We start from the raw sequence: 72,089 nt of genomic DNA, 5'->3' as shown, positions 1-72,089 counted from the left end.
TCAAATCAAATCAAAATCAAATCAAGATATTGAGCATCTGCAGTATTTTGCTTTGACGATCCTCTTTTTTAACTCTCTCTCTGTCAATGAACATTAAAAGTTGGAAGTGGTCAAACCATTCTAATTGCACATAGCGAGATCAGTAATGCGCAATCATGGAAGTGCCTCAATTTCTCACGAAACGCTTTCTGATGCCATTTCATCTTCCAAATAAAACACGAAACAGAGTGCAGGCCTTGGAAGGGGTAAACAAATCCCCACCCAAAGCATTGCCCTGAAACCTCATCACTGGCACCTTTGGGACCTGCTGGTGCTTGTATCTTGTCCAAGGATATATGAGGGCTTCTAGTTATAAAGCTACCCAGATAAGAACATGATATTCAGGTCTTGAATGGGCTCAGAATTTGAATTAGATAACCTTGAATTCCATCTGTTAAATCATCCAGCATACAGTAATATTAGCACACATTAACCATCATTCCAGCATGCTACAGCTGCTGATAAAGTGTCATTTCTGGCAATTACTTCAGTTCTGCATCACCTATGTAATATCAAACAGCTATAATGGAATACACCAATTCAAGCTAATTATTAAGAGAGGGACTTGTTTGACTAAGCCAGAAAAATATATTTTTCAGCTTTCTTTCCTTTTGTGTGTCACATTACAAATTTGGCTCTGTCATATATTATTCTTCAAGCTCAATAGCATCAGTCATTCCCTGAAGACATCAGAGTGTTTTCCTCTTATGGGAGTTGACTCACTCTGCCCTGTATGTACTTGTACGATGACATTACCCAGGGACGTGAAGATAGCATTGCTTTGTGAGTGTGTATTTCTTCCCTAACACTGAATGTGGGCAGAGTTAGCATTATATGAGCCGAGGTCTCATTCAAAGATGCTTAAAGTGAATATTAAACAACTGCGATGATCAGCTTTACATAATGCAGTTGCCATAATTATCACTTGCATAATGAAGTTTCCTCCCACAGTCCAAAGACGTGCAGGTTAGGTGGATCTGCCATGCTAAATTGCTCTTAGTGTCCAAAAAGGTTAGGAGGGGTTATTGGATTACAGGGGTAGGGTGGAAGTAAGGGCTTAAGTGGGTCGGTGCAGACTCGACGGGCCGAATGGCTTCCTTCTGCACTGTATGTTCTATGAAACTATAAGTGTCCTTTTGCTTGGCTTAAACAAGGTGTCTTCTAACAATCCTTCAGCCGTTCCAACCTCAAGGAAGGCCCTTGGAGATCTTCTTTTAATATGGCACGCCTGCACTTGTGGGAGTCCAGTTTCAAAAGCCTCTCTGTTCCTGATTTTCTGTTTCTTTTGATATCTCCTGTTTCACAGGTCAAAAGAGACCAGAGGGATTTCCAATAAAGTGGCAGGAGGTATAATTTGGAAGTACCCAACCAACCCGATGAATTACTTATTGCTTTGGATGAGGAAGAAATAACTTTTGTTTAGCTTACTAACCACCTTCAATGTAAGCGTGCTTTAAAGAACAGCTTGCAGTGATATGTACAGCCTTTAAAAACCAGGGGAAAAAATTAAGCAGTTCTCAAAACCTTAAGCTCAGAGGTTTCTGTGCTGCACAGTGCTACATGTGTCAGATGCCTTACAGCGCTCCATTTTTCTTCTGTGTAATGGGCGCCTAATGTGCCGATGATTGATTTGAGCATGCCCAATGCACAACCAATTCACTGATGCCCCTTCTTCATTAATTTATGAATTTGTTGATGCTGACCGCTTCACCAGTTCACCAATGCCTACTGCTACATTACCCTGTTGTCCTGTTGAGCGACCCGCTGCTCAGCGAATGCAGTAATTGAATGGCACCGGCTCACTCAATATTTCTTTTTGGTGTGCCCCTAATTGATTTGGTGTGCCTACTGCTCAGTTATGTTAATCACTCCTTGCTCCACTAGTTCATTCACACTGACTGAGCCATTAATCCAATCATGCTACTGCCGCATGAATTCATTCATGCCCGTTTCTGTGTTAATACATTCACGCTGTTTGCTCCACTAAATCATTCTTGACTGTTGCTCCATTAATTAATTGATTTATCTGTTTCCTTCCCATGGCTTGAATTTATTCATCCAGCGTAATTTGCTAATTTCCTATTAATTTATTTGTGCATCGGTTGCAGCATTGTTTTACGGTTATTCCTGCTTGCCACTGCTTTGGTGATTCATTGATTCAACAGTGGTTACCATAACAACAACTTGCATTTATTTACTTCTTTTAAAATATTTTTATTCTCCTCCTTTATCACATTTTCTCTCAAATTTACACCCACCAACAATAAACAATAATCAGTAATAAATACAATGTCAATCCCCATATCAATAACAACAAACCCCCAAAACAGCATCCCGCATGTTAGCATAAACAATTAACAAAAAGGAACCAGGAATCACCCATAGTCACCATTAACGCATACAGTCCGTCCCACTCCCCCCAACCCGCCCCCCCTAATGTTCAATGTAATCCAATTCTCGAAAGTGCATAATGAATAACGCTCATGAATTGTAGAACGCCTCCATCCTTCCCCTCAGTTCAAATTTCACCTTCTCATGAGTCAAGATTTCCAGCAAGTCCCCCCTCCAGGGCACATGGTGGAGAGACCTTCGGGCGATCAACGAGGCAAAGGCTACAACATCTTTCTCCGCACCTATTTCCAACCCCAGCTGATCCGACACCCCGAATATGGCCTCCCGAGGGCCCAGGTCCAGTTTCACGTGCACCACTTTAGAGATTACCCTCAAATCCGCCTTCCAGTAATCCTCCAGCTTGGGACAGGACCAAAACATATTGACGTGGTTTGCCCCCCCCCCGCACACCTTCCCACCTTCCCCACCACTGCCACGCTCACGCACATCTTCTACCCCAACCCGAAGTGCTAGCAAAACTGCCTCCAAAGTCTCAACAAAGCTATTACTAACGGACTCCCTGAGTATTTCCCCGGGGCCGTCAGGAGGGGCACTGTTGCTAGTGCCTTCAAACCCGACCCCTGCACAAACTCTCCTCCACTCTGACCCACTGGGAATCCATCCCACTGACCCAGCTTCATACCTTCTCCACATTTGCCGCTCAGTAATAATACATCAGGTTTGGAAGCCCCAAAGCCCTTGACTGCTTTCCTTTCTGTAGGAGCACATATCTAATTCTGGCCACCTTTCCTCCCCATATGAATGAGGTAATCATCCCTTCAATCTCTCTAAATAATGCCTTTGGCAGGAAAATCAGCAGGCATTGGAAAATAAACAGAAATCGCAGCAACATGTTCATTTTAACCGCCTGTTTTATTCAACGATAGAACTGATATACATATTTAGCTGTGGGTCGACACTATACTGATTTGACTAGTGACCTTGTAGTAGCCTGACCAGACTTACTAGCTAATGTATGGTGTTTGCACTGGCTAGCTCGGGGACTCTGACTGTCTCAGTGGCTGGGTCCCGAGAGAGTGGGAAATCTAGTGCCCTCTGGCTTTATAGTGGTAGTGACCTGTCTGGTGATTGGCTGCACTGTGTTGTGTGCTTACTGGTCATCCTGTGTGTCAATCACTGCCTGTCTGCATCTCATTCTATATATGAATGGATAGTATGACATTTTCCCCCCCTTTTTTTTAGATAAATAAATACTAAGGTGGGCGAGCGTTATATATATACATGCCTGACTATATACAAAAGGTGTCTAAATGAACGTATATACATAGGAAGGTGTCGATAGTGCAGGTACATGGCAAACAAAACAATATTTACAGAGGTTAGATCGATGAAGTCACAAAATGTACAAAAGTTCAGTCTACAGATTCAGTCGTTGTGGTGGGCGATGAAATCTTGTTGATTGCCGCAGAGGTGGATCAGGAGCCGCCTGCACGTGGATAGGTGGGATCGCTGCCATCGCGGTAGTCGCATGGGTTGGCAGGATTGCTGGTAGATCGGTGGCCTCGTGGCAGGATACGTCTGGAGCAAGCATCGTAGGCGGGCACTTCGGTCAGGTAGTGGGCGTGGAACTCTTCGCAGTGCCCGTCTGCTGCGCCGTAGCCGGGAGCCATCAGCCATGCAGACAAGGAATGATCTTGGGGCCACATGTTTGATCACAACAGCTGTGGCTGACCAGCTGCCCTCAGGCAACTGGACACGAACATGATCAGTTGGGGCCAGCTCGGGTAGATCCGTGGCATGAGCATCGTATGTGGCCTTCTGTTGGGCCCGTGACTGCTGCATTTTCTGTAAGACCGTGAGGTGGTCAAGGTCTGGAACATGGATGGCTGGAACTGTGGTCCTCAGAGTGTGATTCATGAGCATCTGCGCTGGAGACAGCCCAGTGGACAGTGGGGTTGCCCTGTATGCCAGCATCGGCAGGTTGAAGTCGGAGCCTGAGTCTACAGCTTTGCACAGCAACCGCTTTACAATATGGACCTCTTTCTCGGCCTTCCCGTTTGATTGCGGGTAGTGGGGATTGGAGGTTACGTGACGCAAGTTGTAGGACTGTGCAAAATCATTACCGTGAGCGGAATCCCATACCTGGCGAACGTTTCTTTACAGGCTTTGATTACCGCCTTCGACATGAGGTCGGACAGCTTCACCACTTCTGGGTAACTGGAGAAGTAGTCGACTAGGAGTACGTAGTCACGCCCCTTGGCATGGAAAAGGTCTACATGTACGTTGGACCACGGAGAGGTCACGATCTCGTGCTGTTGCAGCGTTTCCTTGGATTGAACTGGTTGAAACCTCTGACAGGTAGGGCAATTGAGGACTGTGTCGGCAATGTCCTGGCTGATGCCCGGCCAATAGACTGCCTCCTGAGCTCTGCGTCGGCATTTCTCGACCCAAAGGTGACCCTCATGGAGTTGGCCCAGCACCATAGCACGCATGCTTTGAGGAATTACGATCCTGTCGAGTTACAGAAGGATTTCCTCCACCATCATCAGGTCGTCTTTTACGTTATAGAACTGGGGACATTGTCCCTTCTGCCAGCCATTGGGAAGGTGCTGCATCACACGCTGCAGCAGAGGATCCTTGGCCGTCTCTTCACAAATTTGCACCACCCGTTCGTCAGGGGCCGGAAAGTTGGTGGCACACAAGATGAAGTCACTTTGTTCACACAGTGTGGTAATCGACCTGGTTAGGGCACCTGCAACGATCAGCTCTTTACCTGGCGAGTAGATAAGTTCGAAGTCGTAGCGGCGTTGCTTAAGAAGAATTCGCTGTAACCGAGGTGTCATGTCATTTAAATCCTTCTGGATTATATGGACGAGAGGCCTGTGGTCCGTTTCTACCGTGACATTTGGCAGGCCGTAAACGTAGTTGTGAAACTTGACTGTCCCTGTCAGGAGGCCCAGCCACTCCTTCTCAATCTGAGCATACCATTGCTCAGTGGGCATCATGGCCCTGGAGGCAGACGCCACTGGAGCCCAGGACGAGGAGTCATCTCGCTGAAGGAGCACCGCCCCAATTCCATCCTGGCTTGCATCAGTCGATATCTTGGTTTCCTTGGTTGGGTCAAAGAACGCTAGAACTGGGGCTGTTGTGAGCTTTGCTTTCAGCTCACGCCATTCCTCTTCATGCGTGGGCAGCCACTGGAATTCCGTCGACTTCTTGATGATATGGTGGAGGGCCGTGGTATGGAATGCCATATTGAGAATGAATTTCCCAAGGAAGTTGACCATCCCGAGGAAGCGGAGGACCGCCTTCTTGTCCTCCGGGGTCTTCATGGCGTTGATCGCCGAGACCTTGTCGGCATCTGGCCTCACACCCTGCTGCGAGATGTGGTCACCCAGGAACTTAATATCCGATTGACCAAATGAGCACTTGGCCCTGTTGAGCTGGAGACCATATTCATGAATTCTCTGGGATACCTTCTTGAGGCGAGCGATGTGTTCCTGGGGGGTTGTGGACCAGATAATTACGTAGTCAACGTATACTCGCACCCCCTCGATGCCCTCCATCATCTGCTCCATGATGCGGTGAAATACGTCAGAGGCAGATATGATCCCAAAAAGCATCCGGTTGTAGCAGTAGCGACTGAACGGGGTGTTGAACGTGCACAGCTTGCAACTGGACGCGTCTAGTTGTATTTGCCAAAAAACCTTGGAGGCGTCCAGCTTAGTAAAGAATTTGGCATGAGCCACCTCACTGGTCAACTCTTCACGTTTCGGTATCGGGTAATGCTCCCGCATGATGTTGCGGTTTAGATCCTTAGGGTCAATGCAAATGCGAAACTCCCCTGACGGCTACCTTATGCAGACCATGTAGCTAACTGAGTCTGTTGGCTCTGCGACCTTCGATATGATGCCCTGGTCTCGGAGGTCCTGTAATTGCTTCTTCAGACGATCCTTGAGAGGTACAGGGGTGGCGTTCGGCTTGAGCAGTATTTTGTATCGGTATGGGAGTGTGCCCATTCCCTCGAATATGCTGTGGTACTGCATATCCACACTGAGGATCGAGAGTCGTTTCGCCATTGTGGTGGAAGACAGTGCATGTGTAGTTACGATGCCCACCCGGTATGGGGACTTGAGGCACTCAGCATCAGGGTCTGTTGGGCTGTCTGGATCGGAATCTGGCATGCCTTGTTTTATTGAGCGGACACTTCTGCACCGCAGCTGGGATCGCTGGCTGCTGAGCAGTGGAGCAGATCTGCAAAGGGCTGCGTAGTGGCCAAGCTTGCTACACTGTAGACACCAGCATCCTTTTGCTGGACATTGCCGCTTTAAATGGGCGGACCCACAATTCGGACACGTCATGACGCCGATGTCAGCGCGTTCCGTGTGCCATCGCGCATGGGCAGTGCGGTCGGTCGACGTACGCACCTGCGCAGTCGGGTTGTCGGCCTCGTCATCCACTTGGTCGTTGCGCGCATGCGCAGGGACCCGGGAAAAGCACGTGAAACGGCCACTCTCCTCGATGCTCAGGCCCTGCATTTGTGCAATGACCTGCACCCATTCCGCCTCGTGGGAGGCCAGCTTTGCAGTTTGTGCTGCCCTGATGTGGGAGTAACGATTCTTGGCATGCTCATGGACAACACACGTCTCAATAGCGACAGAGACGGTCAACTGTTTGACTTTCAGGAGCTGCTGCTGAAGGGAATCGGAGTGGACCCCAAAAATGATCTGATCCCGGATCATGGAATCAGCCGGTGAGTCATAGTTACATGACTGCGCTAGGATGCGGAGATGGGTCACGAAGGACTGAAAAGGTTCATCCTTACCCTGAAGCCTCTGCTGGAAAATGTACCGTTCAAAGCTCTCATTCACCTCAATGTCGCAGTGGCTGTCAAACTTCAGCAGGACTGTTTTGAATTTTGTTTTGTCTTCACCGTCAGCGAACGTAAGGGAGTTGTAGATGTGGATGGCGTGGTCCCCCACGGTGGAGAGAAATAGCCCAATCTTCCTGGCATCCGATGCTGCTTCAAGGTCGGAGGCCTCGATGTACAAGAGGAACTTTTGTTTGAAGATTTTCCAATTGGCGCCGAGGTTGCCGGGGATGCGGAGCTGCAGAGGAGGCTGGATGTTTTCCATTTCACCGGATGGCTGCTTGCTGGTCAATGCTGATTCACTCAAGGTAGGTCTGTCAAGATCAGTATCTCACTGGTACCATGATGCGTTAGGCAGGTGGGTTCGATGTAGACTGCACTCGATGCAGGGAAGCTAGAAACAGGGGCGTCATTCTCCGACCCCCCGCCGGGTCGGAGAATGGCCGTTGGCCGCCGTGAATCCCGCCCCCGCCCCCGCCGAAGTCTCCGGTACCGGAGATTGGGCGGGGGCGGGAATCGGGCCGCGCCGGTTGGCGGGACCCCCCGCTGGATTCTCCGGCCCGGATGGGCCGAAGTCCCGCCCAGAAATTGCCTGTCCCGCCGGCGTAAATCAAACCTGGTATTTACCGGCGGGACCAGGTGGCGTGGGCGGGCTCCGAGGTCCTGGGGGGGGGGGGGGGGCGCGGGGCGATCTGACCCCGGGGGGTGCCCTCACGGTGGCCTGGCCCGCGATCGGGGCCCACCGATCCACGGGCGGGCCTGTGCCGTGGGGGCACTCTTTCCCTTCCGCCTCCACTACGGCCTCCACCATGGCGGAGGTGGAAGAGACTCTCCCCACTGCGCATGCGCGGTAAACTGACAGCGGCCGCTGATGCTCCCGCGCATGCGCCGCATTTCCGCGCCAACTGGCGGGGCAACAAACGCCATTTCCGCCAGCTGGCGGGGCGGAAATCCCTCCGGCGTCGGCCTAGCCCCGACATTGAGGGGCTAGGCCGCCAAAGATGCGGAGCATTCCGCACCTTTGGGCTGGCGCGATGCCCGTCTGATTGGCGCCGTTTTTGGCGCCAGTCGGCGGACATCGCGCCATTGGGGGAGAATTTCGCCCCAGATGTCTAACACTGCAGAAGATCCAACACTGCTTTATTCAAGGATAGAACTGATGTACATATTCAGCTGTGGGTCAACACTATACTGATTTGACTAGTGACCTTGTAGTAGCCTGACCAGACTTACTAGCTACCACATGGTGTTTGCACTTGCTAGCTCGTGGACTCTGACTGTCTCAGTAGCTGGGGCCCGAGAGAGCGGGAAACCTAGTGCCCTCTGGCTTTATAGTGGTAGTGTCCTGCCTGGTGATTGGCTGCACTGTGTTGTGTGCTTACTGGTCATCCTGTGTGTCAATCACTGCCTGTCTGCATCTCATTATATACATGAGTGGATATTATGACACCACCTTGCGCACGCACCCTTGACATCTTGACTGGACCTGCCAAACCCCTCACATTCCACGTGACTATCCTATCTGGGGGTCTCTCAGCGCCCCCCCCCCCTTGTTATCCACCATCATCATACCACCGGGTCCTGCCCCATGAGCCTGACCCGTCCCTTTCCATTGTTAACATCATACTCCCTCCCCCCTCCCAGAATCCCCCCCCTGCACTTCCCCTCGAACAAATATCACCCAGTATCGATCCTCGCCCGCCCTCACACAGGCCTATCGAAACCTGCTAACCAGACTCCAATGTCCGCAGCCCTCCTTTCACCTCACTCCATCCACTAGCCGACTTTAGTTAGCTAGAGTGGGTGCCCCCCTGCCCCCCCCCGCCCCGCCCCAAAGCATACCGTCCCCTCCCACCAAGTCCTAGAAGAAAAAGAAAAACAATCTAACCCATTTAACTCAATAAAATAACATATAACCGTTGCAACAAAGAAAAAGGAACAAAAATGCCAATCAAACCAAACAAAAACTTAAACTCTGGAACAGTGTGAAGTCAAGTAAATTACAATACAGGTCAATGAAAAGTATATACATTTTCCAGCTCCCCAATCACAGTCCACGATCTCTCTTCCAGCTCCACTCCTCACTTTTGTCTCTGTCCTTCTGCCTTCATGAACGCCTCAGCCGCCTCCACCGTTTCAAAATAAAAATCTTTGGCGTCACCCTCAGCTTTGCCGGGTATCCCATACCAAATTGCACCCCCGTGTTGTATAATGCCGCTTTCACTCGGCCGAACGCCGCTCGTTTCTTCGCCACTTCCACCGTCAAGTCCTGGTAAATCCGAACTCTAGCAGCAGCCTACTGCACCTCGTGCTTCTGCTTCGCCCAGCTTAACACCTTCTCCTTCACGTGGTATTTATGGAAGCAGATACTCACTGCTCTTGGTTGCCCATTTACTTTGGGTTTCGGCCTTAACAACCGATGAGCTGGGTCCAGTTCATACTGGGAGGGGTCTTCACCCTCCTCCATCAGCTCTGGCAGCATTTTAGTGAAGTACTCTGTTGGCCTCGAGCCCTCCGTCCCTTCGGGCAAGCCCACAATTTTCAGATTGTGCGGCCTTGAGTGGTTCTCCAAGTCCTTGAACTTAGCTCGGAGTCCTCTGTTGACCTCCACCATCCTCCGCAGCTCGTCCCCCAGTGAGATGAACTGGTCGCTGTCTGTGACACGACCTCCTCCACTTCCTTCATTTTTTCATCTTGTTCTCTCACCTCGGCCGATGTCTTTGCCACATCCACCCTCACCGGGGCTATTGCCTCCTCCACCAATGATTTAAGTGCGACCGCCATTTCCTTCCTCAACGCCTCCATGTGCCTCGCAAACTGCTTCTCCAGCTCCACAGCCAACACCTCGGTGATCATTTCTACCATAAGTAGTGCGGCCCCACGACGCGGTGCGGCATCCGCCATCTTGTCAGCGATTTTACTGGTCCTCTCACTCGAAGACGAACCTGCGTTGCCTCCCTTCTTCACAGCTGTTTTTGGCATCCCTTAATGACTTATTATTTTCCCCCCACTTTCTTCAATCTTAAAATAAGTAAATTAAAAAAAATTAAAAATACTTTAAAAAAAAAATCCAAAAAGAAATCTCTCCCCCCGGGACTGGACTTCGAACTTATCAAACATCCATTTGCAGCGGGGGCCACCTTATGTGCTCTGCTCCTCCTCTACATCGCGTCCTGGATTCGGGCCTCGCCACGTGTTAAGCTCCGCCCCCACCTCTCACTTCAGGCTCGATGCCCCCTGCTCCTCTGGCCGCCGGACACTCCCGTGGGGCTCCTCACCAGCTCCAAACCTACCCGATCTGGTGCCCGTCCCTTAAGCCCCAAAGGCCGAAGAAATCCGGTTTCAAAAAACAACGGGGAAATCCCCGGAAAAGACAGGGATATCGCTGACCAGCGGTAGCCTCTTCCTAACGTGGCCGCTCCGCTCACGAGCGCCCAACAACTTGCATTTATATGCTTTATCCAAGTGAAATGTTACACGGTGGGTCACAATATGGCACCAAGCCATATAAGGCTGGTGACCAAAACGTGATCAGAGTTGGGTTTTAAGGAGTATTTTAAAGGAAGAAAGAAAGGTAGACATAGAACATAGAACAGAGAGTGCAGAAGGAGGCAATTCAGCCATCGAGTCTGCACCGACCCACTTAAGCTCTCACTTCCACCCTATCCCCTAACCCAATAACCCCTCCTAAACGTTTTGGTCACTAAGGGCAATTTAGCATGGCCAATCTACCTAACCTTCATGCCTTTGGACTGTGGGAGGAAACCGGGGCACCCAGAGGAAACCCACACAGACGCGGGGAGAATGTGCAGACTCCGCACAGACAGTGACCCAGCAGGGAATCGAACCTGGGACCCTGGCGCTGTGAAGCCACAATGCTAGCCACTTGTGTTACTGTGCTGCCCAAGACGTTCTGAGACGTTCTGAGGTTAGGGAGGGGGTTTCAGAGCTTCGGGTTCAGGCAGCGGAAGGCACAGACCCCCTGTCCCCCATGGTGAAGAGAAGAACATCAGAAATGGAGAAGAGACCAGAACTACAGGAGTACGGATATTTTGGATGGTTGGAAGGCTGGAGGCAGTTACAGGGAGAGAATGAGGGGAGAGTCAGAGGTAGTACAATGAACAAGCGCTAGAATTTTTTTTAGAAGTTTTTTTTTATTTGTTCGTGTGATGTGGGCATCTCTGGTTGGGCCATCATTTATTGCCAATCCCTAATTGCCCTGGAACTGAACTGAGTGATTTGCTGGACATTTCAGAGGGCAGTTAAGAGGTAACCACATTGCTGAGGCAGTCCAGACCAAGTAAGGATGGCAGATTTCCTTCCCTTGTGAACCAGATGAGCAATTGACAATGATTTTGTGGTCAGCATTTGCCTTTTAATTCCAGATATTTAGTGAATTCAAATTTCACCATTTGCTGTGGTGGGATTCGAACACTGGTCTCCAGATGGTTACACTTGGATTACTAGTCCAGTGAAAACACGATTGCGAGGCCGCAAACTAGGTGTAGATCAGTTACCAGAAGGTAGGTGGGTGAATGGGTCATGGGTTGAAGTCTCCGCTGCCTGCCACTGGTAGCAGAGTTCCTGATGTAGCAGGGAATCCAGAGACAGGGGGACAAATGGGATAAGTGCATGGCGTTGAACTGTTTCCGATGCTCAGGTCTGCTGGCATCGAGATCAAGGTTCATGGCCCATGCCTGTGGGAGGATGCAAATAGGCCATTCAGACCAATTTGCATCTTATTAATGCAGGGCACCATATTCTCTTGGTCCTTGTAATTCGCCGGTCCTCTGGGCTGGGAATCAGGTGGGCGAGAATTGTTGCAAGTCTTTGCAAGGGTTTCCCTGACATGGCGAATCTCACAGTGGGCAAAGGCGGTCACTCCTTAAGGGAGTTGCCCCTAAAGCCCATCGAAGGACCATCCTGTCGTCCACAATGCAAGACCGGCCCACGCGACCCCACAAAATCCCTACAGCCAACCCCCCATCAGAGCCACCCTCCCCCCCAAGTTAAAAAGACCCCTGAAAACCCCCTAATTAAAGAGACCTCCCCATAGATCCCCGAATTAAAGAGACCCCCACCAGAGACCACCAGGAAGAGAGACCCCTGTCTGGAAGCCTGCCAGAAGAAAGACCCTCGTCCGGAGGCCTTCAGAAGAGAGAACCCTGTCTGCAAACAAGAGCACAGTAAGAAGTCTTACAACACCAGGTTAAAGTCCAACAGGTTTGTTTCGATGTCACTAGCTTTCGGAGCGCTGCTCCTTCCTCATCATGCAAACAAGAGAGCAGTTTGGACAGAGGCAGTGAAATAAATCACTGCTTTAAAACTCACCTGTGCAATACACCTGCTGGCTCAGTTGGAGGAAGCAGCACCTATCAATTCCATGAAAGGGAAGGAAACCCAATCAGCTGGGTTTAAACCCCCTCAGATCGCTCATCTGCAAGCCATTCATTCCTTTTTCTTTGATATTTATTTTACTAGGCTGTGATTGACACCTTGCATACACACCCAGCTGTCAGCATTGTTCCATTTATCTGCCTTGAGGCTTGAGTGATTTTGAAGTAGTCAGCTGTGAAACTAACCACAATGTTTATAAACATCAAGCTTTGATTGACAGCTCCTGGACCACATCAAGGAGAGGTAAGTTTCACAGGTGACTACTTCAAAGTCACTGAAGCATGAAGGGAGATGGATCGAAAGCACTTAATTCTCTGGTGGTGGGAGGGCGGTAGGGAGAGTGGGGGGTGATGCCAAAATTCATGGGGAGGGGGCTGAATTGCATTTTGTGGGAAGGCCCAGCCGGGGGACCTCGATATCGAGTCGCCCGCTCAAAATGGCATCCCGATAGTGGGATTCCGTCGGGATTCTTCACAATCCTCACCGTGCAAAACTTTTTGTAGTTAAGGTTGGGGAATCATTTCCTGATTTGCCCTCCCAGCCTGAGCGCAATTGACATGCAATTCAGCTCTGGACGGAGAACATAGTCTCGCAAATGAAGAATACTGTCCGTGGTACGAGTTAAGAATTGGGCAGGGCTACTTGTTAAATTAATTACACAGCCTTAGGCTACTGCAGCGACCACTGATAACCTTTTGTCAATGACTGATCGTGCATATATTTTTTCTGTGTTTTGATTTTTCCTGCTGCTAGTGTCAAACAAAACTAATGAGCCATTTTGTTGTAATTTAAACACTTCAATTTATTAGTTAATTGGGCATCTCTCTGCGATTGTAGCAGCAACTTCTGTTGTCCACTGTTTCCTTCAGTGATGTAATGCTGAGTACAGGAATAAGCGATTCCCAATATGAACAAGTTCAGCGTGAACAAAATGGAGCTCGAAATGGATTAGCCAGCAAACTGAAAGCAAACTAAAGGTGCTCAATAGTCTGCAGAATTCCTGATGTGGGAAAGGAGAAGGTGTCCAGTAGGATGGATCTAAGGATTGTCGGAAAGATGTTGAAAAGTGAACATGAGACAACGTGAGACCTGAGGAATACATAATGCAGCCAAAGGTAAGATCAACAGGAAAAATCAAATCATTCAATATTGCAACAGCAGGCAGGCAGTCAAAGACAACGTGAAAATGCTCATGAAAAGTTTCCAAAATTATAAGTGAGCACAAATTAATAAAATCTGAATTAAAGTTTATTGCTTCATATGAGAGAGTGCAAGACACTTAAGTTTATAAGATACAGGAGCAGAATTAGGTAATTTGGTCCATTGAGTCTGCTCCACCATTCGATCATGGCTCATCTCATCCTGGCCTTAACTCCACCACCCTGCCCATTCTCCAGAATCCTTCACCCATTACCAATTAAAAATCTGTCCAACTCCTCCTTAAATTTACTCACTGTCTCAGTAGCCACCGCACTCTGGGGTAGTGAATTCCACAGAATCACAACTTTTTGGGAGTTTCTCCTCATCTCCATTTTAAATTTGCTACTTCTTCTCCTAAGAGTATGACCTCTTGTTCTAGCATGCCCCACACAAGGAAGCATCCGCTCCACGTCTACTTTACCCATACCTTTTATCATCTTGTATACCTCAATTTGATCTCTCCTCATTCTTCTAAACTAGAAAGTATAGGCCTAAACTGTTCAATCTCTCTTCATACATCTCTGGAATCACCCAGTGAACTTCCTCTCTTCAATCTTCAATCCCTCTTCATACATCTCTGGAATCACCCAGTGAACTTCCTCTGAACTGCCTGCAATGCCACTAAATCTTTCCTCAAATAAGACTGTGCACAATACTCCAGGTGCGGTCTCACCAATGTCTTGTATCATTGCAATAACACTTCCTTACCTTTATACTCTATTCCTTTAGCTATAAATGCCAAATACATAACCAACACATTGTAAAATGCATCAAGATGAAATCATATGTAACAGTATTACAATTAAATAAGGGTAACTGCAAAGACATGAGGGAGGAGCTGGACAGATTTCATTGCAAAAGGAGACTAGCAGGCAAGACAGTGGAACAGCAATGGTAGGAGTTTGGGGGGGGTTATTCGTGAGGCACAGCAGAAGTACATCGCAAGGAGGAGGAAACATGCTAAGGGCAGAACAAGGCATCATTGGTTGGTGAGGGAAATCAAGGACAGCATAAAAGCAAAAGAAAAAGCATACAAAGTGGCAAGGATCAGTGGGAAGCCAGAGGATTGGGAATCATTTAAAAGCGAGCAGAGGACAACAATAAAAGCAATAAGGGGAGAGAAGATGAAATATGAGTGCAAGTTAGCTGGTAATATAAAAGAAGATAGGAAGAGTTTCTTTCAATATATAAAAGGTAAGAGAGAGGCAAAAATAGACATTAGACCACCAGAAAACGTGGCTGGAGAAATGATAATAGGAAACAAAGAAATGGCCGACAAACTGAATAGTTACTTTACATCAGTCTTCATGGTGGAAGACACCAGTGGGATACCAGAGCTCCAGGAGAATCAGGGGGGAGAGGTGAGTGCAGTGGCCATCACTAAGGAGAAGGTTCTGGGGAAACTGAAAGGTCTGAAGGCGGATAAATCACCTGGACCGGATGGTCTGCACCCTCGGGTCCTAAAAGAGCTAGCGGAGGAAATTGCAACGGCATTGGTGGTGATCTTTCAGGAATCACTAGAGGCAGGAAGGGTCCCAGAGGACTGGAAAGTGGCTAATGTAACACCACTGTTTAAGAAGGAAGGAAGGCAGAAGATGGGAAATTATAGGCCAGTTAGCCTGAATTCGGTTATTGGTAAGATTTTAGAGTCTGTTATTAAAGTTGAGATCGGAAAGTACTTGGAAGTGCATGGTAAAATAGGACTGAGTTAGCACAGCTTTGTCAAAGGGAGGTCATGTCTGACAAATCTGTTGAGTTGTTTGAGGAGGTAACAAGGAAGTTAGACAAAGGATAACCAGTGGACGTGATTTATTTAGATTTCCAGAAGGCCTTTGACAAGGTGCCGCATAGGAGACTGTTAAATAAGTTGAGAGCCCATGGTGTTAAGGGTAAGATCCTGACATGGGCAGAGGGTTTGCTGACTGGCAGAAGGCAGAGTGTGGGGATAAAGGGGTCTTTTTCAGGATTGCAGCGGTAACTAGTGATGTGCCTCAGGGATCTGTGTTGGGACCACAACTTTTCACAATATACGTTAACGATCTGGAAGAAGGAACTGAAGGCACTGTTGCTAAGTTTGCAGATGATACAAAGATTGGTAGAGGGACAGGTAGTATTGAGGAAGCAAGGGGGCTGCAGAAGGATTTGGCCAAGCGAGGAGAGTGGGCAATGAAATGGCAAATGAAATACAATGTGGAAAAGTGTGAAGTTATGCACTTTGGAAGGAGGAATTTAGGCATAGACTATTTTCGAAATGGGGAAATATTCAGGAAATCAGAAGCACAAAGGGACTTGGGAGTCTCTTAAGGTTAATGTACAGGTTCAGTCGGCAGTTAAGAAGGCAAATGCAATGTTAACATTCATGTCAAGAGGCTATATAAGGCTCTGGTCAGACCCTATTTGGAGTATTGTGAGCAGTTTTGGGCCCCGTATCTAAGGAAGGATGTGCTGGCCTTGGAAAGGGTCCAGAGGAGGTTCACAAGAATGATCCCTGGAATGAAGAACTTGTTGTATGAGGAACGGTTGAGGACTCTGGGTCTGTACTCATTGGAGTTTAGAAGGATCGGGGGGATCTTATTGAAACTTACAGGATACTGCAAGGTCTGGATAGAGTGGACGTGGAGAGGATGTTTCCACTTGTAGGAAAACTAGAACCAGAGGACACCATCTCAGACGAAAGGGACGATCCTTTAAAACAGAGATGAGGAGGAATTTCTTCAGAGGGTGGTGAATCTGTGGAACTCTTTGCCGCAGAAGGCTGTGGAGGCCAAATCACTGAGTGTCTTTAAGATAGATATAGTTAGGTTCTTGATTGATAAGGGGATCAGGGGGTATGGGGAAAAGGCAGGAGAATGGGGATGAGAAAATATCAGCCATGATTGAATGGCGGAGCAGACTCGATGGGCCGAGTGGCCTAATTCTGCTCCTATGTCTTTATTTATTTATGGTCTTATCAGCACAGTACATAACACATCACCAGCACAGAACAAAAGACATCACCAGCATAATACAAAAAAAACGCACAGTACAAAAACCTCAGCAGCACACTACAAAACACCTTACCAGCACAGTAAGAAACATATTACCTGAACAGGACTAACTCAACACCAGCACAAGAAAAACACATCACCTGTGATGAATTTAGGAATTGACATATACTGGGTGGAATTCTCCGCCGGCTGACACCAAAATTGGAATGGCGATTGGGCGGAGAATCAGTCATGAAGCCAAAATCATAGCAGGGGCATGCCAGATTGCCATGCTCCGTGCCTCGACAGCGGCGTCAATGCGTTCTACTCCGCACGTACAGTAAACGCCGTTTATTTATCATTAGCGGGCCTGACCCAGTATTCTCCAGGGCCTCTGTGATGCTCTGCCAGAGTGCCAGAGGGAACGGCCAGGTGTGGGTGTGGGGCTGGGGGAGGAGGGGAGGGGAAATTTGGGGGCAGGAGCTGCAGTGCAGACCACAACCACCGTGTAGCCCGGTGGACCTGGTTGGGCACGGGGGTGCGCACCACACTACCATGCCTGACTTTCACCCCCTGCAGACAATGGGCTTCGGAACCCAACCAGGAATGGTGGCCTTCAACCTAGTTACCACAGCCCTGGGGGAAGCACTGAGGCTGTACGAGCTGGAGATGCTCGGGGAGTACCCTGCAGCAGTGGAGCTTGCCCCAGAGGAACAGGAGGCAGCCGGTGAAGATGGAAAGCGGGCCGCTCAACAGGTCGAAGAGGAGGAGGTGCAAAGGAGGCGCCGCATGAAGCCTCGTGAGTATCGGCAGCGCGTGTCATTTGAAGAGCTGCCGTCGAAGACTCTGGCTGAGCAGGGAGACTGTGCGACACATCTGCCAGGTAATGGGGCACCTGGCACTGTGGGGAAATGGAGGAGGACACCCACTCCCAGTGAATGTCAAGGTGACTGTCGTCCTGCACATTTGTGCCACGGGGTCTTTGCAAGCGCCGAGTGGGGACCTGTCCGGAACCTCACAGTGCCATCGCGGAGGCGCGAAATGCCCAGTCGCCATGATATATCAAACTCAATGTGGACCAAGCCCATCATGATGCCCAGGCAGCAGGGTTCGCCATCAATGCCAAGATGCCCAAGATCCAGTGGTTGATCAACGGGATGCATGTCGTCCTACGAGCACCGGCCCATTACATGCACCGAAAGTGGTTCCCCTCGACAAACGTGCAGCTGGTGTGTGACCATGAGCTGTGCATCATGCACATCCCTGCCCAATACCTGGGCAATGTGCAAGATGACGCCCACCTGGAAGCCACGGACCGGCATGGAGAGCCGCTACAACCACGCCTATGCAGCAACCGAGGAGTGATCGAGCAGTGCTTCGGCATCCTGAAGATGTGGTTCAGCTGCCTGGACCACTCTGGAGCAGTCCTCTAGTACAGCACTCGGAGAGTCTCCAATATTGTGATGGCTTGCTGTGTCCTCCACAACATGGCACAGCAGAGGGGTGAAGTGCTGGAGGGGAGGGATGAATGCCAGTCCTCATCTGATGGACGCAGGGGAGGGTGAGGATGGACAGGGCATGGGGTCTGGTAGGCATGGGAGGCCGCACACACGGAACGTTTTAATTTTCTCCAGGTTCACCGACTAGGGGCCTAACCAGTGACATGGACATCCCATCCCACCCCCACACCACTTCCCAGGTCAGCCACCACTCCCATGAACACCCTCCCTGCGCAAAACCTCCTCCCTTGCAACACCCCCCCCCCATGATGCTTATCTGTCTCACTACGGTGTGTGGTCCCTGGGTTGGCAGTAACAGCGGGTCTGGCCGAAGTGGGTGGAGAATGATGACAACCCACTCTGGGATGAGCGCTGGTGCTCCGCATCATTTGACAGCATCTGACTCCGGAGCGCTCATATATATATATATATATATATACACACACAGCTTTGTGCCTTAGCCCCTATCGCTATACAGCACAGGAACAGGCCCTTCGGCCCTCCAAGCCGGTGCCGACCATGCTGCCCGACTAAACTACAATCTTCTACACTTCCTGGGTCCGTATCCCTCTATTTCCATCCTATTCATGTATTTGTCAAGATGCCCCTTAAATGTCACTATCGTCCCTGCTTCCACCACCTCCTCCGGCAGCAAGTTCCAGGCACCCACTACCCTCTGTGTAAAAAACTTGCCTCGTACATCTACTCTAAACCTTGCCCCTCGCACCTTAAACCTATGCCCCCTAGCAATTGACCCCTCTATCCTGGGGAAAAGCCTCTCACTGTCCACTCTGTTTATCCCCCTCATAATTTTGTAGATCTCAATCAGGTCGCCCCTCAACCTCCGTCGTTCCAGTGAGAACACATCGAGTTTATTCAACCGCTCCTCATAGTTAATGCCCTCCATACCAGGCAACATCCTGGTAAATCTCTTCTGCACCCTCTCTAACGCCTCCACATCCTTCTGGTAGTGTGGCGACCAGAATTGAATTCTATACTCCAAGTGTGGCCTAACTAAAGTTCTATACAGCTGCAACATGACTTGCCAATTCTTATACTCAATGCACCGGCCAATGAAGGCAAGCATTCCGTATGCCTTCTTGACTATCTTCTCCACCTGTGTTGCCCCTTTCAGTGACCTGTGGACCTGTACACCTAGATCTCTCTGACTTTCAATACTCTTGAGGGTTCTACCATTCAGTGTATATTCCCGACCTGCATTAGACCTACCAAAATGCATTACTTCACATGGTCCGGATTAAACTCCATCTGCCATCTCTCCGTCCAAGTCTCCAAACGATCTAAATCCTGCTGTATCCTCTGACAGTCCTCATCGCTATCCGCAATTCCACCAACCTTTGTGTCGCCTGCAAACGTATTAATCAGGCCAGTTACATTTTCCTCCAAATCATTTATATATACTACAAACAGCCAAGGTCCCAGCACTGATTCCTGCGGAACACCACGAGTCACAGCCTTCCAATTAGAAAAGCATCCTTCCATTGCTACTCTCTGCCTTCTATGTCCTAGCCAGTTCTGTATCCACCTTGCCAGCTCACCCCTGATCCTGTGTGACTTCAGCTTTTGTACCAGTCTACCATGAGGGACCTTGTCAATGGCCTTACTGAAGTCCATATAGACAACATCCACTACTCTACCTGCATCAATCATCTTTGTGACCTCCTCGAAAAACTCTATCAAGTTCGTGAGACACAACCTCTCCTTCACAAAAGCATGCTGCCTCTCACTAATACGTCCATTTGCTTCCAAATGGGAGTAGATGCTGTCTCGAAGAATTCTCTCCAGTAATTTCCCTACCACTGATGCAAGGCTCACCGGCCTGTAGTTCCCTGGATTATCCTTGCTACCCTTCTTAAACAAAGGAACAACATTGGCTATTCTCCAGTCCTCTGGGACATCACCCGAAGACAGTGAGGATCCAAAGATTTCTGTCAAGGCCTAAGCAATTTCCTCTCTAGCCTCCTTCAGTATTCTGGGGTAGGTCACATCAAGCCCTGGGGACTTATCTACCTTAATATTTTTCAAGACGCCCAACACCTTATCTTTTTGGATCTCAATGTGACCCAGGCTATCTACACACCCTTGTCCAGACTCAACATCCACCAATTCCTTCTCTTTGGTGAATACTGATGCAAAGTATTCATTTAGTACCTCATCCATTTCCTCTGGCTCCACACATAGATTCCCTTGCCTATCCTTCAGTGGGCCAATCCTTTCCCTGGCTACCCTCTTGCTTTTTATGTATGTGTAAAAAGCCTTGGGATTTTCCTTAACCCTACTTGCCAATGACTTTTCGTGACCCCTTCTAGCCCTCCTGACTCCTTGCTTAAGTTCCTTCCTACTTTCCTTATGCTCCACACAGGCTTCATCTGTTCCCAGCCTTCTAGCCCTGACAAATGCCTCCTTTTTCTTTTTGACGAGGCCTACAATATCTCTCATTATCCAAGGTTCCCGAAATTTGCCGGATTTATCCTTCTTCCTCACAGGAACATGCCAGTTCTGAATTCTTTTCAACTGACACTTGAAAGCCTCCCACATGTCAGATGTTGATTTACCCTCAAACATCTGCCCCAATCTAGGTTCTTCAGTTCCCGCCTATTATTGTTATACCCGTGCCAACCGAAGTATGTCTACCTTCCTGTCCTTACGGGCCCTAACACTACGTCTAGGTGGATCGCTATGCGGTACATCAGGAGTGGAGGCGGCCTGCTGCGATTCCCGCCCTGTAACATGGGTTCCCTTTGGTGGCCATCTTCTGGATGGACCCAACTGCTGCTCGGGTGTGCTAGGTGATGTGGTGCAGGGCTCTTCTGGCCGCTGCTCACCAGATGCTCCAGGGACAGAATGTGGGGAATTCCGAGGTGCTGTGGTGTTCCGGCACCTCCCCCTGTGGGAGCCACCGACTCGGGCCCCAGCACTTTCTTCTCCCTTGGGGTGCCCGATGGCCCCAGGGCTACTCCATGGGATGGGGGTGTGAGTGGAGCTAACCGCTGAGACTCCCCCGCCACTTGGCATTGCCAGTCCTGGAGCCCCATGCCCGCCCTGACCAGGGTCTTGATGCTCGCGGCCATCGAGCACAGGGAGTGGACTCCCCTCCTGGGGACTGCATCACATCATGCTATGACTGTGGCACCACTTTCTGGGTCTATGCTATATCAGCCAGCGTCTGAGCAATGCCATGAACGGCTGTGACTGGGCCAAACTCAGGAATGTTGCTGCAATGTCCAGGTGACCCTGGTATATGGCTGCCTGTCCTGGGCCTCGGTCACCACCTGCACTGAATGCCCCATGCCTTGACATACTGACCCATGGCTGAAACCTGCGCCCCCAAGGCCTCCACTGCAGATGTCACCCATGTGGTATTGGCCTGGGTGGCACTCTTTGTCGGCACCACCACCTGCTCCTCCAGGCAGTTCAACTCCTCCAACTGCAACTGCAGACACTCCCTCATGCAGTCCTTGGCTCTGCGACTGCATCTCCATCTCCTTCGTGGCCCGGGCACCCAGCCATGGTGGCCAGTATGGGTGTTGGCAGGTGGTGCAGGGTGGAGATTCAGTCGCCCCCCCCCCCCCCTCCATGTGGTGGTGGTGGGGTTACCGGTGTGTGGTCAGGGGCTAGTGCCAGAGGCACAAATGTGGCTACTCACCCTAAAGAGGTAGTGCAGTTTTTACAGCCCTGCTCCCATTCCTGGCGATGTTATCCACAGCACTCACAGCCTCTCGAATGTCAATCCCAACTCCGTTGAATCAGACACCATTTGTCTTTGGAATCTGTTGTGTTCCACGTGACACCAGTGCTAGCCCATTAACGGTCAATGAATTGGTTTGGGAATGGCCCCAATTTTACTGTCGTAGAACACCACCTATTCAATCTCGCTGTCATCACTTAAGTTTCTGGAATTGAGAATTCCGCCGATTATGTCTCATATTTGTGCAGTAATGTTATTGAAAACCCTGATCTACAATATATACAAGCAGCGCGTCTACAAAAGCTGGAATTAAAGAGTTGTAAAAGGTGAGGTACTGATTGATTCCAACCACTTAATTAGTACAGATAAGAGTCTAGTGGAATTGTGGTTTGATTGCTGGAGCTTTCCTGGAGTGGAGATAATTCATGGGGAAGTGGTGTTTAATCCTATCTAAGCATGCCTTGGAATTTAGTGGGCTACAAATGATGTAATTAATGGGAGGAGCCAGGTATGTCTGTAGTTTTGCAGTCTGATATATGATTTGAGTCAGACAAAGACAGAAGTGTACTGGATATGCTCATGGAAGTAAGTCTCACCGAAGGTTGCTGCACAGGAAAACAAGTAACCTATTTGTTAACTTTATTTATAAGTAGCATTTGAGCTGTATTGGGTGGCTTAATTAGAATTCTTAGTGGGTATAGATAGTAAGTTCAAGTTTTTCTTTTGTTTGAGAACTGTTTGACTGATTATTGAAAAGCTATTTCTTTGATTGTGATTATTGAATTTGAAGACATTGGGCGGGATTCTCCCCTTCCCGGCGGGGCGGGGGTTTCCGGCATAATGGAGTGGCGGGAACCACTCCGGCGTTGGGCCGCCCCAAAGATGCGGATGTCTTCGCACCTTTAGGGGCCAAGCCCTCACCTTGAGGGGCTAGGTTTTCCTTTGTGAAGGCTTACAAAGGGGGCAGCACGGTGGCACAGTGGTTTAGCCCTGTTGCCTCACGGCGCCGAGGTCCCAGGTTTGATCCCGGCTCTGGGTCACTGTCCGTGTGGAGTTTGCACATTCTCCCCATGTCGGCATGGGTTTCGCCCCCACAACCCAAAGATGTGCAGGCTAGGTGGATTGGCCACACTAAATTGCCCCTTAATTGTAAAAAAAAAATGAATTGGGTACTCTAAATTTATAAAACAAAAAAAAATGAAGGGTTAAAAAGAGTGGTTAAAACAAAGGGCATGATTTTCCCACTGCATTATGCCCATTAGAAATCTCATTGTGTCGGGAGCATCGCAGGAGAGGCCTAAATCGGGCTTCAGCCGGGCACAAAGCCGTATACGAGTCACTCGTCTGGTGGCTCTGGCACGATCTGGATCCTGCCCTTGCTGGACAGCTCCTTTAAGAATGTGTGGCCTGTTTGTGGCCACATTCTCCACGCACTCGGCAGTCTTGGGCCTCACCGGCGAGGCCTCACCCAGGCGCCGATTAATGCTGATCTCTACGAGCGGAGACCAGGCATGTTGGCTACTCTGGGGGTCTCGGAGGCCAGGTCATCGGGGACAGGGCAGGGAAGTGCCCTGGCACTCCCTCTGGCATTGCTCTCTGGCAGTGCCAACCTGTTCAAGTTTTTCCTTCTGTTTAAGAAGTGTTTAATTGATAATTGTGAAGCTATTCCTTTGATATCAATGTGTTTTAAATTAAAGGTTGTTTAACATAAAAGATACCTATTGCTAAGAGTCATCACTCCTGGGTTGAAGTATCATTTCCTCAGTTTTGCAAATTTAAAACATTGCTTGGGGTTCTTCTCTAGTATTCTAACAAATGTTGTGGTCTGGTCCAGTATCCTAACACCCAGTAGAGTAGAAAACACATCACTGACACATGACCAACACACCAGTAGCCCGGGACAAACATATCACCAGCAAAGTACAAAACACCTCACCAGCACAGTACAAACATATCACCAGCACAGTGCAAACATATCACCACCACAGGACTAACATGTCACCAGCACAAGGCAAACATATCATCAGCAAAGTACAAAACACATCACCAGCACATAACAAAACACATCACTACCACAGGACAAACATATCACCAGCATAGTACAAACATATCACCACCACAGGACAAACATATCACCAGCACAAGACAAACATATCACCACCACAGGACAAACATAGCACCAGCACAGTACAAAGCACATCACCAGCGCAAGACAAACATATGACCAGCACAGGAAAATCACATCATCCGCACAAAGCATAACACTTCACCAGCACAGTATAAAACAGATTACCAGCACATCACCAGCACCGGACAAACAAATCACCATTGCAGTACAAAAGAAAACATACCACCAACACGATACAAATACATCACCTCGCAGTAAAAAAAACATATTTCCAGCACAGCACAAAACACATCACCAGCAAATGTAAACACATGACCAGGACTGTGCAAAGAACTTTACCAGCACAGTGCAACTGCAGCACCAGCACAGTACAAGATAAAGAACTACATTTATTTATATCACTACTTTAATGTAATAAATATCACAGGTCGCAACACTGGACTGTTAATCAACAAAATGAGACACCAAGTGTAGAATCTCTTATTTATTTCTCCAAATTAGGTAATCAATCTGGTTGATTGGAGGAGTCCCAAAACATGATTTTATTGCTAAATAGTCATTTAATACACTTGCATAAGAACTGAATCAAAACTTAGATCAAAATAATACATAGGCTTGTCAAGACGTAGCGAAAAAGCGTTAAAACATAAACACAAGAAAAATGTAAAGAAAATACTTTGAAAACAAAAGTAATTTCAACAGATGCTTCAAGAATTCCAGAAGGCTAGAATTCTTGAGCAAAAATTAACCATACGATCATATTCTTAAGGAAATCCTTATCTATAGTTTAGTCCCCTACTTATTTTTCATTGGTTCTAACTCTCAGCTGAGACCCCCAGATTTAGTCAGGAAAGTGTTAATCACTCAACAGGTGATGAGTCAATTAAACTTTAATCACTTACTCAAGATTAATGAATATTTCCTTGACAGAGCACAGTTTCTCACGTACTTTCTCACGGTTAAAACGTTTATGTCATAACTAGCCACTATCCTTACTATGTTACTTGATTGTTGCAATTTGCTAAATGTGTCTTTAGTACAATGGCATATCCATATATTGCTTCTTTAGGTAGAGCTCACATGGAACATTCTTCAAAACAATGTTGGCATTGCAAACATGACCTTAAGTGTTCAACAGTTCACTCATTTTCCAGAACATTGATTATACTTTTTGCAGACTAAGTATTTCTGAAAATCATTTTATTGACCAAGTATTTCTAAAAATCATTTTATTTCCCAGTATGTCTTTAGAGGATTTCTTAAAGAACCGCAAACAATTAATGAATCCAACACCAAGTCATGATGGCTTGGTCAAAGTGGTGGGTTTTAAGGACAACATGAAAGGAGGAATGAGAGGTGGAGAGATTTAGTGAAAGAGTTCCAAAGAGTAGAGTCTTGGCAGCTGAAGGCACAACCACCAATGGTGGGGTGATTAAATCAGGGATGGCTAAATAGCCAAAATTAGAAGAGTCCAGATATCTCGGGAGGTTCATTCAACCTCTTGTCGAATAAGCAGCCTGATAATCCAGCAACAGTGGAGGAATGAAATGGGGTGTGATGTGATTATAGCTGGCTTTCATCAATGTGTGAAAGCTAGTGTTGTGCTTTTGGACCTGTCATGGCATATGTTTCTGCGCGAGGACTGGTGGAGCTGATATCTTCACCTTTAACATGTTAAACACCGTTTGCTGTGATATGGTCCATCCCCATTGTAAATCTTTGTCCAATTACTTTTGAAGAGGTTCCATGATCTCTGCATACTAAGGAACAAATTTGCTATACAAGATGCGAGTACGAAGGAGCAATCCCAACCTTTTCATATTATATGGGGTCAGAGGCTTTGATACTGTTGGGTGTAAGCTTTACTTCAACTGCTGCCACTGTAACCTAGAAATACAATCTCAGATGGCGTAATGTGCATGTTTTCTTGTTGAGACTCTAACTGCATTGGAAGAGACGAGTAATGACAGCTGATCACCTTCTGCTATGCTCATTCCAACCACTATGTCTGAGTTGAGCATCTCCGCAATGCCTGACATGACTGAAGAAATAATCTTCTGGAATGCGCTAGGTGGTGAACTTAGTCGGAAAGGCATTCTCCCGTCCTGGTACATAACTTCACCAGCAAGAAAGCTGTGAGATATATGCATTGCTCTGCTTGTGGTATCTGAATATGGTTCTATTGCATGTCAGGCTATGTGAAGACAGTGGATATATATGATGAGACCATTAGTTATTGGATTGAAGTGGATGCTTGGCTGGAATGATAATTTTGTTGAACAGTTAAGGATAACAACTTGTCTAAGTTTGCCATTTTTGCATCACACAATCACTGGATTAAATATTCACAGCGATGAGTCGATTAACTCAATGTTGCACTGGAGAGGGATGTGGAAGAGATTCATCAGGATATCGCCTGGACTGGGGCGTTTCAGCTCAGCGGAGAGGCTGGCTAGGCTGGGGTTGTTTTTCTTGGAGCAGAGAGGGCAGAGGGGGGAACCTGATTAAGGTGTACAAAATTATGAGGGACTTGGATAGCGTAGATATGAAGAAACCTTTCTCCTTAGTAGAGCAGACAATAGCCAGGGGATGTAGATTTTAGATAAGGGACAGGAGACTTTGAGGGGATTTGAGGAAAAGCCTTTTCAGCCAGAGGGTGGTGGGCATTTGGAACTCACTGCTTGAAAGGGTGGCAGAGGCAGGAACCTTCACAACATTTGGAGAAGCATTCAGATGAGCACTTGAAACTCCATAACATACATGGCTACGCAGCAAGTGCTGGAAAATGTGATTAGAATGGATAGGTGCTTGATAACTGGCACATACATGATGGACTAAAGGGCCTCTTTTTGTACTCTAAAACTCTATGACTATCACTCCATACCTACTGATGCTTCTAGTTGCTCTGGCTCCTATGACACTTCGGTTCAGAATGCAAATAGTATCTCAAATTTTGTGAAACTGGGAGAATTGTCGTATCTGTGCAGGGATCATGGGCGAAATTCTCCGTAATCGGCACCAAAGACGGTGCAAATCAGTCCGGCATCGCGCCACCCAAAGGTGCGGAATCCTCCGCATCTTGAGGGGCCGAGCCCTCACCTTGCTGGCGGGAAAGGCCTTTGGTGCCCCGCCAGCTGGCACGGAAATGACATTGCCGGGCGGCGCATGCGCAGGAGCGTCAGCGGCTGCTCACGGCATACCCGCGCATGCGCAGTGGAGGGAGTCTCTTCCGCCTACGCCATGGTGGAGACCGTGACGAAGGCGGAAGGAAAAGAGTGCCCCCATGGCACAGGCCCGCCCACGGATCGGTGGGCCCGATCGCGGGCCAGGCCACCGTGGGGGCACCCCCTGGGCCAGATCACCCCGCGCCCCCCCCCCCCCTGGACCCCGGAGCCCGCCCGCGCCGCCTTGTCCCACCGGTAAGAGAGGTGGTTTAATCCACGCCAGCGGGACAGGCATTCTAGCAGCGGGACTTCGGCCCATTCGGGCCGGAGAATCGCCGGGGGGGGGGGGGGGCTCGCCAACCGGCGCGGCGCGATTTCCGCCCCCGCCGAATATCCGGTGCCGGAGAATTCGGCAACCGGCGGGGGCGGGATTCACGCCAGCCCCCGCCGATTCTCCGACCCGGTGGGGGGTCGGAGAATCTCGCCCCTTGACCTTAATACCCCCCAAAATCCAGTAAATAATGAAAAGGAAGGCATCATACAAAGTCAGTGCCATCAATCACATTAATGTGTGCTCCAGCAGCATCTTCAAATTTAAATCCAAGATCCAAGCCTATTGAGAAGCTCTACCACAAGAAGGCATTTAACTGCATAGAACAAGATCCTGTATTGGGTCGAATTTTTAAGTGCACTGGAACTGTGGTCATTCCCAAAATGGAAATAATTGAGTCATCATAAGAGTGAAGAGTGCCTGTCTCAGGAGTGAAAGTTGAAATAATTAACGATGCTAGTCAGTTGCTCAATATAAATACTTGCGCACCAGCATCAATGAGAAGTGACACTCATTTGTACTTGCGATCTCAACTGGGCATTCATTGAAATAACTTTGTGCTCTCCTGTCCATGATGGCAAGCACATACTGTACCTTACCATCAGGAAGAGACCCCTCTATGTATTTAACCCATGAAGCCATCTTATTCAAACTGTTCACATTTGCTAAGTGATTCCATATCAATCTTGCCTTCACGCCTTTCAAATGGTGTTTTGGAATTGATGGGTACATCCACAATTTGGGCACATATTTGTGGGTTTCTGACCATAATGGACCTGCTGGTGCCTGTGGCAGAATGGATATTGTCCAATCGCAACATTTTCCTTAGCCCAAAGTACTTTCCGTGAATACTTACCAGTGCATCAAATGTAGGCAAGTTTTCCATGAGATTCTAAAACAAATTCTCTTGCCTTCTTCCCTGAGGCAATATAGGATTATTGTCACTTTGTGGGTTACTACTACACCCAGACTGTTGGTCCCCATTGTGAGCAAGTAGTCTTGAACTATGAAATTCATCAATCCCATGGCTTTGTTGGATCTTGCAACAAAGAAAGGGAAAGGATTAGAAGCAGTAAATTTAAACTATTCTCCATCTCATTGCCAATTGTTGTGTTTTTTTTGAGGTATGCAGAGATAACACCAGTTTCAATGTCTGAACGGGAGTTTTATTCAACGTTTTAAAATATCTGTTCTCCTGTGTGCAGCTGTTTTCTTCAGTTTAGTTCGTCTTTCTCTGTAGCCACATCCAAGCATGACTGACAGCACACAGAACAGAGAAGAGTCAATAGACATCAACAATCAAAGACCAAAAAATTGAATACAGCAGCCAGGACAGTATAACACAAGCCCAGTACAACACACATCACCTGCATAGGGCAAGACACAACTTCATCCAGTATTAGATATCTCACCAGTAAGTTTCCAATCTTTCCAACAACTGAAAGTTGCAGTCAACATTCTTAACAGGTTGAAAGTAGCATTATCAGACATAGAAATAGAGAGATTATGCACAGTAAGAAGTCTTACAACACCAGGTTAAGTCCAACAGGTTTATTTGGAACCACAAACTTTCGGAGCGTAGCTCCTTCATCAGGTGGATAACCTGGTGTTGTAAGACTTCTTACTGTGCCCACCACAGTCCAACGCTGGCATCTCCACATAATAGAGAATAGGAGCAGGAGTAGGCCATTCAACCCTTTGAACCTGCTCTGCCATTCAATACAGAACCCCTACAGTGCAGGAGGTCATTTGACCAATCGGGTCGACACAAACTATCTGAATAGGCACACTTCTCCATCCTATCCCCATGACTCCACCTAGTCTGCAGATAGTTGGAAACTAAGGGGCAATTTAGCATGACCAATCCACCTAACCTGCACATCTTTGGACTGGGAGGAAATCAGAGCACCCGGAAGGAACCCACGCAGACACTGGGAGAAAGTGAAAACTCCACACAGACAGTCACCTGAGGTCGGAATTGAACCTGGGTCCCAGCTGCCAATGTGGCACTGTGCCATCCATATAAACATGGCTGATCCTCTGACTCAACGCCATACTCCAGCACTCTCCCCATATTCTTTGACACCTTCAGAGTCTCGAAATCTATCTACTTCCTTCTTAAATATATTCAGTTACTTGGCCTCCACAGTGTTGTGTGGCAAAAAATTCCAGAGGTTCATCACCTTCTGAGTGAAGAATTTTGTCCTGACCTCTGTCCTGAACGGCCTATCCCATGTCTTGAGACTGAGACCTCTTGTTCTGCCATTTGCCTTCTTAACCACTTGCTGTACCTGCACGCCTGCTTTCAGTGACTGGTGTACTGGGACACCCAGGTCCCTTTGTATGTCAACATTTCCCAGCATGTGCACCGTAATCATGCAAACTCCTCTAAACAATGTGCAATGCCCATTTTCCCAAGTCACCAACATACAACGCATTCTGCTAACTTCCTGCTCTGACAGTACATCTCCTAACTTATTCATTTGCCCTTCACTCGGATTGTCGGTAAAATTGCCCATCCATTTTGATAGTAATTTCTGAAATATTAACTTGCACATTTGTTTATGCAGTAAGCACAATTCTGCGCTGACCACAGATTCAACCCTGAAGAGTAGGGTCATTTTCTGTGCCGTCTTCTGATCTTTGTCCATCAAAATTCATGAGGGTGTAGAAGCTATACGAATATACAAATTAGGAGCAGGAGTAGGCTTCTCAGCCCCTCGAACCTGCTCCACCAATCAAAAAGGTCATGGCTGACCTGATGGGCCAGCCAGCCCACGTTTGTTGGACAAAGCAGATACAAATTGCCTTGACGTATAAAGAAGTTATTAATCAAAGGCAATTCCAACAATGGTTATTGAGATCCCATTTTCAAAAATCACATAAAGCAAAAGCTACTTGGATTTCCACAGTATGTTGCAAAACTAGTACCGAGCAAATTGCTTCACTCGCCAGCAAACAGTAAATGAATTCATTAGCTTGCCTGAGTAACATTAGACTAGGAACAGACCTAGGTATGGTGCACCTGCTCTATTTGAGAGATAATAAGGTTTTTATAATGCAGTGGTGAACCATCTGGTCACAAACGCTATTCACTATATATTTCATCCTTGGATTGAAGGAGTTGTTAATAAGATTACCTCTCACATCAAAAGCGTGCAGACCATTTCAACACTCCACTTGCTCAGGATGGGCAGAAAAGCGATGTTAAACCACTCATACATAAAATAAACAAAATGATCTCACTGTTTGCTGAGGTTGTAACAGATTGACACCCCCATCCCAAAGGGACAGTGTACACTGTCTCACTGCACGGCTCAGATAGTGTGATTTGACACTGAATTAGAATCAGAAAGGGATCATGTAGAACCCAGTGGAGTAGCACGCATTGACCAAGCAGGTAGAAAACAAAGGTTAGATTTATTTACGATATAGATGGCCACTCCCCGAAGGGTCTTCATCCCCAACCTGCACCCAGGTCGGGGTTTTTACACGAGTGATCTAACCCCGTATTAAGGGGAAGCCCCGCCCCTTCATTACTGGGGGAGCTCGTATTCAATGGAGGTCACGGGGAATCTGATAGTCCTGGTGAAGTGACCTCCACGAGGTTTATAACAGATCACAAACTAGGACAAACACAACAATAGGTGGAATTAAAGATGCCAGGCAGTAGGCCTCAGGAATGAACAAAACTTTTCCACATATCCCATCAAAATGTTGTTGGATAACAATCTTGTGAAGTGCTCTTGGTACATCTTACTATGTTCAAGATGCTATATAAAAGCAGGTTTGGTGTAGGACCCATACTAGTTTCCATAGTAACACCCTTTTCCCGGTGGAAGTAGCTGGTAACAAAAGGAACGTTGCTCATGGTAAGGGCAAATATGTAAAATAGCAAAAGTGGGGATTGGGAAGGGAGTGGGGAGCATTGGTGGGTGGTGTACGATAGGGACTGTTTGGACCTTTATTGGAGCAGGGAGTCAGGACATCACCCTCAGGGATGGCAACAAATATAGAGAGATTGTGCATCATAGTGTCAAAGAAGGGGAAACAGGAAGCCAAGAAGTCAAAATCACCAGATTGACAAGAGAGCGTCAGAAAGGTCACAGCTGTCGGTAGTTAGAACTGGACAAATCAAAACAAAGACAGATTGGGTTTATTCAATTTCAGGATGTTCCAAGGTGCTTTACAGCTAATGATGTACACTTGGAAGTAGAGTCACTTTTGTAATATAACAGCAATCTGGATCAGATCATCCATTTTTAGTGATGTTGGTTGAGGAATAAATATTGTCCAGGACATTGGCACCCTTGCTTTCTTCATTGAAATGTGATCATTTATATCAATCTTATCCAAATTAGGACACTAACCACAGCTCCCCACTGAACAAAGTAACGGCTGAAGTATGAAGTGTGGAATAACCCAGAACCTGCTGAGTCAGGGCAAGGGTGCTACATGCTGAGCCATGATTGACACTATGAACTGATGAAGGCAATAGGGTGAAAGTAATGGATATGTTTTCTAGGCCTGCAACAGATTAAGGGAGGCCTTGTGACGCAGTGGGTAGTGCCCCTGCCTCGGACCCTGAAGCTTTGGGTTCGAGCCCCAACCCAGGACTTGATGGCCAAGGAAGGTGCGGTCATAACATGGCCAAACAGGTGTGAAGCTGCAAAATCCTTCCAAGTACACTAATGGCTGATGGTAAGAGTGGGAGAGACTCCTGGTCAACGATGCTTGATGTGGAGTGGTGTCCCTCAAGCGATAAGCTCCTGGCGACAGACTAGTGACTTGCTTCAGGAATTATTAGCTGTGGAAACAGATGAAAGTCTGCCTTAGTGCCCCGCCAGGTGGGGGAATAGAAAGAAGAGCAGATTGAGAATACTTCAGCGTGAATATCTTGGAGTTGAGGTGAGAATGGACTGTGAAAAGGGGGGAGGGTGCTACAAGCTGCTTGAGTCTATTGGTATTATTCCATTCCTGAAGATTATTACATTTTTCAGTAATTATGGAAGGCACCATCTGGCATCTATAATTGCGTGTTTTACTGCAGGAGCTGTAACTCTCGGATAGAATTTTCCCTCCTCTCTAGTTCAGGAATCCCAAGGCATTGCCACGACCAGGTCGGCTGAGATTAGTTGGCACAGCAGAGGTGAGGGTCCAGAGGCAGGTGTTTCCTGATGTGTGTGAGTGCCATACTGCAAGGAGAGTTTGACCACCGCCTGAGTCAGCTTGTGTTTAAATTACTGTGAAAAATGTGTGCGAGGATCAGGGATGAAGTGATAGTGTTACCCTGCTCTGTAAAAAACAGCTACCACCTGGTATAATCCAAATGTAAAGACCTATTCACTAATGGAATGAAGGACGGAAAGAGCTGCCTGTCACATCTAAAATGAAGCTCCACATCTTCAAGGCTCATTTTTATTTTGTTTTTGTACCGAAGTCTCTTGGGCTGCACTTTCTGTGGTGAGTCAGCTGTCAGCAATTTGCCTTGAAAGGCAACTTCACAATGGAGAGAAGCTGTTTCTTAAGCAGCGATGAATTCTGAGTCTAAAATTAGCTCCCCATCTGTCTCCTCCACATTGATGACACAAAGTGAAGCATCATAAACCAACAATGACAATAATTGGTGAATGATGATGTTATGCCACCGCTGCAGAATCCTACTATAGGACCCTCTAGGTGATTGATTCAGATGACAAAATAAAACCACAGACAGTACATCCAGTAAATCTTGCCACAAGTTCCAAGGGTAAAGGTAATTGTTCAGTTTACGACAGCCAGCAGCTTCCGCGGGTCAGGTCGTCGAATCTTACAGCCACCAGCGTGACATTCGGCTCATTGGACCTGTACTTACTCTTTCAAAGTGTCCTCGCAGCAACTCTCCCTCTCTCACCTTCACCCCCCCTCCCAACTTCCCGCCCCCACCTTTCATGATGCATTACACTGTAGTAAAAACGCTGCATAGCTTCATCAGTTTAAGATGCAGAAGCTATAACTTACTGTCAGAGAGAGTTGGCAATGTTGAAAACTGGTGCATCTTTATCCAAAATGCAAGCATTTTCTATTTGGCGAGTTGATAAATGGCCCAAACAATTGCCTCTGCACCTGGAAAACGATAAATCCCAATCTGATGTGCAAAGAGGAAGCAATTATCAGTCAAATGAATGGAAAAGCAGGAGGGTTTTGTGGAAATGATTAGTTTTGCACAGAACTGGTCAGGTGGAAGTGCCCCCTCCCTTCCTGAGCACATTAATCGGTCTCCATTTCACCATGAGGGGAGTACACAGACAGTAGGAAATAAAGTGCATCATTTACAATTCTGTCACTATGATTAATGCCGCAGGGCGTTCATTATTGCAGATTTTCTTGCACTGAATTCCCCAGGCTCAAAGCACCATGACCACAAAGACTTGGTAATGCACACTCTAAGCAGGGGAGCTGCTGAAGCCTGGGAAATAGCACCCTGATATGTCTGGCTGTATGGAATCAGGAGACCGAGCACAGGAAAGGTCGTCAGGACAGGGCAGCACGGTAGCATAGTGGTTAGCACGATTGCTTCACAACTCCAGGGTCTCACGTTCGATTCACGGCTTGGGTCACTGTCTGTGCGGAGTCTGCACGTTCTCCCCGTGTGTGCGTGGGTTTCCCCCGTGTGCTCCGGTTTCCTCCCTGTGGTAGTAGAGGTATTACGGTACCTGGTAATGCTGGAACACCATTGGTAGAAATTGTATGCTTCCTACTGGTCAAGCTGTATGGTAGCTACGGCCTGCTAGGCGGGGTATAAGAGCCCGTGCCGCCCCAGCAGCCTTCACTCTGTACCTGAACTGCTGGGGGAACATCTAGCTTATTAAAGCCTTCAGTTGGGCGACAACCTCGCTTTTAGTGGTCATTGATCGTGCATCAATTTAATAAGCTAGATTTAAAAGGATTGAGCTCCGAATCAAGCCGGAGTGTCTGCAACTCAGCCCCCACGCTGCGAACTCAGCGGCAATCTTCAAGCACTGGCTGGCGTGTTTTAAAGGATATCTCGGGATGGCCGAAAACACACCCACGGGTGAACAGAAAATGCAAGTCCTGCACTCGAGGGTGAGCCCGGAGATTTACACCCTCATCGAGAAAGCGGACGACTTCGATGCGGCAATAGAGCTGCTAAAAGGACATTATATTCGCCCGGTCAACCAGGTCTACGCCAACATCTGCTAGCGACGAGGCAACAAATCTCTGGGGAATCACTGGAAGAATTCTACCGTGCACTCCTAGTGTTGGGGAGAAACTGCAGCTGCCCGCAAGTTTCGGCGTGCGAACACACTGAACTCTTGTTCCAGGACGCTTTTGTGGCAGGTATTCTGTCCTCCCAAATCCGCCAGCGATTACTGGAAAAATACACTCTAGGTCTCAAGGAGGCATGGGCCCTTGCAGGCTCCCTGGATGTGGCCTCCAAAAACGCCCGCGCTTACATTCCCGACCGCGCGGCAGCCCCCTGAACAGCATGGAACTCCTCCGCAGCCGACCCCGAGGCATCCCCCATCCCCCCACAAGCTTGTGCTGCAATGTGGCCTGGCACCCCCGGGGGGCCCCGCTGCTACTTTTGCGGGCAGGCCAAGCACCCCCGCCAGCACTGCCCGGCCCGCGCATCCCCCTGCAAGGGATGCGGTAAAAAGGGCCATTTTGTGGTGGTATGCCAGGCCCGTGCAGTTGCCGCGGTCTCCGGTGGCGAATGCGGACCACCACCACAAACCTCTCCACGGTCCCCGTGTGGCCAGCGGGCGCCGCCATCTTCCTACTCCAGGGCCACGTACGGCCCCCGGGCACCGCCATCTTGTCCCACGGACGCCACTTTAGATGGATGGGCGCCAGCATCTTGTGCACCCCCAGCCATGTGCGACCAATGGGAGCCGCCAACTTGGATGGACCCCCAGGACCCCAGCTCGGCTGACAACCCACTGCCCGAAGAGAACACTCAACTGCTGCGATTAGCCTCGCTGACTCTGGATCAGTCCCGGCCTCAAACACTCTCAACTGCTACATCGACTGTATTTATCAACGGGCACGAGACGTCCTGCCTAATCGACTCTGGGAGCACGGAGAGCTTCATACACCCGGACACGGTAAGGCGCTGTTCACTCCTCGTCCACCCCGTTAATCAAAAAATCTCCCTGGCTTCCGGTTCCCACTCAGTAGAGATAAAGGGGTTTTGTGTAGCAAACCTCACGGTCCAGGGAAGGGAGTTTAAAAATTACCGGCTCTACGCCCTTCCCCACCTCTGCGCAGCCACACTCCTAGGTTTAGACTTCCAGGTATATCATCAACAGGTTTACGCAGCTGGACGCGTACCCTCTCCCCCGCATATCCGACCTGGTAAACAGGATCGCGCATTACAAGGCCTTCTCCACGGTGGATCTCAAGTCCGCCTACCACCAGCTCCCCATCCGCACTAGTGGCCGCAAATACACTGCCTTTGAGGCAGATGGGCGACTCTATCACTTCTTAAGGGTTCCCTTCGGTGTCACCAACGCGGGTTGGACCGAATGGTTGGCCGGTACGGTTTACGGGCAACATTCCCGTATCTCGATAATGTCACCATCTGCGGCCACGACCAGCAGGACCACGACACCAACCTCCGAAAATTCCTCCAGATTGCAAAGGTCCTTAACCTTACATACAACAAGGATAAATGCGTGTTTAGCACCGACCGCCGAGCCATCCTCGGCTACGTAGTGCGAAATTGAGTTATAGGCCCCGACCCGGAACGCATGCGCCCCCTTATGGAGTTCCCCCTCCCTCACTGCTCCAAGGCCCTGAAGCGCTGCCTCAGGTTTTTCAGTTACTACACCCAGTGGGTCCCCAACTATGCGGACAAGGCGCGTCTCCTGATCCAATCCACAGTTTTTCCCCTGTCGATAGAGGCCCGCCAGGCCTTCAGTCGCATCAAAACGGACATTGCAAAGGCCACGATGCATGCCATCGACGAGTCCCTCCCGTTCCAGGTCGAGAGCGATGCGTCTGACGTAGCTCTGGCGGTCACCCTCAACCAAGCGGGCAGGCCCATGGCCTTCTTTTCATGTACCCTCCATGCTTCCGAAATCCGCCACTCCTCAGTCGAAAAGGAGGCCCAGGCCATAGTAGCAGCTGTGCGGCATTGGAGGTATTACCTGGCCAGCAGGAGATTCACTCTCCTCACTGACCAACAGTCGGTTGCTTTCATGTTCGATAATGCACAGCGGGGCAAGATAAAAAACGATAAGATCTTGCGGTGGAGGATCGAACTCTCCACCTACAACTACGAGATCTTGTATCGTCCCGGGAAGCTAAATGAGCCGCCTGACGCCCTATCCCGCGGCACATGTGCCACCGCACAAGTGGACCGCCTCCGAGCCCTCCACGAGGACCTCTACCACCTGTGGATCACTCGCTTTTTCCACTTCACCAAGATCCACAACCTGCCCTACTCCATCGAGGAGGTCAGGACAGCCACCAGGGACTGCCAAATCTGCGCGGAGTGCAAACCACACTTCTACCGACCAGAGAAAGCGCACCTGATAAAGGCTTCCTGTCCCTTTGAACGCCTCAGCATGGACTTCAAACGCCCCCTCCCCTCCACCGACCGTAACACGTACTTCCTGAACGTGATTGACGAGTACTCCCGGTTCCCATTCGCCATCCCCTGCCCCGACATGACCACAACCACCATCATCAAGGCCCTCCATAGCATCTTTGCACTGTTCGGGTTCCCCGCCTACATACATAGTGATAGGGGGTCCTCCTTTATGAGCGACGAACTGCGTCAATTCCTGCTCAGTAAGGGCATCACCTCGAGCAGGACGACAGTTACAACGCCCGGGGTAACGGACAGGTAGAAAGGGAGAATGGAACAGTCTGGAAGACCATCCTACTGGCCCTACGGTCCAGGAATCTCCCAGTCTCCCGCTGGTAGGAGGTCCTCCCTGATGCCCTCCACTCCATCCGGTCACTGCTTTGTACCACAACCAACCAGATACCTCACGAATGTCTCCTTGTCTTCCCCAGGAAGTCCTCCTCTGGGACCTCGCTCCCGATCTGGCTGACAGCTCCCGGACCCATCCTGCTCCGAAAACACGTGCGGGCGCACAAGTCGGCTCCGTTGGTCGAGAGGGTCCATCTGCTCCATGCTAATCCCCAGTCCGCCTACGTGGTGTACCCCGACGGCCGGCAAGATACCGTCTCCCTACGAGACCTGGCGCCCGCCGGAGCCCCACGCACACCCCAGCAACCAGTCCCACCCTCCCCTCCACCAGGGTACCTTACAGGAGGATTGGTCCTTCCGCCAGCCCCTTCTAGGCCCCCCCACCCACCGGCGCAGCCCGCAGGCCCTCCATTCCCAGGTCAACCGTTTTCCCCACCAGCACTGTCTCGGGGTGTCGAAGCTGCCACAGAGATCGAGGCCACGCTCCCGGAGTCACAGACGCTCGAGCCTCCACCGGCGTCACCACCGAAGCTCCGATGATCACAGAGGATGACCAGGGCCCCCGATCGACTGATTGCTTCATTTTAAATTGTAAATTTAAATCATGAATTGTAAATAGTTACTAGAATTGTAAATAGTTACAAAACACTATGCGGACGTATTATGGTACCTCCATAACTAATTCTACCATGTTGCCATGCTTGTAGTATCAGGCCACCACCCCCGCCGGACTCTTTTTTTAACAGGGGGTGAATGTGGTAGTAGATTATGGTACCTGGTAATGCTGGAACACCATTGGTAGAAATTGTATGCTTCCTATTGGTCAAGCTGTACGGTAGCTCTGTCCTGCTAGGCGGGGTATAAGAGCCCGTGCTGCCCCAGCAGCCTTCACTCTGTACCTGAGCTTCTGGGGGAAACATCTAGCTTATTAGAGCCTTCAGTTGGACTACAACCTCACTTTAGTGGTCATTGATCGTGCATCACTCCCACAGTCCAAAGATGTGCAGGTTAGGTGGATTGGCCATGCTAAATTGCCCTTAGTGTCCAAAATTGCCCTGAGTGTTGGGTGGGGCTACTGGGTTATGGGGTTATGGGGATCGGGTGGAGGTGTGGGCTTTGATAGGGTGCTCTTTCCAAGAGCCGGTGCAGACTCGATGTGCCGAATGGCCTCCTTCTGCACTGTAACGTCCATGAATGTGTGACCGTCGAATGGATCCTTTCAGGAAGGACGTGGCGATCCGAGGAGAACATATGTACCAATGGCCTGCTACTCATCTCCTGGGTGAGCATGAGTACTGCTTCTCTGGATTATTTTAATCACCAGAGTTTTCATTATCATAGAATCACAGAATTCACAGTGCAGCAGGAGGCCATTGGGCCCATCTGGTCTGCACCTGCACTTGGAAAGAGCACCCTACTTAACTTCAATTACATGCCTCCACCCTACCCCCATAACCCGCCTAACATTTTATACACTAAGGGGCAATTTAGTAAAGCCAACCCACCTAACCTGCCCATCTTTGGACTGTGGGAGGAAACCGGAGAACCTGGCGGAAACCCACACAGACATGGGGAGAACATACAAACTCCACACAGACAGTCACCCGAGGCAGGAATTGAACCCGGGTCCCTGTTGCTGTGAGGCAGCAATGCTAACCACGGTGACACTGTGCCGAGCTCCAGTTGACTATTATTCATTCCTATCGGCCTGACGATTCTGTTTTCACCCTTCCTAATGCCTGTTGGCCAGTGTTGCCAACTCGCCCTTTGATACCCAGTGGAGTGATCAGCTATTCACCTGCAGGGCACACCACAGAACAAGCTAACATCTGTCAGATCGGTCCTTCAGAAATTTGGGAGTCACTGGAGAGCAGTCAGAATGAGGCGGTCGTATCGATTCCACCTGCCCGTAACTCAGGGCTACTGAGATCAATCATCGGATTGATCTCCATTCACATCGGCAGGACCAGAATATCCCTCTGGAAGGAGAGGCTAGAACGGTTCAGCCTCAGTATCAGTATCAATGATTCCAAGGTTATAGGATGCCCAGATATATAATAAGGAGGTGATTTTTACCTCCTGGTATAAATAAGCTCCAAATCTTTTTTGAAATGTTTGATTCGCCACCAGAATCCCAAGTGCGATTGACAATCCAATTTAGTAGTCTAATCTAATTTGCACAGTTATCCAGAATTCCAGGTGCAGATATGGATTGGGTATTGTGACCGCCATTGACCCAGAAACAGTAACAAATTTTAAAAATTATTATGGGAAATCAGCAATTTCTTTGAAATGTTGGGAAATTATTTTTCAATCACTTGTAAAGGATTCGCTTATAGGTTTTTGGATATAAAGGAATATGACCTGATGACCTTTGACCCGGACGCTGTGCCAACAGGAAAGAAGTTAAAAAACAGAGGCCATGGCAGACAGAAGAAAGAAGAAAAGGAAGAGCTGGAGGGAGAAGGACAAGAATGGACAGTTGGGAATGTTCTGGAAAGAAATGTGCCATTGTGTGGGTGATTGCATGGATGGAGCCCTGTGTACCCAAGTGCTGTTGTCTGTAGAGAATCAGCTAAGTCCTTGAAGGTGAATGATTGAAATTCGGCTCGAGCAAGATCCAAGTTGGGAAGAAGTGTATCGCTGAAAATATTGGCCAATACAGGCAAGGTGGACTGCCTAGAAACTCCATGAGGTGGTCTTTATGTTATCTGTTATTCCAAATATTTGATTTATGTTCTTTATGATTTGTATTAAATTAAAAGTTACAAAAAATGAAATCTTGTTTGGTAATCATTTGGGGTCATTCAGTAAATTGGGTTCTTTTAGTTCATGGATCACTCTTTCAGTTCACTGTGTCACTCTTCAGCATCATCCTATAGCTCAATACTACATCAGACCCAAGTAAAGTTCCAGCTGAATTCAGGCCTCTGTTGTCACTTGCCCTTGCATTTATATAAGTTGTACGGTGCATCATAGCCACAGATACCCCAGCAGTAGATGGCACAATTTGGGATTTGGTCCCCCTGCTGACCCAAACCGCGTAGAAGGCATTGCCAACATCTTGTAAATTTTCCCACACCCACAGATATCATTAGCAGGTGGAATGAAGCAGGCAAAGCAATGATCCTCCAGAATGATTTATGTTGCATCAGCCATGAATGAATGGCGGAGCAGACTCGATGGGCTGAGTGGCCTCATTCTACTTCTCCGGCTTATGGTCTTATGGTCTTATGGCATCGTACCATGTGAAGAATGGCACATTTTGATTGAGGCACTTCAGAAAACCAAACTCACTTTATTCAGAACCTAAAAGGAAAGGGAAAATGAAAATTCCATCTCATTAGTCTGAGCTGGATCTGAAAATAAGGTGAAAGAGAAATAGTTAGTTATCGGACTTTGGGGCCGGCAACTGCACCTCACAAAGTGACCATAAATCTGGGATATAAAACTAGTCTTAGCAATCTTCGATGGCTGTTTAAGTGCATTTAATTCACTCGTGTCCTTGAGGGAAGGAAATCTGCCTTCCTTACCTGGCCTGGCATCCATGTGACTCCAGACCCACAGCAGTTTGGCTAACTCTGAACTGCCTTCAGAAATAGCCTAGCAAGCCGATCAGCTCAAGGGCAATTGGGGATGGACAACATATGCTTGCTCAGCGTGTCCCACAGCCCATAAAAAAAATAAAGATGACAAAAAAATCCCAGGTGCCTGCAAGGGCCTGGCTGCCTGACGCTGATGCTTTTACCCAAAACAGCCCTAGGAGACTGGCTGATCAGTGGATCATTCTACCAGTTACTGTAACAGGGAATTTTAATGCATTAGAGGCCATTACTCAGATGACAGAACTTACTGCCTAAATGTTGTTTTAATATCCTGTTTAGTAATGAGCTGGCATCCTCCCAGAACTTCATTCAGATTGCATTTGACAGTGAGAGCTCTGGTACAAGTGAAGCATTAAATAAATGTACATGCAAGGTGGATGTAGTATGCTTATGCAAAATGGTGTACTGGTGTTCAATAAAAGCATTATATAATTTAGATACAGTCTGTAATATAGTACCTAGCATTGATGCCTGTTGTTTTATCGTCCCTATATTAGGTGATCCTTCAAAACAATATACCATAGAGTGTTTTTTTTAAATTATAATTTCGATATAGCAGAGATAATAAACTTGAATGCATGCTATCGAGCCTTAGGAGCCAAAGGCAAGACGTCAAATGAATGCTATCTTGAGCTGTCGATAGCATCCGACTTTGGTGCTCTAATTTTGGATGCACCCGCTGAAGGCAGAGCAGCTCTTTCCAACTAACAGCCGACAAAATTTAAAGAAGAGACATCAGAAAATGAGAACAGTTTAAAGAAAGCTGAGGCGTCTGAATTGTGTGAGCCAGGTTCTCAAGGCTGGAGGGTGCCTTGTGGGCGCAAACATGATGTATTTTGGGCAGAGCTAAGAAAGAGCATGTAGGTTGGTGCATTTCTTGTGAGTCAATTGCACAGATTCAAAGAGTGGGGTGCAGGAAATTTGGGTGAGGCTCAGGTACTAACTTTGAGAAGGGCTGTTGACAGCAGCAGATGGGTTTGTGCGCAGTGTCTTGATGATTGGGTGGATGCACTGTGAACTTGACTGACCCGAAAATTGCAATCTCACTGTTTGAAGGAACTCCAATTTCTAATATATTCACACTGGCACAAGCATTTTAATCAACTTAGCTGCATATAGCAAGATGGGACTAGCAGAACTCAGCTGTACTGCCAGCTGTGCATCACTTCCTCACCAAGGAGCGCTTATAGCACTGGACAAGGTTACAGAGATATGGAGGGGCAAAGCTAGGGATGGATTTGAAAACAAAAATGAGGATGTTAGAGTCAAGACAATACTGGACTGAGTTGCAATATCAGTCAGCGAACCCAGATGACTGAGATGAAGAAAACTAGCAAATGGAAATTGGTTTTGGTTGCATTCCACGTTTGCAGAGGCTAGAAGATAGGTAAGCACTGGATTTGATTATTATGCACATAACAAAGGTATGGATTGGCGGCACAGCATTGCAGATGTTAGCACTGCTGCCTCACGGCACCAAGGGCCTGGGTTTGATCCCGGCCCCGGGTCACTGTCCATGTGGAGTTTGCACATTCTCCTTGTGTCTGCGTGGGTCTCACACCCACAACCAAACGATGTACAGGGTGGGTGATTTGGCCATGCTAAATTGCCTCTTAATTGGAGTTTTCTTTTTTATAAAACAAAGTGTGGGTGAGTCAAATGACATTTTACTCACTATTGAGACACTAAGAGTATAGCATCATGTATTTTCAAGGACACAATAACTGAACAGAACTCTAAAATGCATCAGATTACAGGTGGCACATTTTGTGAATATAGCCTTAAATTTACAGAGTTTATATTGCTAGTTGTGTGTTTGTAATTAATTTTTTTTCAAACATCACATATTTTCTACAACTAATGAGCTACTTTTTTTTAACAACATCAGGGATGTAAAACAACACAATAATTAGCTTCACTGTCATAACCAGCATTAAAAACCACAACCTCCAGGATTAAGGTGGCATAGCTCCTATCTGTGAACAGCTTAACACAGCATGACAGAATCAAACTCCTGCTGTTTGAAAGTATTAAATTATAAGCACGCAACCAGCAATATAAACTCCTCAAGCTTAAGGGGAGAGTAGTAAAATGTGCCACCTGTAATCCGATGTATGTTAAAGTTCTGTTCAGCCGAAGAAGTGACAGCCAGTTATTCTGTCCTTGAGTTTAACATTGACTCGAAAGTCTTTTCTATCTCTTGGTGACATTGTTTGCATTGGAAAGACTTTTGAGTCAATGCTAAACTGGAGGATAGAATGACTGCCTGTCATTACTTCGATAGAGCAAAACTCCGAAGCATATCAGATTACAATGTTCAGCCACCATTAGAACTTGAGGTCATCCAAACCTCTCCTGCCAGTGCCCAAACACAAAGCAAGTCTCATTCTCCTATCACCCATTCACTTACATGGACTCCCAGTTAAACAATGCCTCAATTAAAAAATTTGCATCCTTGTTTTCAAATCCTCCATGGCCGTGACCCTCGTAACATTAGAGAGGAGGTTTAACCAGGTTTGTGAGGGAAAACCTTTTCACCCAGGTGGTGGTGGAAGGCTGGAACTCACTGCTAGAACGTGTGGTGAAGGCAGAGACCCTCATAACATTTTAGAAGCATTTAGATGTGCATTTGCAATGCCAAGGCATACAAGGGAAGCACGGTAGCAGAAGTGATTGGCACTGTGGCTTCACAGCGCCAGGGTCCCAGCTTCGATTCCCTGCTGGGTCACTGTCTTTGTGGAGTCTGCATGTTCTCCCCATGTCTGCATGGGTTTTCTCCGGGTGCTCCGGTTTCCTCCCACAGTCCAAAGATGTGCAGGTTCGGTGGATTGGACGGTATAAATTGCCCTTAGTGACCAAAAAAGGTTAGGAGGGGTTGTTGGGTTACGAGGATAGGATGGAGGTGAGGGCTAGAGTGGGTCGGTGCAGACTCGATGGGTTGAATGGCCTCCTTCTGCACTCTATGTTCTATGTAAGGCTATGGGCCAAGTGCTGGAAAATGGGATTAGAATAGTTAGGTGGTTGTTTTTGACTGGCGCAGATGCGATGGGCCTCACATATCTGTTCTGTAGACCTCCATGACTCTGTAATTCTAAACTATGAAATCTTCTCCAGGCCCACAACCCTCTGAAATATCTGAACTCCTCTAACTATGGCCTCTTTCCATCACTGGTGGCCAAGCCTTCAGCTGCCTCGGTTCCAAATTTTGGGATTCCTCCTTAAAATCCCCCCAGCTCCTGCTCTTCCTTTCGGATGCTCCTCAGGGCGCAACTCTCTGCCCAAGCTTTTGTTCACCGATGCTAATAACTCCTTATGTGTCTCAGTGTAAAATTCCACTTCTGGACAGCATCATGGGACATTTTATTCTATATAAATTCATGTTGCGCCTGTAGTGGTTGCCAATAATTTTAATCCGACTCAAGTTCCAAAAGCATCTCTTGCTTGCTGGGCCCAGTTCAACTGTAATCATGTTTTCCACTTCTATTGGCAGGTCTTTTCCATTGGTTGGGATTCTCCGTAGCCCGACGCCGAAATTATGTTCGACGAACGGGCGGAGGATGGGCTCCAACGCCAAAATCGAGGCAATGCCGTTGCTGCCTCACCAGCCGGCCCACCCCACCTGCAATGCTCCGCCCCGCTGGACCAAGTTCCCGATGCAGTGGCACTTGCGCGGTCAGAGCCGGCGTGCCGACTGCGGACTGTGTCCAGTGCTGCCACACTCAGCTGGGATCTGTGCCGCTGGCCGGCGTGTGTCTGCCAGAGCTGGGGTGACTGGTAGGGGTGGCCGTGGGGGTGACTAGGGGATGGGCTGTGTGGTCGCAGTCGGCGGGTGAGGTTTAGCGCACAACCGGCACCATGTTGTACGGCGCGACTGGTGCAGGTCGTCAGCCATGTGCATGCGTGGCCTGGGACCCAGCTATTCTCGGGCAATTTTCGGCGTGGGCAGTGGGTGTTTCAGTCGGCGCCGGTGCTAGCCCCTCACTGGTACTGGAATCGGTGAGGGGTCGCCGCCGAATTTCCTGTCATGAAAGTCAACACATTCAGCACTTAGTCTCCAGAATGGAGAATTCAGCCCTTGGACTTTAATGGTTACCTGAGTGAGTTATTCTTCATGTCTTCCCCGCAACAGCAGAACTAGCAAACAATGGCCCACACTCAGTTCAAATTGCGCATCTTTGATGTGAAATAAAATTTAATTAGCTGATATTGAAGAAATCTTCCAGCTGAAGACACAAGTTAAACATACTGTTGTGGGCCATGGTTTAGACAACTCCAAAGTATATCATGGAGTTCACCCTTAATATGTTTCCCCCTTTAACTGTTCCAATTTAATAACAAGAACCCAAAAACCAAAACACCCTTTTCAAACCCATCCGACCCTGCCACCTTCCCCGACTGCATCCTCCAAATCGCGTCTTTTATCTCCTGCTCCACTATTGCTCCTTCTAATGTAGCCCTGTCCCCCTCCCCTAACCTCGGGTACTCCAGCCCATCTAGAAATTCCTGCATCTCCCGGTCTCCCCCAGGCTCTGATATGTACAACCTCTCATAGAATTCCTCAAAGACCTTGTTAATCAGATCCGAAGCCACCACCAACTTCCCTGCCCTGTCCCTCACCTGAACAATTTCCCTTACCGCAGCCTCCCTCCAAAGCTGACCTGCTAACATACCATATACGTCTTATCTCCATGCTCAAAGTACTTTTTAAGCACATTCACATGCCACACTCGGTGAGTTTTCCTTCTATCTGCCGTTCTTACCACATAATTCACTTCACTTAATTTCCTTTCAATCTGATAAGGTCCACAAAACCTTGCTTTTAAAGGTTCACCTGCCACTGGTAACAATACTAAAACTTTATCTCCACTGGCAAAACTACAAACTTTTGCTTTCTTGTCCGCTACCTGATTCATCACGGGCTGTTCACTTTTGAATGTTGTCTAGCCTATTCACCTGCTCTATTTAATCATTCCCTAAAATTTGACACGTAATCCAATAATGTAATTTCAGACTCCTCACTCACCAATTTCTCCTGAAACAATTTAAGTGGTCCTCTTACCTCATGACCAAAAATTAGTTCAAATGGACTGAATTTGGTTGACTCATTAGGTGCAACCCAAATTGTCAATTGCAAAAGGAATTCCTTTATCTCAATCCTCTGGATAATCTTGATAATAAGCCCTCAACATTGTCTTTAACGTCTGATGCAACCGTTCATTCACTCCCTGTGATTCTGGATGGTACGCAGTTGATTTAAATTATTTCACTCCTAAGCTATCCATAACTTCCTTGAATAAACTTGAGGTAAAATTTGATCCTTGATCTGATTATATTTCTATAGATAGTCCATATCTCGTAAAGAATTTAAGTAGCTCCTCCACAATCTTTTTAGCTGTAATATTACGTACTGGAATGGCCTTTGGAAACCTAGTAGACACATTCATTATGGTCAAAAGATATTGATTCCCACTTTTTGTTTTAGGAAGCGGTCCTACACAATCAATTAAGACCCTGGAATGGGTATTAACGGCACTGGTTTTTTTCACTGCTTGAGGCTTCTCTATCAGTTGACATGTGTGACATGATTGAGAACATTTAACTACATCCTCATGACCTTCTCCTGGTACCTCATGTGCTACTCGCAACACCTCCTGTCTATGCCCTACCGGCAATACCACTTGATTAACTTCTGCCCACTTTTCATCCGCCTGCATCTGCAAAGGTCACCATTTTCTCATTAAGACATCATTTTTAAGGTCATAACATTCTGATATACATTCAGATTTCTCTTCCGTGTATGCTTCCTGATACATTCATTTTATTTCTATATCTTTCTCTTGTAAATCCGCCAATTTTCCTGAGCTAAAAATATCTGCCTCATCCTCCACCTGTCCTTGTTCTTTTCCAACCATCTGATTATAAATAGTTTCTGATAATTGAACTTCAACTTTATCTTCACTCTTTGATCTCTCCTCTTGTCTTAACCTGTGGCTTTGCGACCTTGTTACTACACAATCCGGAAAAATCCCAGGATATTCGTGCTTCAACAATTCAGTTGTTTGATTTTCCACTGGCTTATCAACCACAGTAGGCAGCACTCCCACCTGCGATCCAGCTATATCATTACCCAAAATTAACTGTATTCCTGGGCAAGATAGTTTCTCTATTACTCCTACTACCACTTCACCACTCTTCACTGGACTTTCCAACCTTACCTTATATAATGGAACACTACTCTTCTCACCCTGAATTCCACATATTACCACCTTTTCTGGCAACATTCTTCCCAAACTATATAGCTCCTCATCTCTTACCATTAAAGATTGACTAGCTTCCGTATCTCTTAAAATTCTGACTTCTTTACCTACTCCTCCTGGTACACATGAATAAACTTTACCCACACAAATAAATTCGTCAAAGAGATCTGGCACCTTCTTATCAATCACCTCTTGATCAGGCTGTACATTCTTTTGCACCTCCTTCACTTCATTTGGACTTTCCTTTACCCCTTTAACAAACCCCACTGGCTTATCCTGTTTTACCACATCAGCCTCCCCAGTGATTTTCTTCAACCGGCAACACTGTGACTTTACGTGGCCTAGTTTATTGTAGTAAACACGTCTGAAACTTTACATTTCTTTTCCACCCTCCTGGATTTCTTTTTAAATCTGAGGTACACTCTCCTTAATATCTCCCATTAGATCCCCTTTACCTTTACCACTTGAGTATTTCTCTTTCCCTCAGTTTCTATCCCTCACAGGCTGAAACTGATGTCAGAAACCAAACTTTGATTTCTGCACTAATTCATAATCATCTGCCATTTCTGTTGCTAATCTCGCAGTTTTGACCCTCTGCTCTTCCACATGAGTTCTCAATACATCATGAATTGAATTTTTAAACTCCTCCAAAATTAGCATTTCTCTTAGAGCTTCATACGTTGGTTTATTTTCAAAGCCCTTATCCACCTATCAAAATTACTCTGTTTGATCCTTTCAAACTCCATGTATGTTTGACCAGGTTATTTCCTTAAATTGCTAAACATTTGTCTGTAGGCTTCAGGCACTAGTTCATGTGCACCTAAGATGGATTTTTTTCACCTCCTCATACATCCCAGATACTTCCTCTGACAGTGATGCAAATACCTCACTAGCTCTACCTACCAACTTTGTTTGATCAGTAACACCCGCATGTCCTGTGGCCATTTAATTTATTTAGCTACCTTCTCAAATGAAATGAAAAAGGCTTCTATCTCTTTCTCATCAAACCTTGGCAGTGCTTGGACATATTTAAATAGATCCACACCAAGCCTTTGACTATGATGCTCTTGCTCACTACCATCATCACTATCCTCAGACTGTACATTTCTCTTTACCTCCGCCAATTTTAACTGACTTTCACGTTTCATGGCCATTGTCTAAAGTTCAAAGTCTCTCTCTTTTTCTTTTTCCCTGTTCTGTACCTCCTTTCTCTTTCTTTTTGTTCTGCTGGGACTATTCTTTCTTTTCCCTTTCTTCTCTCTCCTTTTCTTTTTCCCCGATCTGTACCTCCCTTTCTCTTTCTTTTTCCTTCATTTCGTATTCAAGCTGCTTTAATTCTTTTTCATGTTCAAGCTGCTTGATCTGTAATTGAATTCTTGCCATTTCCAATGATTCTGACTGTGTCTCAGACAATTTTGAATGCTCAGCTACCGCCACAATTACCTCTTCTTTTCGTATTTTGTCAATGTTAAATGCAACGTTTTTGCCAAATCTAAAAGCCTTTTTTTGTCTCTGATTGTAAGGTTCTGCATGTGACCTTCTTCACCCCCCAAAACTTCTGAGCCTCTGAAAGTGCCATTGTCCACAACACACTCCCTACTTAAACTGGAATACAACACCTGAAAAGCAAATACAAATATGCTCGCCACTGACTTTTTCCCCAGGAGCACCCAATTTGTTATCACAGAATTTACAGTGCAGAAGGAGGCCATTCGGCCGATCGAGTCTGCACCGGCTCTTGGAAAGAGCACCCTACCCAAGGTCAACACCTCCACCCTATCCCCATAACCCAGTAACCCCACCCAACACTAAGGGCAATTTTGGACACTAAGGGCAATTTATCATGGCCAATCCACCTAACCTGCACATCTTTGGACTGTGGGAGGAAACCGGAGCACCTGGAGGAAACCCACGCACACACGGGGAGGATGTGCAGACTCCACACAGACAGTGACCCAAGCCGGAATCGAACCTGGGACCCTGGAGCTGTGAAGCAATTGTGCTATCCACAATGCTACCGTGCTGCCCTAATGGGCCAGGGTTTAGAAAACTCCAAAGTATATCATGGAGTTCACCTGAACTACAATTGTTTATTGATTTTGGTTATGAGGAGCACAAGGGCCTGCCTTTCAGGTTTTATTCAACAGAGGCCTTAAGCGCTTTTAATCAAAAACAAGCTTTATTCTACAAATTTAGCTAACATTTTTGCAAACACACAGTTAGCATTTTTATCAACTACCAACATAAATACCCCACACAGCTACAGTAATCTATGTATCATCCTTAATAAATCCCCCCTTTAACTGTTCCAATTTAATAACAAGGTCCCATAAACCAGAAACGCCACTCCGTCCCGCCGGGACCCCCACCCCGCCGGGGAGGGGAGAATCCCGCCCCAATCTATTTTTGCTGACTAAATCTTTTTCCCTCCCTGTCCTATTCCCACACCTTAGTTTGATGTAAGCCCTGCAATCAGGTGAGGAGAGGTGAATTGGCTCCCACTCTTTGTTTGACTGTAACACATTTTTCTAAAAGGATATATTTGTTAATTCAGTGCGTTTATACCACTTGACATGCTGTGACTGCAATAGACATTAACAGACAAGTTCCCTTGAGTTTTTAAAATGAAAAGAGGAATGTATTTATTGTACTTAAACCAGTCAAAGTAAAATATATTTTTTTAAATGCTCCAACTTTCAAGGACGCACATGCACTGAGGTTCACATATGCAAACATAAATGACAAGGGGGAAGGTTAGATTAAGTGCTAGTTTTTAAAGTGGAATAAAGTTTGAAATTAATTTAGTTCTCGTAGGTTGTTAACATGGGTGAATCCAAGCTGCACTCCACACGTCCTTCCGGTTTCAGCATCAAAGTAGATTAAAGATATAGACGACCAGTCTATCTTCCTTCTGAAGAACAATGATAGAATCCCTCAAGTACAGAAGGAGGTCATTTGGCTCATCGAGTCTGCACCCACACTCGGAAAGAGCACCCTACCTCGGCCCATGCCCCCACCCTGTCCCCGTAACCCCACTTAATCGTTTGGACGCGAAGGGGCAATTTAGCATGGTCAATCCATCTAACCTGAAGATCTTTGGATTGTGGGAGAAAACCGGAGCACCCGGAGGAAACCCACCCTGACATGGGGTCCATGCAGACAGGGGGAGAAAGTGCAAACTCCACACAGACAGTCACCCAAGGCTGGAATTGTACCTGGGTCCCTGGCGCTGTGATGCAGCAGTGTTAACCACTGTGACACCATGACGCCCTTCTGGATACAGAAGTTGCTGGATTCATTCTTTACCAATATTTCTCCCTACGGCACTTGGATAGTCATAACAAAGATCCAGCATTTGAGCTTGTAAAATAAGTAGAGAGGGAGAAAGACTCATGCAGGGATATTATGCACTGCTCACTTCAGGAGTGTTTTTCTTTCTTCCTGGTTACTGGAGTAAGTAAGTCGGTTTCAGTCATATGACCCCCTGGTCACAACTCCCATTGACCACATAAATGAGTTGATGTTGGATGTCATTGTTACACAAAGGGGAATGGATGGTGGTAATTCAAACCTACTTTTGAATTGGATTCTTTACGCCTCTCTTTGTCATGTTTCAGGGTTGAAGACAGTGGGCTGGAGTTTCACAACAGGGATCCTTTCCGACATTGTGAAAATAGCAGAGAAAGCCAAAATCAGAAGTCCTTCCTTCAAACACAGCGCCTACCATTTTTCCAGCGGAGGGAATGGGTATCAGTTTCACAGAAGCAGCTGCTTATATAAATGAACAGCTGCCTCTAGTAATGTCTGATTTTAGTTATCCAGGAAGGGGAACCATTGTGTGCAGTGTGCAAGCTTGAAGGGCCTCCTCTTGCTTCTATTTTCTAGGTTTCTAGGATACCTAACCACGTCCCCCTCTCTCCCCATCCCCAGACCACGTCCCCACTCCTGCCATCACGCATGAAGGGATCAGCCGGGCAGATGCTGGAAAGTGGTCTCACGGGCAGCAGCGAGACCTTGTCAAACAATGCGGAGCAACAGAGCTCATCGCGGGGCATGTCATCATCATCCTACATCTCATAGACCCACTGATAGTACTAACCCAGGGGCAGAAACCTGCAGTGAAAAAGGTGGGAAGCACGGAGTAGGGTGTAGGTGCGGGGGGTAGTGTGGGTGGGGGGGGGGGGGGGGGTAGGGTTTCTTTAAGACCTCCATGTTCTTAAAGAAATAAACATTGCTTTATATTCATTCAACCGGACTGAGACCTTGGCCGAGATTCTCAGAACCTCCGTGCTGAAATCGCGCTCAGCGCTGGGACGGAGAATGGGGGCTCAGACCCATGATCGGGTCCGATGGTGGGACGCGATTCTCCGGGGACGGCCGGAGAATCGCAGCCAACCGCGCGCCGGTCGGTGGCTGTTGAAAGAGGCCCCCACAGTGATTCTGCGCAGTCGACCGGCCGAGTTCCCGCCAGCGTGGTTCACGTATGGTTCCACCGGGTGGGAGCTCGGACGTGTGGCCGCGGTGGCCATCCTGGTGGGCAACGGGGGGGATCAGACTCCGGGGTGGCCTCCGCCATATTACGCGGACCCGCGGCTGGCAGTGCAGGGCTGCGTATTGGCGCCGGAGCTGCGTGGAGAACTCCGGCGCCGTGCTGGCCCCCTGTGGGCTTCAGAATCTCTGGGCCAAGAGGCCCGTTGATGCCAGCATGAAACACTCCGGTGTTTACACCGGCGTCTACACTGAGCCGCATTTCCGCAGAATCGCGGCCCTTATCTATGAACGAGAGATAAGGGGAATCTAAGTCGTCCTCAAAGAACTCAAACAAGTTTGTCAAACATAACTTACTCTTCATAAAACCATGTTGACAATGGTGGATTGAACTTTGTCTTTCCAAATGTTCAGTCATCTCCTCCTTAATGATTGATTCCAGCAACTTCCCCACCACAGAGGTCAAGCTAACCAGTCTATAGTTTTCTACTTATTGCCTCTCTCCCTTTTTGAACAGGCGAGTTACATTAGCGTGTCCAATCCATCTGAACCTTTCCAGAATAATAATAATCTAAAAGTATTCTAAAGTAGGCTTACATTAACACTGCAATGAACTTACTGTGAAAAGAATCCAGGGCATTTTGAAATATCATTACCAATGCATCCACTATCTCTGCTGCCACCTCCTTTAATACCCTTGGGTGTAGGCCACAGGCTCACCATTCTCTGGGTGAAGAAATTTCTCCTCATCTCTGTCCTAAATGTTTACCCCGTTTCGTTAGATTGTGGAACATTAAGGGATTTAACATCTTTGAAAGTAAATAAATTGTTATGCCCAAATTAAATATATCTCAACCTGCGAAGGAAAGCATGAGAGCAAGCAACGGCTCTGAATATAATTTTCCAATTCTCTTTGGTTCCAATGTGTGGTGCCAGAGGAATGTTGTTGCATTGTTTAAAAGAAGAGAATGGATAGACAGGTAATCACAGGCTAGTCAGCCTAACATCGGTGGTCGGCAAATTACAGGGGAAAATATTTTATTGAGGAAAGCATAACTTGTCATTTAAAAAGCCATGCATTAATCAGGCATCGTCAGCATAGGTTTGTTAGGGCAGTGTCTGACTAACCTGATTGAAATTCTTCAGGAGATAACAAGGAGGGTCGATGAGGATGGTGTGTTGATGTTGCTCACATGGATTTCAGCCAAGTTTTAACAAGGTTCCACATGGTAAACTTATCAGAAACATAAAAGCCCAGGGGAGTCCAAGGAAAGGTGGAAAGTTGGATCAAATATTGGCTCAGTGGCAGAAGCGAAGGGCAACGATTGACGGTTTTTTTTTGTGACTGGAAGGCTGTTTCCAATGGAATTCTACAAGGCTCAGTACTGGGATGCTTATTTTCCTTGATATTTAGCTGTTTTTGTTGGAACCCTGTTGCAATGAAGTACAGTTGGAGCTGCACTCATCCAGGCAAGTAAAGAATGTTCCATCACAAGCCTGACTTGTGCCTTGAAGATGACGGACAGGCTGTGGGGAGTCAGGAGGTGGGTAACCCGCTGCAGGCTTCCGAGCTGATGACCTGCATCTGTAGGCACAGTATTTATATGGCTTTTCCATCTCAGTTTCTGGTCAATGGTAACCCCCAGCACGTAGATTGTGGAGGTTTCAGCGATGGTAATGCCATTGAATGTCAAGGGCGAATGGTTAGATCTTCTGTTGTTGGAGATGGTCATTGCCTGGCATTTGTGTGGCGTGAATGTTACTTGCCATTTGTCAGCCCAAGCCTGGATATTGTCCAGGTCTTGCAGAATTTGGACATGAGAAGCATTTGAGGAGTCATGAATAGTACTGAGCTTTGTGCAGTCATCAGCGTACACCCCACTTCTGACCTTATGATGGAAGGAAGGACACTGATGAAGCAGTTGAAGATGGTTGGGCCCGGGACATGGGACACTACCCTAAGGAGCTCCAGCAGTGATGTTCTAGAGTGGAAGTGATTGACCTCCAACCACCACCATTATCTTCCTTTGTGCCAAGCATGATTCCAGCGGAGTGTTTTCCCACTGATTTCTATTGAGTCCAGTTTTGCTAGAGCTCCTTGATGCCATGCTCAGTCAGATGCTACCTTGGGAAGTCACTCTCACCTCACCTTTGGTATTCAGCTCTTTTGTCCATGTTTGAGCCAAGGCTGTAATGAGGCCAGTACCCGAGAGAACCAGGCGGAATCAAAATGAGCAACAGTGAGCAGGTTATTGCTAAGGGCATTCAAATGGTCATTGGATAGACATATGGATGATAAGGGAATAGTGTAGATGGGCTTTAGGGTGGTTTCACAGGTCGGCGCAACATCGAGGGCCGAAGGGCCTGTACTGCGCTGTAATGTTCTATGTTCTATGTAAGTGATGGTTGATAGCACTGTTGATGACCCCTTCCATAATTTTGTTGTTGGGCGAGAGTAAACTGATGGACCAGGTTGGATTGTCCTGTTTCTTGTGTACAGGACACACTTGAGCAACTTTCTACAATGCCGGGTAGATGCCAGTGCTGTAACTGTATTGGAACAGCTTGGCTAAAGACGTGGCAAGCTCTGGAGCACAAGTCCTCAGGATTATTGTCAGAATATTGTCAATGGCCAGAGTCTTTGCAGTACTCGATATCTTCACTCACTTCTTGATTTCACGTGGAGTGAATCGTATTGGCTGAATGCTGAGATCTGTGATGCTGGGGACCTCCAGAGGAGGCCGAGATGGATCATCCATTCGGCGCTTCTGGCTGAAGATTGTTACGAATGCCTCAGCCTTGTCTTTTGCACTGATGTGCTGGATTCCTCCATCATTGAAGATGTGCCTCTCCCTCCAGTGAGTTGTTTCATTGTCCACCACCTTTCACAACTGTATGTGGCAGGACCGCAGAGCTTAGATCTGATCCATTGGTTGTGGAATCAATCGCTTAGCTCTGCCTGTTACTTGCTGCTTATGCTGTTTGGCATACAAGTAGTCCTGTGTTTAAGCTTCACCAGGTTGACACCTCATTGTTATGTATGCCTGCTGTTGCTTCCGGCATTCCCTCCTGTACTCTTCACTGGACGAGTGTTGATCCTCTGGCTTGAGTTGGGGTAGAGTTGGGATTACAGATTGTACTTGAGTACAGTTTTACTGCTCCTGATGGCCCACAGCGCCTCATGGAGGCCCAGTCTTGAGTTTCTGGATCTGTTTGAAGTCTATCCCAGTTAGCACAGTGGTAGTGCCACACTGCACGATACAGGCAGATGAAGTGCTTAAAGTGGAATACTGGATATCTTCCCTTATCAATCAAGGCATTAAGTTTACGAGCAGGTAAGTTGTGCAATGCTTATGGACAACATTAGTATGGCAGCTAGAGCACTGAATACAATTCTGTTCTGCACACTATAAGGCCTCCGTCTGCACTGCAGAAGTTCTAACAATGTGATTAAACTAGCATTTATACAGAGGAGATTTACGAGGATGTTGCCAGAAAAGAAGAACCTTAGCAATGAAGAAAGATTCATTAGGCTAGTGCTGTTTTCTTTGCAACAGAGGAGCTGAGGTCAACTTTCTTTAAAATTTATTTTTTTTAAATAAATTTTGAGTACCCAATTTTCTTTTTTCCAATTAAGGGGCAATTTAGTGTGGCCAATCCACTTAACCTGAACATCACTGGGTTGTGGAGGTGAAACCCACGCAGACATGGGGAGAATGTGCAAACTCCTCACAGACAGTGCACCGGGACCAGGATCGAACCCGGGTCCTGAGTGCTATTGGCAGCAGTGCTAACCACCGCGCCACCGTGCCGCCCTAGGTCAAATTTAATTAAGGTGTATGAAACCATGAAGGCCCGATCCAGAGATGTCAATGATGAGGGCACAGATTTAAAATAATGGGGAGAAGTGTTGGAGAGGAGTTTAGCAGAGGTCTTCTCACCCAGAAGATGGTAGAAATTTGCAACTCAGAAAGAGAAATCCAAATGTTTGGATGTGCACTTAATGTGCTGGATTCGACAAGGGTATGGACCAAGAGCTGGCAAGTGAGATTAGAACTGGATGGCATTGGACATTGAATGAACATGTGATGAGACTTTGCACTGAGGTGCTTATATACCTTTGTTTCTGTCAGCTCAGTTTTAGGTTCCGGTTTCAGTCTGGAAATGAAAAGTTCAGTACCACTTCAGATGCTCAATCTCAATCTATTGTGTGTGGGGCTGCACAACTCGCTCATTGAGAACATGAATGCACTAAAATGTTAGGGGTAGCAGAGGAGTGCAGCATTTTCATAGAATCATAGAATCCCTACAGTGCCAGAAGGAGACCATTCGGCCCATCAAACAGCACCGGACCTCTGAAAGAGCACCCTATATAGGCACATGGCCCCATTCTGCCCTGTAATCCAGTAACCTCTTTGATGTTAAGGGACAATTTATGTAACCAATCCACCTAACCTGTACATCTTTGGTCTGTGGGAGGAAACTGCAGCACCCAGAGGAAACCCACACAGATATGGGGAGAACGTACAAACTTGGGGGAGGGGAAATTATACTGCTATTAGACAGGATCTGAGGAGCATAAAGTGGGAACTGTTGTTCTCAGGGAAATGCACAACAGGAATGTGGGGGTTGTTTAAGGAGCACTTGCTGCAAGCGCTAGATAGTTTTGTCCCACTGAGACGAGGAAGGAATGGCGAAGGAGCCTTGGATGACAAGAGAAGTGGAGCTTCTAGTCAAGAGGAAGAAGGAAGCTTACATAAGGTTGAGGAAACAAACATCTGGCACAGCTCTAGAGGGTTATAAGGTAGCCAGGGAGGATCAAACATGGACTGAGGAGAACTAGAAGGGGACATGAAAAAGCCCTGGTGGGAAGAATTAGGGAAAGCCCAAGGCGTTCTACACTTATGTGAGAAATAAGAGGATGATCAGAGTGAGAGTAGGGCCAATCAGGGATAGTGGAGGGAACTTGTGCCTAGAGTCTGAGGAGATAGACGAGGCTCTAAATGAATTTTCTGCTTCAGTATTCACTAGAGAAAGGGACCTTGTTGTTCATGAGAATGGCGTGAACCAGGTTAATAGACTCGAACAGGTTAATATTAAGAAGGAGGATGTTCTGGAAATTTTGAAAAGCATCAGAATAGATAAGCCACCTGGGCCTGACGGGATATACCCAAGGTTACTGCGGGAAGCGAGGGAGGAGATTGCTGCACCGTTGGTGATGATATTTGCGTCCTCACTCTCCACTGGAGTAGTACCGGATGATTGGAGAGAGGCGAATGTTGTTCCTCTGTTCAAGAAAGGGAACAGGGAAATCCCTGGGAATTACAGACCCGTCAGTCTTACGTCTGTGGTGAGCAAAATATTGGAAAGGATTCTGACAGGTAGGATTTATGATTATTTAGAAAAACATAGTTTGATTAAAGATAGTCAGCATGGCTCTGTGAGGGGCAGGTCATGCCTCACAAGCCTCATTGAATTCTTTGAGGATGTGACGAGACACATTGATGAAGGTCGGGCAATGGATGTGGTGTATATGGATTTCAATAAGGCATTTGATCAGGTTCCCCATGGTAGGCTCATTCAGAAAGTTAGGGGGCATGGGATACACGGAAATTTGGCTGTCTGGATACAGAATTGGCTGGCCGAAAGAAGACAGCGAGTGGTAGAGGATGGAAAGTATTCCGTTTGGAGTTCAGTAACCAGTGGTGTCCCTCAGGGATCTATTCTGGGACCTTTGCTCTTTGTGGTTTTTATAAATGACTTGGATGAGGAAATGGAAGGGTGGGATAGTAAGTTTGCCGATGACAGAAAGGTTGGTGGAGTTGTAGAAAGTGTCGAGGGCTGTTGCAGGTTACAACAGGACATTGACAGGATGCAGAGTTGGGCTGAGAAGTGGCAGATGGAGTTCAAATGAAGTGTGGAGGAACAGAGGGATCTTGGAGTCCACGTACATAGATCTCTCAAAGTTGCCACCCAGGTTGATAGGGGGATAAAGAAAAAGAACAAAGAACAAAGAAAAATACAGCACAGGAATAGGCCCTTCGGCCCTCCAAGCCTGCGCCGACTATGCTGCCAGTCTAAACTAAAATCTTCTACACTTCCGGGGTCCATATCCCTCTATTCCCATCCTATTCATTTATTTGTCAAGATGCCCCTTAAACGTCACTATCGTCCCTTCTTCCACCACCTCCTCCAGCAGCGAGTTCTAGGCACCCACTATCCTCTGTGTAAAAAACTTGCCTCGTACATGTCCTCTAAACCTTGCCCCTCGCACCTTAAACCTATGCCCCCTGGTAATTGACCCCTCTACCCTGGAAAAAGTCTCTGACTATCCACCCTGTCCATGCCTTGTTCCAGTGAGAACAAACCAAGTTTATTCAACCTCTCCTCATAGCTAATGCCCTCCAAGCCAGGCAACATCCTGGTAAATCTCTTCTGCACCCTCTCTAAAGCCTCCACATCCTTCTGGTAGAGTGGCGACCAGAATTGAATACTATACGCCAAGTGTGGCCTAACTAACGTCCTATACAGCTGCAACATGACTTGCCAATTTTTATACGCAATGCCCGGCCAATGAAGGCAAGCATGCCATTTGCCTTCTTGACTACCTTCTCCACCTGTGTTGCCCCTTTCAGTGATCTGTGGACCTGTACACCTAGATCTCTCTGACTGTCAATACTCTTGCAGGTTCTACCATTCACTGTATATTCCCTACCTGTATTCGACCTTCCAAAATGCATTACCTCACATTTGTCCGGATTAAACTCCATCTGCCATCTCTCCGCCCAAGTCTCCAAAAGATCTAAATCCTGCTGTATCCTCTGACAGTCCTCATCGCTGTCCGCAATTCCACCAACCTTTGTGTCATCCGCAAACTTACTAATCAGAGCAGTTACATTTTCCTCCAAATCATTTATATATACTACGTACAGCAAAGGTCCCAGCACTGATCCCTGCCGAACATCACTAGTCACAGCCCTCAAATCAGATAAGCACCCTTCCATTGCTGCTCTCTGCCTTCTATGACCTAGCCAGTTCTGTATCCATCTTGCCAGCTCACCTCTGATCCTGTGTGACTTCAGCTTTTGTACCAGTCTGCCATGAAGGTGTATGTTGTGTTGGCTTTCATTAACAGGGGGATTAAGTTTAAGAGCCGCGAGGTTTTGCTGCAGCTTTATAAAACCCTGGTTAGACCACACTTGGAATATTGTGTCCAATTCTGGTCATCTCATTATAGGAAGGATGTGGATGCTTTGGAGAGGGTGCAGATGAGATTTACCAGGCTGGTGCCTGGACTGGAGGACATGTCTTTTGAAAAAAAGTTGAGGGAGCCAGGGCTTTTCTCACTGGAGCGAAGAAGAAAGAGAGGTGACTTGATAGAGGTGTACAAGGTGATGAGAGACATGGATGGAGTGGATAACCAGGGTGGAAATGGCTGTCACAAGGGAACATAATTTTAAGGTTATTGGAGGAAGGTTTCGGGGAGATGTCAGAGGTAGGTTCTTTACACAGAGAATGGTGGGTGCGTGGAATGCACTTCCAGCAGAGGTGGTGGAGTCAGAGTCATTAGGGACATTTAAGCGACTCTTGGACAAGCACATGGGCAGCAGTAAATTGTAGGGTGTAGGTTAGGTTGATCTTAGATTAGGATAAATGGTCGGCACAACATCATGGGTCGAAGGGCCTGTATTGTGCTGTACTGTTCTATGTTCTATGTTCCTCTCAGGCAGTCATCCTTGGCTGGAATTGAACCCTGGTCCCTGGTGCTGTGAGGCAGCAGTGCTAACCACTGTGCTTTCAGTAGAATATGTAATTGTTACGACACACTGGGCTAGTGCACGGTCAATTCCAGCCCCATGTGCCCCGAAGTCACAACACAAGTGAACTAACCAAAAAGTGTTATAAATATACCTGAAGTCTTTGGCACCAGGCTGCCCAATAATTACAGTCACTAAGACAAAAGCAAATTACTGCAGATGCTGGAATCTGAAACAAAAACAAAAAATACTGGACAATCTTGAAATGGTAGCTTATGTTTCTCTCCACAGATGCTGTGAGACATGCTGAGATTGCCCAGTATTTTCTGATTTAATTACAGTCACTAGTTTTGTAAATGTAAACACAATTACTGTTTATTTATGACAAGAAGTATAAAGTGATATGCAGCAAATACAACTGGTTAACTATTAACTAATACCAAATACCCAGTTTAACCTGCCCCCCCCCCCCCCCCCACACACACACACACACATGACAGACAATCACAGAGAGTTGGAAAGGGGTAAAAATCATAAATGAAAGGAAAAAGAGTCTTTGATTCATATGATAGTTTGGGCACACTTTTCTTCACAGAAAACCTGCAGGTTAAAGTCTCTGTTTGCAGCCTACACCAGACTCATTCATTCTTTCATTCAGTTGGTTTAGAAATGCAGTACTCATAGCTTTTCTGGAGAGACACCTTACTTCTCTTCAAACTTTGGTTTCAGTCCGTGGTTTACATTCAGGCCTCTGTAGTTTCAGGATACAGCCCCACAGCAGGCTTTCTGGAGAGAAATATTGGTTGTGCCTCCGTCTTTCTGGAGGAAGAGTGATAGCACACACAGCAACCTTTCTGGGAAATGTTCGCAGGTTCTTACCCTGGGCCACCCGAATCAAAACTGAAACTCCTGGGGTTTCTGAAAAGCATTCCACTGGGATATAATCCAATCATCACCTATTGCCAGGCAGAGTTTGGCCTTTTAGGCCAAGTCATTGGCTACGAGGCAATATTGGCGATGCCCTCAGTCATGAGCCGCTGTGACGGGGCCGCGCCTTGTCCTTAGCCTCGACCATCACCCACACAGAGTGCCCCTGACTTTGGATGTCTTGACGTATCTTTGACCCTAAAGCATCCACCGTGGACGCCACCTGGGCGATGTTGACCTGTATGGCATGCCTAGTCGGCACCACCTTCTGCTCCTGCAGGTGGTTGGACTCCTCCACCTGCACTTGCAGGTGCTGAATGGTTGCCGACGCTGGGTCCGGGGTGGGGTGGTGGTGGTGGTGGGGGGGAGGGGGGGGGGGGCGGAACGGGACAGAAAACGCACTGTGTTAGACAGTCGGCCATAGGCAGCACAGAGGGTGGTTAGTGGATGGCCTTAGTGGCCACGTCACCCGGCCGTTGTGGCCGGCATGGGTGCTGGCATGTGATGCAGGGTGGGGGTTCGGTCACCCTCCTGGTGGGGGAGGGTGGGGTGGGGATATGGGTGTTTGGGACGCGGGTTGGTGCCAGGGGCACAGTGCTGCCTACTCATCCTGGCCACCCTGAGGAGGTTGTGCAGTTTTTCGCAGCACTGCTGGCCGGTCCTGGGGGTGGGGCCTCTGCCAGCTGCGTCCAGGCCCGGTGTATGGCGGCGGATGGCAACCTCCTTCCTACCCTGGTGTACAGAGTGACCTGTCTCCCCTCCACGACGTCCAACAGAGTCCCCAGCTCCGCATCTGCGAACTGGGATGCTGCTCTCCTTGCTGCCATTTTGTTGGCTGGGATGAGCGCGTGTGGGGAATAGAGTGCTAATATGCGGCTGCAGCTTGTCAGCCTCTTGTGTGTCAATCCCGAACTCAGAAAATCCGACACCGTTTTTTTTATTGGAATCGATGGTGTTTCAGATATGGCACCGGTGCTTGCCCAATAACGGTTGCTCCGGGAGCGGCGCCAATGAATTGCTCCGGGTGCAGCGTCAATTTTGCTGTCGTAGAATTCCACCGATTCTGTCCCGGCGTCAGCACTTAGCTTCTGAAACAGAGAATCCTGCCCACTGTGGCGGAGTACAAATCACAATTATGTTTCTTCAATGCTTTGACCTGATTGCTTAAAAGTTAAACATAATGTCACTAAAATGTGACACTTATTTATAAGATAGACTGTAATCATACTCTGGTACTTGCTTAACACTTTTGAAAGTATTGCATCTAAACATGTTACAGAGTAGGCATATTGATTATGAGAATGGTGTGACAGCGTCTAACATGTGACTGAATGATTTAAATGATTCACCATCATCCACCATCACATTTTAGCATATACCATCTCTTACCCCTTTAGACTACACACCCCTCAAGAATAATATCCAATTTAAAAAAACATGAAACCATATTTTAAACTATTTACTTTACATTTCTGACATTTCCTTTTTTCATTTCAGCTTATATCCAGCTTCAACTCCTCTTCTTCCCCTCCCCAAGTCCGAGTTCTGAGGAATTCAATTCCTCATCGTATTTCCAGCTCTTAGCAAAGACATTGTGGAGGCATGAGAATTTTCTTCTGTATTTAGAGGACATCGTCATCGCAGGATGGAACAGCAATTTGGCAGCATCGCTGTCAGCATAGCTGGGTCACAGCATGTAGATTTTAGGCTGACTGAACTGCAAGGACTCTTCAACAAAAGGCTGACCTAAAGAGATGAACTGAGGAACATGATACTCCCTTGAAGCAGACTGAAAAAGAACTTCAGGAGTGGAATGATCTTCAACTTGTCATGTGAGAGTAACTTTAAGAGATGGGTGTTCATAAATGGGTATATATATAAATATCTGTAGTGAGAGTACATTTAAGAAATGGGTGTTTATTACTGCAGTGATGTCAGAGAGTGGGTGGAGCTCGGCTGTCTGTCAGCTTTTTACTTTCGTTTTAGGCTGTTTGCTGCAGGGTGTGTTTTAGTTTCGTTTTCGGTGTTGGACTGAAGCCAGACAGAGCTGGATAGCTGCAGTCGCAGCCAGAAGGTGTATGAATCTCTCTCTGTAATCTAAAGACTGTAAATCGATCCTGGCGATTTAAAATTAATAACAGTAGTGACTTTAACCTGATGTGCTTCTGGTAAAAGGTGTTTTAAGTCGTATGGATGTTAAAAGGAAAGCTTAAAGGATTACTTAGTGTTGTAGTCTTTGGGGATTTTATTTGAATTAATGGTTGCTAAGATGTTCACTGTATGTTTCAAAAAGATTAACTTGAGTTCATAGAATAAACATTGTTTTGCTTTAAAAAATACTTTTCCATTTCTGCTGTACCACACCTGTAGAGTGGGCCGTGTGCTCCCCGTACACACAATCTATTAAAAGTTGTGGGTCAGGTGAAGTCTATGATACACTTTGGGGTTCTCTAAACCCTGGCCAATAACAAACTCCAGGGAAGATTGTCACAGCCACATCATTCGCTGCTGCATCGAAGGCCGAAAAGCTGTTGGAAATCTTGAAATTCCTATAAATCTGGATGATGAAGTGGAAAGAAAACAACAAAATTCCGATAAGCCTTTCAGGAAAAGAAGAAGCGATGATTGCTCGATGATATTTCGGAAAGACTATCTCTTTTCTGTAGGCAGTGGTAAGAGAGCCACACCTTTCTCTGTGTGAAGTTGCTCCACAATGGGCAGTGGGAAGAATTGATGAAGATATGGAGACAAGACAGTACCAGCTTCTGCAATAGAAACAATTTCAATGACAAAATGAAGACAAATTCCCTGTAAAGGAATAGCTCAAAGACTCTTGCTGGATAGGTTTCTGCAAATTCAGAAGTGCTGAAGATCCTGCCACAGCTTCTGTCATGACTTTATCTCTGGAGTGAAGAAGTGTTTCAGCTGGAACTGAAGGATGGGTTTCACTTGACATTCACCTCTGGAAGCTACCAGCTCTTTGCCAGTGTGACGCTGTATGGACTCTAACATGGAATCAGGCAAGGCATTCTCTTTGGAAGGCTGATTATTTTTGTTCATTTATGGGCTCTGGTCATCATTGGCGAAGCCAGCATTTACTACCCATCCTTCGTTGCCCTTGAGAAGTTAGTAGTGAGCTGCCTTCTTGAACCCCTGCATTCCTTGAGGTGTAAGTGCATCCAGAATGCTATTAGAGAGGAAGTTCTGGGGTTTTGACCCAGCGACAGTGAAGGAACGGCAATATAGTCCAAGTCAGGATGGTGCGTGACTTGGAGGAAAACTTTCAGTTGGCGGTGTTCCCAGCTACCTGCTGCCCTTGTCCTCCTAGATGGTAGTGGTTGTGGGTTGGAAGGTGCTGTTTAAGGATCCTTAGTGAATTGCTGCAGTGCATCTTGTAGATGGTGCACACAGCTGATACTATGTGTCAGTGGTTGAGGGAGTGAATGTTCCTAGACATCGAGACATAGGCTAGGCAATATATTGGCAGGTTCAGTGAGACAAAGATCTGAGTGCTGCTCAGCCACTAGAAACATGGTTGACTCCTGAAATAAAATGCCAGAGACTTCATGTGGTGCATCTATCGATCGGAAAGGTAGGTCCTCTAGGACCTCAACCTCCAACAGATCACTCGGTGCTGCAACAGCTTCATCCTCATCCAGACAGACCCAATTCCAGTCGAACAAGTCTTCAATCAGATGCTCATTGTCTACCTTCTGTATCTGCCCTTCATGAAGAACTGAGAGATTCATAAATTTAATCTCTACCAAGTGTCGAGTGAATGTTGTCTCGGTGAAAGAAAGCAATCTGCTGCTGATTCCATGCAGTTCCTCAGCTGCTGGACATTGTCATTCCACTGGTTCAAAACAAAAGGTTGAAGATGGTTCGATGAATTGTTCAAATGTTGGACATCATCTGGATTTTCTAACATTCTGCGAAGCATGCCAGCATCACCATTCAATAAAGCTGTACGTTGATAGTGGACAACACGGAGAGAATCAATGATCTGTCATCCCTTATAACAAAGAGGAGCAATAATCCAGCCTTTAATTGATAGGTCTGAGCACCGGGGACTTGTCGTTTGATGTCTGATGGATAAAGTGCTTTTGGCTGAAGCCAGTCCAGATAGTGTGTTAAGATCAGCTACAGCATTAATTTTAGAGGTTTTAACAAAGCCTTGAACTTGCACTGTAACTGACCCGTAGTCTGAAGTCCCAGAGGAACTTAAAATTTCACCTATATCTTGATTTCCCATTTCTTGTTTGGCATGGTATTGTACCTGTCCAATTCAGATACTTTTGATCAAAAGTATATTTAGTAGTGAGGAGAACAAGGGACAAAGTATAACTTCAACAAACTTTATTAAACACACAATAATAATCCATCAATTTACCCAAAATATATAATACTAGAAACACTCAAGATTCGGTTATACTATCCGCAAAGATGGCTTGATTGAACTATGGGTCCGATTCTTGAGTCCCTCTGGCCCGTCATCATGAAGGTGAATCTTGCTAGCTGCTTGTTCCTTCGTTCCTTCTCTGGTCAGTGTTCTGGATGGTCAAGGTCACTTCCCATGTTGAGTCTTCTCTGCTGATGTCTCTCGGATGCCTATTTTTATCCCCTCCTCCCTTCGCATCCTTTTGCCATTTCCTCTGGCTTTCTGCCAATGAGGCCTCAGGAGGAGATCTCAGCACTCAATGGTCCAGTTGATGATCGGTTGACAGGGCACCTGAGCCCACCCAAGGTGTCCATCTCCGGTAGTGTGGTCTATACGTACCCCTTTACCAAACAAGGTAACGGCAGGAACTCTGGGTGCCCGAGAGTTTGGCTGAATTTAGGCTATGGACAATAGACCGATGCATATCAATAGAGTGCGATGATCTCTGGATGGGCAATTGACAGGGCAGGTCCAGACATGCCCAGGCAACCTGTTGAAGTTTGAGTATTTGAACTTGGCCAAGTCCAAATTCCCATCAGGCCTTTTGCTGGAGCTGACTGCAGTTTTCATTTTAAGTGTCCAATTCTTTAATTTAGGATATCCAATTTTAATTGGGCTCAAAACTAGGCCTTGACAACTTACCACAGTCCCTACTCTTGGTCCAATGAGCATTAGCAAACCGGATCACACAATCCTAACCAAACCATCTGAACGAGCAAGTATCGAACCTTGTGCTTACAATACTGTTTACCTCACCCACAAAGTAACAACAAACGTAATAAATACATCACAGTTAAATGAGCCCATGAGCAAGAATAATAAGAAAAACAAAGTAACAGCTAAATAAATACATTGCCCCAACAAGATAATGTACAACAAAATCCCCACAGAAAACAAGAAACATAAGCAAGGGGGAAATATATATCATAGCTCTTCATCATAGAACCTTCCACAGCGCGTATTGTGCTCTCCGAATCCAGGCGCCATATTGATTATTTCTTCCATTGAGCGAATTTCAGTGTGAGGATGGTTAGAGACTCAGCCATAAGTAGATTCCCTATTATGGTCAAGTGTGACAGGAGGCGGGGGAGCAAGGTGGTGCAGTGGTAGCACTGCAGGCTCACGGCGCCGAGGTCCCAGGTTCAATCCCGGCTCTGGGTCACTGTCCATGTGGAGTTTGCACATTCTCCCCGTGTTTGCGTGTGTCTCGCCCCCACAACCCAAGATGTGCAGGGTAGGTGGATTAAATTGCCCCTTAATTGGAAAAAATGAATTGGGTACTCTAAATGTATTAAAAAAAACAGGTGTGACAGGAGACAGACCCACGGGTGAATTTGAATGTTTATACCTCAAACGCAGAAGTCTTTCCACCAAGTGGTGACTTTAATTTCACAAATGTTCTTTATTTTCCCTGTTTGTTGCACCACTTGGACAAAGGTCTTGTGTGCAGTAGTCAATCTTGTCCGAATCTGTTGGAGTTGTTTGGGCAGAAGTATTATTCCGGTATCAAATTTTTCAAAATACTCCCCCAGAGTTTGTTCGAATTCTTCTCTGGCGTTCATTACAATTTTCTCTCTCTGGTGTATGTCCATCATCTCAATCAATCCAACGCAGCGGGGATGTATGGCCTAACGCAAAAGGTAGTGTTGTGAATGTTACGTGTTGCTGCCACATACTGGTATTTGGCAAGCGGGGTGGGAATACAGTATTCTCCCTCTCGCCTGTAAGCTACCGGGTGACATCTTTTTCCAAATTTTCAATTTACAGTGTACATTTTAGGTTGGTTGTTCTCCTCTTGTGTCCTCTTGACCTGGGTGTCTTCTCTTCCTCATCTGTCCTAGTCATTTTTCTCAGCAAGCTTTGGGTCAAATGGAGGTATCATTTCCTGGGTGGGGAGAGACGCCAGTCTGGCAACCGTGTTCCAGCTACGTCTATCACCACTGGTACCAATTCATGGTGGGTGCTGTGAAATAATATCTTTCCCGTGTGTTTTAATATTAACCTGTTTTGGGGCCCTGGGATGACTTCAGGACTTGTGGGGAGGGGTGTGCTGGGTTTGGCCTCAACCCATTTACAATTACGTTATAAATGTACTCGTTCTGAATTACTTTACCTGTGCACCTCTATCCTAATTCCAGTCTTTACTCCAGGCCATGGGCTAGGAAGGCTGGCTCCTTACACCCATGGTTAATGCACCACCGTCACTGGTGAGGGCCGTCCTTAGGGAGCAATAATCGGAGCTCACATTATCCTTCTTATACACCACCCTTTGGTTGTTGCACCCATAGGTGATACTCATATTGGGGTGTACCCATAGGACGCCATCCTCACGCTCGCCTGCATCTGATGAAAATGAAATGAAAATCGCTTATTGTCACAAGTAGGCTTCAAATGAAGTTACTGTGAAAAGCCCCTAGTCGCCGTATTCCGCCGCCTGTTCGAGGAGGCTGTTACGGGAATTGAACCGTGTTGCTGGCCTGCCTTGGTCTGATTTCAAAGCCAGCGATTTAGCCCTGTGCTAAACAGCCCCTTGTATGATGTGAATCACATTTATCCGGGGTATCGTAGGCTGATTAAGTGGACTTTGATTGGTGTGGCATCTGTAGCCCTTGGTTGCTGCATCTATTCCAGGACGAGTAGTCCCAGGTAACTGCCATTTTGGAGAGTGGATCAGAGTAGCATCTACCAGGTGGTAGAAGTATTAGTAGGGGAGCATTTCGGGAACAGTGACCACAATTCAGTAAGTTTTAAAGTGCTGGTGGGAAAGGTTAAGAGTGGTCCTCGGGTGAATGTGCTAAATTGGAGGAAGGCTAATTATAACAATATTAGGTGGGATCTGAAGAATATAGATTGGGGGCGGATGTTTGAGGGTAAATCAACATCTGACATGTGGGAGGCTTTCAAATGTTAGTTGAAAGGAATTCAGGACCGGCATGTTCCTGTGCGGAAGAAGGACAAATATGGCAAATTTCTGGAACCTTGGATAACGAGAGATATTGTAGGCCTCATCAAATTGAAAAAGGAGGTATTTGTCAGGGCTAGAAGGCTAGGAACAGACGAAGCCTGTGTGGAATGTAAGGAAAGGAGGAAGGAACTTAAGTAAGGAGTCAGGAGGGCTGAAAGGGGTCACGAAAAGTCATTGGCAAATAGGGTTAAGGAACATCCCAAGGCTTTTTTCACGTATATAAAAAGCACGAGGATAGCCAGGGAAAGTGTTGGCCCACTGAAGGACAGGGGAGGAAATCTATGTGTGGAGTCAGAGGAAATGGATGAGGTACTAAATGAATACTTTGCATCAGTATTCACCAAAGAAAAGGAAATGGTGGATGTTGAGTCTGGAGAAGGATGCGTAGATAGCCTGGGTCACTTTGAGATCCAAAAAGACAGTGTGTTGGGCGTCTTGAAAAATATTAAGGTGGATAAGTCCCAAGGGCCTGATGGGATCTACCCCAGAATACTGAAGGAGGCAAGAGAGGAAATTGCTGAGGCCTTGACAGAAATCTTTGGTTCCTCACTGTCTACAGGTGATGTCCCGGAGGACTTGAGAATATCCAATGTTGTTCCTTTGTTTAAGAAGGGTAGCAAGGATAATCCAGGGAACTACAGGCCAGTGAGCCTTACGTTAGTGGTAGGGAAATTACTGGAGAGAATTCTTCGAGACAGCATCTACTCCCATTTGGAAGCAAGTGGGCATATTAGCGAGAGGCAGCACGCTTTTGTGAAGGGGAGGTTGTGTCTCACTAACTTGATAGAGTTTTTCGAGGTGGTCACAAAGATGATAGATGCAGGTAGGGCAGTGGATGTTGTCTATATGGACTTCAGTAAGGCCTTTGACAAGGTCCCTCATGGCAGACTGGTACAAAAGGTGAAGTCACATGGGATCAGAGGTGAGCTGGCAAGATGGATACAGAACTGGCTAGGTCATAGACGGCAGAGAGTAGCAATGGAAGGGTGCTTTTCTGATTGGAGGGCTGTGACTAGTGGTGTTCCGCAGGGATCAGTGCTGGGACCTTTGCTGTTCGTAGTATATATAAATGCTTTGGAGGAAAATGTAACTGGTCTGATTAGTAAGTTTGTGAACGACACAAAGGTTGGTGGAATTGCGGATAGCGATGAGGACTGTCAGAGGATACTGCAGGATTTAGATCTTTTGGAGACTTGGGCGGAGAGATGGCAGATGGCGTTTAATCCGGACAAATGTGAGGTAATGTGTTTGGAAGGTCGAATACAGGTCGGGAATATACAGTGAATGGTAGAACCCGCAAGAGTATTGACAGTCAGAGAGATCTAGGTGTACAGGCCAACAGGTCACTGAAAGGGGCAACACAGGTGGAGAAGATAGTCAAGAAGGCATATGGCATGCTTGCCTTCATTGGCCGGGGCATTGAGTATAAAAATTGGCAAGTCATGTTGCAGCTGTATAGAACCTTAGTTAGGCCACACTTGGAGTATAGTGTTCAGAAGGATGTGGAGGCTTTGGAGAGGGTGCAGAAGAGATTTACCAGATTTGCCTGGTATGGAGGGCATTAGCTGTGAGGAGCGGTTGAATAAACTTGGTTTGTTCTCACTGGAACGATGGAGGTAGAGGGGCGACCTGATAGAGTTCTACAAAATTATGAGGGGCATAGAGAGAGTGGATAGTCAGGCTTTTGCCCAGGGTAGAGGGGTCGATTACTAGGGGCATAGGATTAAGGTGCGAGGGGCAAAAGTTAGAGGAGATGTACGAGGCAAGATTTTTACACCGGAAGTAGTGGGCGCCTGGAACCCGCTGCCGGAGGAGGTGGTGGAAGCAATGACGATAGTGACATTTAAGGTGCGTCTTGACAAATACGTGAAAAGGATGGGAATAGAGGGATACGGACCCAGGAAGTGCAGAAGATTTTAGTTTAGACGGGCAGCATGGTCGGCGCAGGCTTGGAGGGCCGAATGGCCAGTTTGTGAGCTGTAATTTTTTTTGTTCATGTTCTCTTTGTTACTTTCATTAGTACCTGATTGCCTGCATCCCCACCAGGATGTCCACGTCTACCTTTTTAAAAAAAACAGTGGTGTTATCAGTCGGATTTCCTATTGAAATCCATGTTTAACTTGGTTGTTTTTGCTGGGGCGGTAGTTTGTGCCACCAATGGGATTTGTTCTTTGAAATCTGTGTTTAATTTGGTTGCGTATCCTGAGGTGATGGTCTGTGCCACATGCGGGATTTGTTGCTATCAGTAGGATTTCTTTGAAATCCATGTTTAATTTGGTTGCGTTACCTGGGGCGATGGTTTGTCACAACCCGGAGAAGAGTGTGACCAGCGGGAAGAATTTGTTGGCAGTTGGGCCTGCATGGGGAATCCTGTGGTGTCACAGGCAGGTGCAGAGATGCACAGCTCGAAGCATACCACGGGGTCCTGGCTTTCAGTGTTGGAAGAGACGGTGGGACCTAAAATTTAAAGTAGAAAGATATATTCCGGGAGGATATTAGGCTGTGTCCTGTGGGGGTCACAGGTAGGCATAGAAATTCGCAGTTAGAAGCTGCCATTGGAGTGTGTGTGTGTGTGTGTGGCAGGGGGAGTGGGAGGGTTGGGGGGGCTACAGCTGGAGGTTGCCATGGAAGGGCGTTGAAAATTCCTTTTTATTGCCTTAAACGACCTGTTTGGGTGTGTTTAATGATGGCCATCTTCCATGAGATGTGCGAACGTGGAAATGGGGGTGGGTGGTCCCAGGTGGACAAACATGTTCTTCTTTCCACAATGAAATGTTGGTTGTAGGAGGGATATGACACAGGGTAGGTCGATGCGTTAAGTGGGTGGAACAACTTATTTCCAATTAAGGCCAAGACGTCCTGATCACTCATCCGGGGAGGGAGACCTACGTGGGTGGACTCTGGCACCCAGGTATCCGCTCCCTACCAGTTCTGATGGTGAGCATTGTACCAAGCGGTTGTGTGCGTCCTGGTGCCAAGGATCCCATCGGCGGTAGGGATTGTTGCTACCCCATTTTTTCTGTTGGGATCCCCTTAGGCGGGATTTGACTCGTGAGGCCCTGTGAATTGGAGCTGGAATGATGCGGCCATGTGTCTGTCCTAGGGACACAGGATGGGGGTTCTGTCCCAGTGGTGCTGGGTGGGAGTTAGGGGGGGCCTGGGATCATCTATCCCTTCTAGGGCGATGTGGTGCTGGTGAAAGTTTTGTTGGGAGCTGAAGGCCTTCATCTGGTTAACATGATACCATCTGGCCTTCTTGGGGTCCAGCAGTATCTTGTAAACAGAAGGACTGGCTTTATCTACTATCAAATAGCATTTTGGGGGAACAAGAAGGTACCAGGCTGGAACATCCGGAGCATTACCCATTGTCCCACTTCGAACTTGATGGGGTTCACTTTCCCATCAAAGTAGGTCTTACTTTGTTGTTTTCTTTTATCTATCTCAACGGCTGAAGCCTGTTGTGCAGCCTGGATGTTTTGTATTAATATTTTAATGGCGCTCTTGTCTGTGAGGGCCGCGACTTTGGATCTGGATAGACCCAATCCAATTAGAGGTTCGATTCCTCGCATAAGTCGCCCGGTTATTAGGATGTGGGGCGTGCATTCGGTGGAACTGGACATGGAATTTCATACTGCCAGGAGTACGAAAGGCAGGACTTTGTTACGAGAGTGGTTGTTCTGCCGATTGGTTTTACGGACCATGGGCGGGATTCTCCGATTCAGAAGCTAAGGGCTGACGCCGGGACAGAATCAGTGGACTTCTATGACAGCAAAATTGGCGCCGCTCCCGGAGCAATTCATCAACCGTGAATGGGATAGCACTGGCGCCACATGGAACACGAGCAATTTCTGTGAGAAATGGTGTCGGATAGGCCAGAATCGGGATTGTCACTCAAAGAGGCTGACAAGCCGCAGCCGCATGTTAACACTCCACTCCCCACACACACTCATCCCGGCCAACAAGATGGCACTGGTTGCATTGGAGCATGCCCATCCCATTGATGGGTCAGCTGGGGGTAGAGGGGACCTGGAGGCGTGGCCTGGGGGGACACCCA

The sequence above is a fragment of the Scyliorhinus torazame genome, chromosome 7 (genome assembly GCF_047496885.1).
Source record: "Scyliorhinus torazame isolate Kashiwa2021f chromosome 7, sScyTor2.1, whole genome shotgun sequence".
Classification (NCBI taxonomy): domain Eukaryota; kingdom Metazoa; phylum Chordata; class Chondrichthyes; order Carcharhiniformes; family Scyliorhinidae; genus Scyliorhinus; species Scyliorhinus torazame.
This window is presented reverse-complemented; position numbering follows the sequence as displayed.